The sequence below is a fragment of the Mercenaria mercenaria genome, chromosome 14, assembly GCF_021730395.1.
Source record: "Mercenaria mercenaria strain notata chromosome 14, MADL_Memer_1, whole genome shotgun sequence".
In the NCBI taxonomy this organism is placed as follows: domain Eukaryota; kingdom Metazoa; phylum Mollusca; class Bivalvia; order Venerida; family Veneridae; genus Mercenaria; species Mercenaria mercenaria.
This window is the reverse complement of record NC_069374.1, coordinates 25,935,212-26,007,300: the sequence shown is the minus strand read 5'-3', so window position 1 is coordinate 26,007,300 and position 72,089 is coordinate 25,935,212. Positions and strand designations below refer to the sequence as shown.

At 34.1% G+C, this 72,089-nt stretch overlaps 1 protein-coding gene and 1 non-coding gene across 2 annotated transcripts; both read left to right on the top strand.

Moving 5' to 3' along the window:
• The first annotated feature begins 63,250 nt into the window (after nucleotides 1-63,250).
• LOC128548140 (uncharacterized protein K02A2.6-like) lies at nucleotides 63,251-64,075 on the top strand. Its single transcript, XM_053522550.1, has one exon. The coding sequence runs from the start codon at nucleotides 63,251-63,253 to the stop codon at nucleotides 64,073-64,075; it is 825 nt and encodes a 274-aa protein (XP_053378525.1).
• Nucleotides 64,076-69,128: 5,053 nt separating this feature from the next.
• On the top strand, nucleotides 69,129-69,201 carry Trnat-agu (transfer RNA threonine (anticodon AGU)). The gene has a single exon. It is a non-coding gene; the product is annotated as a tRNA-Thr (tRNA).
• The last annotated feature ends 2,888 nt before the right edge of the window (nucleotides 69,202-72,089 follow it).

Genomic DNA, 72,089 nt, shown 5'->3' with positions numbered 1-72,089 from the left:
CGATTTCAATTATAAAAAAAATATCCCCGAACTATCATTTATCAACTTTTATTGTCCATCAGAGCTACGATGTCCAGAAACAGATTTGAACATTTACAAACTATTTTCAAATCATTCATGAATAATTAACGCTAAATTAAATGCGAGCTGAGACTTGTTTTCTTTCCGTTAAAGTTTTGCTTTAGTCTTACATTACTCCAGTCAGGGTTTTTTTAACAAAGGTTTGATATTTTCTTTTTGTTTCTAATCATTATTTTTATATATCCTATATTCCTGTTGAATTTGCAGTCTCGAGTATGCTTTTAAATTCCACAAAGGTATGAGCGCAATCGTCGCAAGTGTTACGTAACTTCAGATATTTTCTGGATTTAACGAGCACAGATTAATTATTGTTTATGGCACAAAGTCTTGTTAATAAGGTCCACGGAGACAGATTGATAATTCTTTTCTTTTCGGTCGGTGCTCACACGTGTAACATTTGGCACGTGACGAGGCGCGCGATCGAAGAAAATATGATAGAATGATCAAACTGATAAGCAAAAAGTGTAAGGAGCAGCGGGACCTGAAGGACACCCGGTGTACAGCATGTATTTTGCCCCCCCCCCCCCCCCCCCCCATCTTACCTCCCCGTCGTTTCCCGCACTTTTAATTAAAACAAGAGGTTTTTTCCTAGAATTAACAGAAAAAGCCCATTTGAGAGAGCATTTATATAAGAATTTAGACTGCAGGGGTGTAAAAAAAATTTCTCATCACTCGCCCTGCAGGACTAGTAGCCAGTAATATCTACTCGCCCTTAGTGAACAGCCACTCGCCCTAATAATTGACACTTTTAATACTGTCACTTTTATGAAAGGAGTATTATGTACAATAGTATTATTTCCAGAAAAATATTTATTTTGAAAAGTGTCTAAAAAATTGGACACAATAATCATCGTCCATCCACCCGTGTTGAAAGAGATGAAAAAAAAACGTTAAAGATTATCGGTAATTATTCAGTTGATAAACTAAGTAATTGACCTTGTTTTCATGATCAATTTACACCCCCTCAAAGAGCTAAAAGAAGTGTGTCAGTATCTTCACATCTGAATTGGAGATCAAAGCGGTATTTTTGCTCGAGATTGTCATGGCATTACGTCATGTTTTTTCGCGCCATGTGACACATCACTGTCTGATCTTACCGCATCGGTTCTTAAAGGGAGTCAATCACATTAATTTTGAGGAACATTTTCTGACATTTTTCAGTATTTATTCAGTGGAACATTTACATAAACTGATATTTCTTTATAAATTAGATCTGGGTCCTAAATATAACTAAAAATACAGAAATATTAACAAAATTATTTAGGAAAACCCAATATTTCTATTTCTAAACGGTCAAGATAGTTTTTGTAACTATGAACATATTTCAACGCAAATATTTCGAGTAGTAGACATCTAACCATTTTATGTTTAAAACATTTTTTCCTTGTCCTGTCCGTTCAGATTAATGTGACGTGATTGAAAGGGAATATCCTGACGGACTGCGAAGTTTAGTTCCCACTTTTATTAATTAAATCCATAAAATACTTCCGGGAGGTAATATCTATCTAGGTCACATCAACAGAAGTCAAGTTATATTATAATTTTCCGGTTTAACAACAGAAAACATAATATAAGAAGAATACCCATGTGTTATTAAAATATCGAGACGCTCGCACGCACATTTGTTTTTAGAATGTCATTGATTTTTGTGTTTGTTTCTTTCTATTTTCTTATTCATTTATTTATTTATTCATGTTGAGGTGGCCTGACATGAATTCCCCAAGAATTAGCATAATACGATAACAAACACAGTATTTTCAAATATTAACTCGGGCGTTTTAATTTTGAGTTGACCCCTAGTTTGTTGCGCTACGGACGCCGCCATATTGGAAAGTCGACGTAACGTCATATAGCATTACGGCCTATGGGGAAAAAAGAAAAATCCAAGATTATATCTTTAAAATTAACTTTATTGAAAAAATGAAAAAAGGTCTAGAGATATTGATGTATGGTATATAAATATGTTTTTTGGACGATTTTATCGATACTGATAATTCAGAAACGAGGTAAACGTAATAGGTGGAACAGACTTTAATAAGCAGAAAGCAACGGGAACGCGGTAATGACGTCACCGTGACACCGGCTTCCCATAAATTTTGCAACGTATGATATTCACTGTTATAGGTATGGTGGCACTAAATGCAGACTTTTTTTCAAGTGAATAGGTTCTCGCGAATTCTTTTGAGTAGTGAATAGTTTCTTTGTGACAAATAAATAATGCATAATACTTTTAGCTAAATCCGATTTCTTTGAGCTCGCTTTGAGGCTTTGCCTTATTTCATATTATATGTTATGTAATACTGTTCCAATTTAATCATGTTTTAGTGATGTAAACAATTATTTGCTATTTTCAAATAATATTTGTTTTTTGGCAGCCATCTAAGATTTTGGCCGCCATGTTGATTTTTTCGATATTAATCGCAGATTTATTGAAAGCATAGTATAACATTCCACTGCCATTCTAATGTTAAAGCTTTTTTCTCTGATTTTCTCTGAAACTGTGACTTATTGCAGCCATCTTGGAATTTTGCGGCCATCTTGGATTTCATCAAACCGCTTCCCTGGCTTAAATGAAACGTATTATGTTTGTCTACTATTGCGCCAAGTTTCGTGCTTTTCACAGAAGGTGCACAATTCACTCATGGAGATCTTGCACTATAGAGGCATTATTACATTTTTACTAGTCGACATTTTTTGCTAATTTAATAACACCGAAAGTAATTCGATAGTTCAAAATATACGTTTAACCCAATTAAGATATCTTTTAGCTGTCAAATGCAGAAAAATGATTTTCCGCGCTTCTGTTGTTATAACATATTTTTTCCTCATATTGTTATCAAAATATTTCTTCATGCATTAAATCAGTCCGCTTTCGAGCAAAATGGTGTATATTTAGGATAAAGTGTTCACGAATGAAATATATTGTAATCTTAAATGCAAGACGTAACATATTTTCGATTTATCTCGTGCCTCTGAAGTGACTTAAAGGGAGTTTTAACAGTTTGATAAGAGAAATAATAAATAATTCACCAAAAAGAGGAGTAAGACTGAGGTAATTGTTGAAGAACTAGACAAGCACCTTGCCTGAAAATTTGTTTTATGTAATTTTTAATTTTGATTGATGAAATATCTGGTTGTACTCGGCAATAAGAGAAGTTTACAACCCACCATTATTTTGACAGCCGGTCGTCCTAAGGCGGTGCCTACTGTTGTTGTTCCTGCTTATATGTGTGTGTATGTGTATTTGTGCGTGTTTGTTATGGGCGGTGTCCCACAGTGTTTTTTCTTTCTTACTTTTCTGTTTGTTTATCTGTGTATGTTAGTTGTGGATATGTGTGTGTGTTTTGTACGTGCGTGTCTGCGACGTTGTATGAATACTGCGTTTAAGGAGCGTGGCTTTGCCTGTTGAATATTCAACCTTGGTCCATCTTCCCACTACATCCGATCCTTTTACCTACCCTTTATCCCCCCACCCTCATTTTTCTGTATTTTGCATATATTTATAATGTACTTATTGTTGGATTTTTGAAGCAACCCGTAAACAATATTTTTCTGTTACAGCTTCTTTTTGTTGGGGGCCTACTTTGCGATGCATGGCTCTATGGCTGTGTTTGGGATGTTCTGTGCTTCCGGGAAATCTACTCTTACATTTTATCTTTTATGTCTGCAAGCGTTAAGTTAATTTACTTTCGCACACCATAAAGGTGTTTATCATGATGTTTCCACGAGATAATGTTGATGAATGCTACAATAGTGAGGATACGGAAGTAATTACATTAAATGTGTAACACATTCACATTGTGCCACAGTTTAATTATCAATCAAGCTTTTAGATTCAGTTATGTGTCTGCAAGCGTTTATTTAATTCACTTTCGCATGCCATTAAGATTATCGTCATGATATTGCTGACGAATGTCAATATGTTATATTGAAAATACACAATTGTGATAATGTAAATATTGCGTATTTTTTGTATTTCATGGTGATCTGAGACATTCTGATCTCAGATCGAAATACTTTTCAGCGAGTGAACACCAGATGCAATATTGTGACAAGTGGCGTAGGCTCTAGCGAAAAAGTAATACTGAGTGCTTAGATCTTAAAAGTAGCAAAAATGAAGTTTTCATAATCCTTTGCAATGTATTTAACCTAATCTTTCCAATTTTTACCGCACAACAAATGAAAACTATTTGATATGCCTATTTTGATGTATTTCATTTTTATATTTGAATAATTCAGTGAGATACATGTATAGTAGACGCAACTTGACCGCGATGGTTGACCTTAGGCTGATTATTCATATCGGTTATTTCATTATAGAAATCAAGGGTGTTTAGGGTAGCCGTGTATATTTATATGGAATTAGTTTGTATACAGTGCAGTATCAAAGTATATATACTTTCATTTGATCAGTTAAAACTTTCCAATACACTAATTTATATTTACACAAAATTATATTTCCTTTTTCTCGTGCAGCTCGTGTTTTACGTACACTCCTTTTCAATAATAGGTTGTGCCTTATTATGTATTATAATGCAAAGGTCAACCATCGGGGTCAAGTTGCGTCCACTATACTAAACGAGCTTTTATGGCAACATTGCACTCAGTCTGTTCCTTCATTAAAGAGATGCTTCCTTTCTATCTTTCTGATGTTTCTTGTTAGAAATGATTTATCTGAAATAAAACTTAAATGATCGCAAGTATCGCATATATTACTGGTCAAAAGCATAATCCGACATGTCCGAAATTCCATATAGTTTTTGTAAAAGATCAGTAAAATATTAATACCATGTAAGGATTCGACATTAATATTTTACAAATTTGTTTGGAAGAAATAATTAAATAAAAATAATAGAATCCAAATCTGGTTATATTGGGTGTTGGGATTGATCTACGATTGTGCCGTATTGTGTTCCATTATCTGTTCGTTTTGACTGTTATAATTGCCTTATTGTTTTGCTTTGTTTTACCGTTTGTGTAAATGTAATAAATTCACATTTTATTACATAAACGTATGTCTTGTTTTGTTTCAATGAGGCTAATTTCATTACATAAACTTATGTCGGGTTTTGTTTCAGTGAGGCTAATTTTTGTTTAGATTGAGAGTTAGGGTGGCGGCCGGATCACTGAGAAAGGGCAGAGTGACAAAGTGTACATGCAGACGAAAACTACTCAGTCGACCGTCAAACCTAACACTACCCGGTTCAAAAACGTAAATTGTGATGATACCAGCGAATGTATCGAACAGCAATAAAATAGAAATACTGAGTAAGACAATGTATGATCAAAAACTGCTGATGTCATTTTCTTAAAGAATCCGCGGCTTTTACACGAAATTCCCGTTAGCGAACTCTTTTTTATTACTGAGCCGTTTTCACCAGAGTGTGAAAAGTCAAATGGCGCGGACAATGAACCAACAAGTCTTGGGGGAATGGTGTCAAGCTTCGACCGGCAGTTACTTAGATATTAGATAACCCCACCTTATCTATCTGATCAGTACACAACCCACATTCTCGTGTTTTTGAGCATTTCAGCTGTTTTATTTCTTTTACAAAAATACAGGACTATAATATTAAATATAAAGTAATAACGCATGTTATTCATTAAGTATGGTATGTTGAATAATGAAATACATGTATTTATCTAAAGTCTTTAGTAATTATCCCATAGGTCTACCAAGTTCCCTATCTATACGCATCTGTATAATTTAAGACGTAATATTTTGTACACTATGTCAGGTATAATTTTGATGAATACATTGCCACCGAATCAGGACATACAAACTCAGGTAAGTCAGGTTTTTAAGAGCAACCAAAATCAGCTTAAGCGAGATGGCAAAGGAAACCTACTACGCAAGAGTAAGTCTATCTCGATGAAGAATTATCTCTCCTGTGGGAAACCAAGCAAATGGGCGCAAATATTTGGACTTATTATAATACTCTACATTTTGGCTTACGGGGTTGTGTTGAACATATTGATAGTATTGGGGACATTGAGTTGAAGGAAGATGAAAATTGTCATGAATATCTCAAATTTACAAACAGATAAACTAAAATCAGAAAAAGCGAACATCACAGAGATGTACATGTACGTGTTGTTAAGCCTAAAATATGGTGTAACATTGAAAACCCAGAAAGATGCCCTGAAATAAAATTAGATTATGCAAAAAAACTGCCCTACTCTGAAACAGCCCATCCGTTCTATATAGCTGGAACAATAAAACCCATACATTGTGACGACGACACCTGGTTTAAACATAATTCTGTTGGTGTTAACATATTGCAGTTAGGGCACAGCAATTAACACTTAAATCACAGTGTACGCAAATATCTAGTTCAATAGCAAATCACAGAATGCAAATATCTGGGGATGAAAAATATCTTCTCTACATGTATCATTAACTACAGTCACATCAATGAAAATCAGCATAAAACTGTCCCAAAACCTTAATTCATCCAGCAACAATGCACATCCAAATTCTAATAAAACACATCTTCCAAACTACGCAGCATATCCATTGAATCAGATGAGCTCCTACACGTTACCATTCATTCAAATTCTACCTCAAATATCAATCTTACGGGAGAATTTCAAAGACTGTTTGTTGGTCCTGTCCGCGGTGGATTAATCACACTAACAATGTTTCTACAATTAGATGACATCCTTATATGGAAGAATTCTACACCTTCAGCGAGGTATCGGAACAACAGCGGTAAAGGTCAAGTCGTTCGAAGCCGGATACCTTATCAACTAGGCCAGCTTTGTTTTTTTAGAAGTGTATCCAGTTGATCACATTTTACGTTGATTTATGTCACTTTATGATATATCAGGGAAATGCTGACATAGGGCAAACTTATAGGCAACGTGACTAGTCTCGTACATATGTATTTTCCGTCTTAAATTGATGGCTTAAGATATTAATTGACTACTTCATTTTTACAGATTTTTACAGAAGTTTCGTTTGATTTTGCCAGAAGCGTACACGGTTTATCTAATTTTCAATTGCATGTTTAATATTGACGAGGTTGTTATTTTTTAGGGTAATCATACAATGATCGACAAGAGTTTTTTTTTAATATCAAACATGCACACATTTTAAAATTTAAAATGTTACTGAGAAACAAATAAGAGCTGTCAATATTAATGACAAATGCCCCCGAAGCGTGCCCTAGAATGATACAGTTGTCTGCCAAAATATGCCAGGATAGTTTAGGTATAAATCATCTCGTGACCTTGACCTGAGAGACCCGGGTCATAAACGCGACACACCTATTCAATGTGGTTAACAGTTGTGTCTTATTATTTTCAAATCTCTTGATAAATGACAGAGTTATGAACCAGACAAGAAACAGACCATGATAACATTTGACTTCAATGCGGAGACATTGTAGCCAGGGGTCTGGGTCTTGCGCATGACACGTCATCTCATTATAGGGAACATTTATGCCAAGTAATTTTAAAATCACTTCATTGATAACAGAGTTATGGACCAGACAAGAAACAGGCACTGTTAACCATTAACCTCTGAGTGTGACCTTGACCTTAGAGCTAGAGGTCTGGGTCTTGCACATGACAAGTCGTCTTATTATGGGGAACATTTATGCCAAGCAATTTAAAAATCCCTTGATAAATGGCAGAGTTATGAACCGGACATGAAACAGACCCTGTTAAGTTTTCACTTCTAAGTGTGACCTTGACCTTGGAGCTAGGGGTCTTAATCTTACGTATGACACATTGTCTCCATATAGTTAACATTCATTATGCAAAGTTATTTCAAAATCCCTTCATGGATGGCAAAGTTATGGACCGGACACGAAACAGACGCTGTTAACATTTGACCTCTAACTGTGATCTTGACCTTGGAGCTAGGGGTCTGGGTTTTGTGCATGACACGTTGTCTTAATATGATGAGCATTTATGCCAAGTTATTTCAAAATCCCTTTATTGATGGCAGGCTTGGACCAAAATATAAAATAAATTACTCCGCATCATCATCACCATATTTAATAAAAGATGCAAAGAATAAGAAACGCTGTAATGCCTCAACAACCAAGATACCTTTTGTTTATCCTAGAATGGGACATCATTTCATCTTAACTAGTAATGATGTGCCAAGATTTTAAAAGTAATTTAATATGGCTGTATATCAATTTGCCCAGCGTCTTCCGCGTTCCGTCCTACTGTTTCCGGTCCGTAGCTGTGTGTGTGTGTGTGTGGCTCAGTGTGAAATGTTTATCTTTAGTATTTGACGCTCTAGTGATTATATTCCAACTGGATAACCGTAATTACATGTAAGTCTGAAAGTGCAATAACAGTCTGTTTTTATTTACCATGTAAATAAATAATCAAATATCAGTTCCAGGAATGATATCCTAGAATCTTAAAGATTTCGCTTGCTTCGCTCTCAATATTTTACATATTGCACGGACTCGTATCTAAGGTCAGTTTGAGAAAAAAAAATATAATCTGAACACAAGGAAAGTCTTTCATGGAATGTTCATAAAAATGTGTTTGCTACGCTCGCAATAACTATTCCATTTTTTTCTATATACTACACAGTCCGTAAGAAGAAAAATTTGGTCACAAAATTGCTCCCATTCCACTAAGGATATCATATAATTTTATACAACATGTATTTTGCCCCACTTGCAGTTGTTATTTAAGTACTTCTTAATATACTTTAACTTATGTAGGCCATTTTAAGATGCTGACTTGTTTTTTGTTTGTCTGTCCGTCGTCTGTTCGTCCATCCATCCTTCTCGCTTTTATTTTATTACCATTTACAAAAAGACCGGAAAAGGACTACAGGAATGGGTCACATTTCCGGAATGTTCAAAGCTTTTGGTACGATACTATGGTCTTAGGGTTACCGTAGTAAAATGTGTACACATCTGTGTACCAAGCAATAAAATTGAAAAACAAGTATTTGATTTATACAGTCATTTTTATCTGTGTTCGCCCGCCATTTGCGATTCTTGAGACATCAGCTAGTCAGTGAAATTATATGTGACCATGACTGAGAAAATGGGTCCAGATGAGGAATTTTGACATTTTCAGGTTTTTGCATATTCAGAAAGTATATTCATTCAGAAATAAATCCTGAAAATTTCAGATGAAAATTTTCAAAATTGTCAATTTTATGACAGATTTTGTAACATAGATATTAAAAATAAAAACAGTACATTTCAGTTATTCCTTTCTTTCTAGTTTATTTCTCACATACTGGTAATGGTTAACAATTCTGAAATAAATTTATCTTTTGTTACAATTGCATGATATAAGTAAGATCCCATTCTTAATACACAAAATGATAATCAATTAAAATCTACAACAATTTCTATAAAAATATTTCTAAAATTGTGTTACCATGGCAACAAATATATTAAAATCCCTTTTCTATGATAAAACTTAAGAAAAAACATGTTAGCTTGAAATAAGGATTTTAAAAGTAAATTTTTTAAAGGCATATGTATTTAAAAAAATAAACTAAATATTTCCCATGAAAATTTAAGATGTTTGGTTTTTTGACAGTTTTTGTAAATGGGTAAAAAACCATAAGAATAAGACAGATCTGTCATTGTTTCTTCAAAACTTGTCTTTTACTTTGCTGATAATAAATGATATTTTGGAAAAAAAAAGAACCTTCTGTTACTATGAAATTTTATTTTTGTGGATGCTACTTAAAACAGAAATACAGTTTAATTTAATCTTTCATATTTTCTATGAAAGCATTATTCAAATTTCGTTACCATGACAACATAGCAATTAAATTGCTTTTTCTAAACAGTACTTAAAATAAAAGTTTTAAATTTAAAATTAATGTTCTTGTAAGTTGAATATAATGAAGTATATGTATTTGAAAGTAAAATTTGAAATTATATGTGAAAAGATATAAATGTTTGGTTTTATGACAGATTTTGTAACACGGGTAATAACCACAAGAAAAAAACTATTTCAGTCATTGTTTCTTCAGTTTGTTTTTTTCCCTTATTGGAATTCACTGGCTGTTTTTTAATAAATGAATCTTCTTCTACAAAGAATATTTAGAATTCACTTAAAGTGCAAAGATCTAGCTGGCTAAAGTCCTTCAGATTTTCTATAAAAACATTATTAAATTATGTTTCCATGGCAACATATGCATTTGATTCTGTTTCTACAATAGTACTTTAAAACAGAGCTTAATTTGGAAAAGTGTTTCAGATAACTTGAATATTATAAATGGTATGTATTTCAAAAATACTATCTCAAAATTTCAGTTAAAAAGTTAAAATGTTTTGTTTTATGCAGTGTTTGTAACATGAGAAATTTAACTGTAAGAATAAGACATTTATGGCATTGTTTCTTCAAAATTTGCCTTTTACCTGCTGGTATAAATTACTATTTTGAGTAAATAAAACATATATTACTTTTGGGATTTTTTATTGTTTATGCTTATTTTAAAGTAGAATTACTAGAAAGTACAGCTAACTAAAAGGGTTTCCATATTTTCTAGAAAATTGTGTTACCATGGGACGTATGTTTTAAAATTCCCTTTTTCCTACAATAATACTTAAAAGCCAAGAGCTTTTTTTAAAGAAGTATTTCAATAAGTTAAATATTTGAAAGTATAAGTATTCAGGAAAAAAATCTGAAAATTTCACATAAAAACTTTAAAACAGCCATGTTCTGTAACAAAATAGTTTATGTAAGAATAAACATTTCAGTCATTCCCTTTCCTCATAATCTGTTTTTTCACTGGCTAGTTATAACTGACAATACAAAAAGTGAACATTCTTTTCCCATTACATTATATCTGTAGATCCTTATTGAAATACAAATCCAAATTTCAATGAAATATAATTTGAATTATGTCACCATGGCAACATACATACTAAATTCCTTTTTCAAAAAATACTTTAAAAATTTAAACCCAAAAACAGCTTAATTTTTGAGAAGGTTACACTGCAACAAACTCTGATGAAAAGTAGAAATTTTTTCTAGCCATACTTTAATGTTGGTAGCTGAAACTACAACCTTTATTTGATTTTTTAACCCTGAACAGCAAACACATCTATATGAACAGCAAAACAGGCTAAGGTGTTGTGTATTAAAACATTTGAATTCAACAAAAATTTTCTATCTTTTACATTCACTTCCTTTTTCAGTTCTCAGAAAAATCCTGCAATCACAATTTCAGTTTTCATTTGAAGTGGTTTGGGACAAACAAAATCCTTTGACTTTTCAGACAAATACTATTCTCTTACAAGTCCAAAACAGGTACCATTGTACAGAATTGTGTCATTCCTTTTCAATAATATTCGTTTGGCAAGGGGGAGTAGATTTTAGTTATTTAAAACTGGACTGTCACTTTTAACACTAAAAAATCCAGGTGTTTCTGCAGACATGATAAAGTGTAACACTGGGTTATCTTCTTCAAAGTTTAAAATATTGTGATAAGATATTTCGTCATGGTAGAATGTGACAGGATTTAAATCACTGTTGCCCAAACCCGTGCAGTGTTATGGCCTTCTTTCATGACTGACACACTGTGTCAGCAATATCATTATTTTAAAGGTCTCAGCATTCACCCTCCACAACAGATTCTTCTAAATTCATAAGTGCAAGTCAGATTCAAACTTTGCATGGTCTGTAATCATTGTTGAATATTCAATCCATCTGTGATAAGTAAAACATATTATTTTAAATAATTAACCATATTATTTTAAATAATTAACCTAGGAGTCTATTTATTTAATAAAGGCAGAGTTATCACTATTTGATAATAGATGAATCTTTAATTTCTTACAACCAATGCTCTAAAATATTGACAAACAGACTGACAACAGCGTGCTGTCAGTATATAAAATGTACTTTGTTTGTAGATTTTGATTACTGCAAATAGGATGTTCAAAAAAATATTGTTTGCATTTATTGGGTTAACTCTTAACCTGCTAAATTGTAAAATTGACTACTCCATCTTTAAATAGGGGACAGTACCATTTATAGCTTATATGGGGTTCTCATAGAAATTTGCAGAGGTATCAAACACTGCAGATCATGATCAAAACTGCACAGAGTGCAGGTTGATCTTGATCTGCACTTTTTGCAAAGACAGACTTTAGCTGCCTATGCAGCCTAAGGTTAAAGTATACATGTTTTAACAGCTATCAAAAATGGTTGTTACCTAGTAAAAGTCTCCACAGACTGTCCCACAGCAAGATGTTATTTCTATTCTGCAAGTAACATTGTCAAATGGAAACACCCAATACAGGAAGTGATGTACCATGCTCACAAGTTGTCTGCCCCTTAACCAACTGGGTTGCTTCATAAACAAGGGGAAACACTTGCATTCCTGAAAAAAAATTAAAAGTCTTTGGTAAAAGTAATCTGTTATCTTCATGTATCTCAGGAACCTTTACAGTCTTCATTCTAATCTATATTCTTGGTGCAATAAAATGGTAAAAAATTCAATCACATCACAATTTTAAGTCAAGAAGGGGTTTAAATTTTAAATTTGAAAATAATCACATTACAATTAAAACTAAATTACAATTAAATTGATTTACTTTGAATACTTAATTAAAATTCCTATCTTTAGAACTATATTCTATAATTTTAATGAGATATCAACTTATACACATGTACATGTTGTGTTCAGCATTAAATTCATCCATGTATTTTTTTGAGTGCCACAGACTTTCTCAGGCTAATAGCCAATGTAATGAAGATTTTAACACCAAACTGATCCTCCTCAAAACCAGATTGTTGAAATTAAATTTCAGTAATGCCATTTTTGACAGTTTAAGCCTTTTAATAGTCATAGTACATGTACCATACATGTACAAATATAAGTGTAAGAAGTTAGACTTTTTTTGATTGACTCCAACAAACATAGACAGAGGTATAAATAAATAATATATTGCATTAAAATTTAATAAGAGCCTTTAGCTGCATGTTATTCCCTTTGATTCCTCAAAGCACATCCAAAAATGTTCCCATTTTCTTGGGATCTTAAGAAAACAGGCCAATTCCTGGCTGTTGTAGGTATATGAACCAGCTTTTATGTGGAATGAACCATCAAAGGAAACAAGGAATATCTCTGAAAGAAGATACATTACATGTACTGTAAACATCACTAAATCAAAACTTCATGAATACTAAATAAAAAATGTGACTGTGAAGGTTTCATTAATTACCACAAAATACTATAAAATTTTTATACTATGAAACTATTTTTTACAGGATCATAAATTGTTTTACACACAGCAAGGCTCAAAAACTTAAAAATTAAAAGATTTTCATATACATGTTATATGGCATAAATTCCCACTATCCAAAAAAAAAAATATCCTGTACAAAACATTCTGAATAAACCAATAATAGATCAACAATAATAGAAAAAGAGAGCAGTCACCAGATAGAATTAACATAACTTATAAATGAGACCCCAGCAAAAACAGTTACCTTTTTTTAAAGGAAGTGTCTAGACATCCGGTAACCAGAAACCTAGCCGGTGTTCTAGCAACCGGTAACAGGATGCCTAGCCCCATCCAAATTTCTATCCTATAGGGGTTTTCTAGGTGTCCGGTAAAACAATTTTCAAAAAATTGATAAGCCTTATAGGTGAATATTCAAACCTATGCAAAAATGATACAATAAATTTATTTCATAACAGTATTCATATATAAAGATCACCCAACAGCTAGAAAAAACATTCGCGGAGAGGCTAGTCGTATTGTTGCCGGAAGCTAGAATGCAGGGTAGGCGTCCGGTTACCGGACCTCTGCATATTTACCCTTTTTAAAAACCTTGGCTTCTACGTGAGAGGGGGGCTTTTCGGAAATGATGTGACACAGGCAGGCATCTATAAGTCTGCATCAAAATTTATTAATTATCAATTTCTACATCAGTACTGTATATTGTATTTTCCATAAATATGCTTACTATGGGGCAATGAATTAATTTGATGATCCTGGTCACCTCGAGTAAGAAGTGCCTGCCTTCAATAATCTTTGTGATAACCCAACTGGCCATTTTATATTAAATACAAAGGCATACTGAAATTTATCTGTGTTTAGTGGCCACAATTAAATTTCATAAATTTTTCCCCCCCGGGACGTGTATGTTTTGGATTCACTTAAAAAAAAACGACTTATTTCAGTGAAAGTTTCAAATATATTAGAGAACTTCATTAACAACTGTTTTTAAAAAGGTACTTACCAAATCAGTAAACAGTATTACAAGTCTCAGATCCCTTCATCGTTGAACAAAAGGTAGTTAAACAAAAGTAAACCTCATATGCTTCCCCGTTTTACTGTTAAAATCCGAAACCGGAAACATCCATAGCGAAGGGGAAACAACTGATTTTCAACGAAATATTTTGCCTCAGGCGTATGAAAATGCCCGGATGAAGGAGTGAACACGTTTTTAATCACGCACACATTTTATTGAATTTTTAACTTTTTATGTATGATTGCACAGAGTTTTACAGCACAGAAACAGTGTACAGGTGTTCCCCCAAAAGTCCGAAATAGGATAGGATATAAAAAAGCTCGCTCGCGTGGATTTATAGGACAATTTATCTCTTTGTAAAATTCCCGCCATTGACGATCAGCTGATTGACCAGCTGGTAATTTACAAACTGGCTATACATGCAATACTATAAAATAGGCAGTGTACTGGGCTATATAATTTATGATAAGACTAAATATTAGAGCCAAATTAAAGTGCCAACGGGCACACTACAATAAGAATAGTTTTGAAGTGATTATCAGACATTTATCACACGTTTTCGCGATATCAGCTGTACTTGAACGATTCTTGAAACCTAGATACTGTATACTTAGAATAGTGACAATCAGGTATAGTGGTATAGTTGATGCTCAACAGTGAATTTTAATAATTTTATAAACTTTTTTAACCACAAGTACGTGTGACAGACTTTTAAAAACATTTTAAGCTTTTTAGTGATTTTAACTGTAAATATAAGCAACAGAAGACCGCCAGCGTCAACAAATCAGCTTATTAATCTTAATCGGCTCTTTTATCAACTGGGTCTTAAAACTTTTAATATTTACTGTCTTGCTTTACGCCTTTCACACATAAAATTGTTGATAATGGAGAATGATTCACAGATAGTATCGACCAGAAGTCGAAGAGTGAAAGTTCTGAAGGAACCATATACACCAAGCAATAGCGTCAAGGTACAATGTAAAACAAAAAAGCTAGATTACGAAATAAATGCAAAAAAGACTCTTAAGCAAAAACAAGCAGCAGCTAGTAGAAATATACAGTGTGATGTAGAATTCAAAAATGGGACAGTAGTAATAACTTTTTCGGCAGCAGCTTATGAATTAATTAAAAAGGCAATCTATCAACACTTGAATTCATCAGCAACGGTAACATACATTGTTCATAACAAAGTTAGCTATAGTAGGGCTGTAGGTACAGATGCAGTCACAGAAGAATCTGTCTCGGTCAGACGGAATACTGGTGGAAGACAGTTGTACCGCATTAATATGTTCAACACCACAAGTCGAATAGATATAAACGGGTATAAGTATCTTGAATTTTTGACACTCTTATAGGACTTTGAAAGACATGAACTGTAGTGAATCCATAAAATCTATGGACAAACAAATATTTGAAAAATGTGGTACGGTAATAAACTCTATGCTTGAAAAGAAAACATGCAAAGAACCAAGTGAGAATTTTGAAAAAGATCGCTGTCACACAGCTAGGAAAACAAATAGTTATCAAGAACACACTGCTATTAATATTGACAGTGAAACTTCAAAAAGAGAATCATTAGAACTTGAAGGGGGCTAATAAAACATCACAAAATCTCAGGATACCTCTATAGATCCACCGACCCTACTGAGTTTAATTACAGTCCTAGTCCTATTACGGTGCTTGATGAGCAGAGACCATTGAGGAAGATGAAACAAATGCTGGGAAATGGACCGCTTACTCAACATTTCAGGAAATATGTCTGATTGCGACAAATGTTCACAACAAAATAGTGGACGAAAAACAAATACTCTTATACTGCCCGCATTGTAGCTCTTCTTTTGACACATCTGAAAAATATTGAGTGTAGCTCTTGTGACATTTTGGCCAATATCGCCTGTGAAATGTTATCAGACTCGGAAGTGGCATCACATCGTGATAACCCGGAACTTGAATATCAATGTATATCCTGTAGAATACTTGCTGATATGGAAAAAAATAGTCCGGTATCAAACCATAATAAGTCCACCCTTGACATCTCTATGGAAAAAGTAAAAAGATAATGCCACTCAAAAGGATGTGCTCTCGGTCCAGCAAGAAAGGAGTCCCCGGAAAAATTGAAAAGTATCAAATCCCTCAATTATACAAAAATCAAAAAATAAGACACCAGAACCAGAAGGAATTTTTTAAAAACAAAGTGTAACCACAGGTCAAGAAGAAGCAAAAAACAGAAAAAAAGTTATGGAAATACAGATAGCAGAAAAATAGAACTAAAAAAGCAAACTTAGAAGCAGAAAAAAACAGACTATTATAACACCATAAAATTAATAACATCTAATAAAGAGAGGAAAAAGTCAGCATTAAATAGAGACAACAGTCCAATACAGACAAAAATTTAAATGAAATCAGAGACAGCAAACTTGGTGCCATGGAAAGTAGAATCCTGCACCAAGTACATGCGAATAGTCTACATACCCAGTAAGAATACTTGAACTACAAAGAGACTTACTAAAACTATCTTATCCCAATAACGCCAAATTACTCCTGGTTTAGTTCCATTTCATCCATTGCCACACGCCTATACATTAAGAAACCCCAATATCTGGGCATATTCCTACACGCCACCGATGATGCCCCACCAGTACAGATGATACCCCCAATGCCGCCAATGATGCCACCACCGCCACCAATGATGCCCCCCCCACCTCCACTATTAGACCTACAATATTTGGCAATCAGCAGGTACCTTATGCAATGCCTTCTTATAACAGCAACTTAATACAGAATAGTGATAATAGACAATTTAACAATTTAGATATGGGTGGATGGTTCTCAATTAATTTCTCTTAATCAAGAAACAAACCAGTGAATTCTAGAATACCACACCAGCAAAACGTACCACAGTCACAAATACACATACGATATCAGTACCAAATTACCAGCAATCTCTACCAATGCTACTAGTGATCTAATGCAACGGGAAGCACAAGGGTAACATCTACACCTTCAAAGCGAAAATGCAACAACAATACTCTGGGGAAGAACACGGGCCTATGCCAGGAAGGCAGCAAACAGGCACACTAGAGACTATGATGTTCAGCAGTCAACAATGACAAACTACAGCATGAACTAAACAAAAACCCAAGGCACAATACATCGCCACCCGATGAACTTAAACCATTTAAAGTGAGTTCTGCAGATGAGGGCGAGATTGTAACAAGAAGAACCAGTAGATGATATTGACGTACAGTAAATTTTAAGGCATCCCATACTCTCATCAGCGAGACCACCAGTTAAATGAGCAGATTACTCCAAAAGTACACGAAGATTGAAACCACTTTAAATGAAGGTAAAACTGCAAAAAATCTAGTACCTCTGAGTGAACAAAGTCTTTAAGTTCCCACGCATCCTCGCAGTCCCAAAGAAACGGTGTAACGTACAACAGGATTATTTTTTGTGCAAGGGCAGAGCAACGACAGCAAAATGGATATTTTAAAAATTGGTACAATAAATATACAAAATTCAAAAACAAACTTGGGACAAAAGACTACTAATAGAAGGAATATAATTACAAAACCGAAATGGGAAAAGATAAATAATAGCAAGTATAAGGAAAAGATTAGACAGGAAATACCGGGTATGATGAGTGAACCCTCATTAGAAGGGAAAATAAATAAACTGACTGAAATTCTTCACAGTGCTGGAAATGACGCTGTACCGAAATATAGGAAAAATAAATTGATCAAGACAAAGGGAAAAAGTATTTGGAACAGAGATATAAGTGAGGCATCAAAGAAATCAAAAGCCCTTTTTGGCTTGTGGAAAAAAACAGGCAGAACTAACAAAGAGTTAAAACAAACATTAAATAAACAAAAGAAAACTTTGAGAAGACTCCAAAGACAGGCTCATGCAAGATGTGCATATAAATATTCCAACGATATTATGAATGCAAGAAAAAAGGACTCAAAAATGTTCCATAAACTTGTGAAAACCCAAAGAAAAAGTATGAACAGTAATACTAACGTTTTAGAAATTGAAGGTAGAGAAATTCACGAACCAACCGAAATACTTAGTGCCTGGAAGGACCATTTTGAAACATTGGCCACTCCCAGTACAGATGATATCAACATTGAAACAAATGGTCCCTTACGGAAACCTGAGTTAGCAGCAATGCAAAATGTACACATTGAGGCTGTCGAGTCACAAAACAGCAAAAGAAGAAGTTATGAATGCAATAAGTGAATTAAATACAGGCAAAGCGCCAGATTTAGCTGGTCTATCAGCAGAAAATTTCAAATACGCTAAAGAAGAACTTGTAACACCAATAACTGAAATAATAAATCAGATATTTTGTGATCTTGATATTCCTGAACAGTTAAAAAGTGGAATCTTAACACCGGTACATAAAAAAGGGAAAAGTAAATTACATACAGGCAACTACAGAGGAATTGTGGTTACTAGCATAATATCCAAAATTTTAGAAAGTATATTAAAAAACAGAATTGATGGTATTTTTCAACCCAGTCAGAATTTACTACAAAGGGGTTTTACAAGTAACAGCTCATCTTTAAATGCTGCGTTTATTCTATCGGAAGCAATAGCCTGGCACAAGGATATGAAAAAACCACTGATACTTGCAACCCTGGATGCTCAAAAAGCTTTTGATCGTGTAAATCATGAAATAATGTTCAACAAGCTATTTCATATAGGGGTGGAAGGTCATTTATGGGTATTACTTAGGAACTTCTACAGAAACATCTCTATACAAGTGAAATGGAATGACCAATTGTCTGATAAATTTAAACTTCAACAAGGCACAATGCAAGGAGCAAAGTTATCAACAACCCTGTATAAAATATACCACAACAGTTTATTGGACTCCATTGCGAACAGTGATCTAGGCGCAAAGATAGGACAGGTCCAAGTATCAGTCCCCACATGCGCAGATGATACAGCTCTTCTTGCAAACACTGAAATAGAACTGCAGAGTATGCTTAACATCGTTGATTTTCAAACTAAGAGAGATTGTGTCATCATAATCCCGGAAAAGTCTGAAATTATTAAATATGGATTAACAGACTCAATTAATGTTACTTTGAACTCCAGTGCAATTAATGAAGTAGATACAGCAAAACATTTAGGAATAATGCGTAATAATAAAAACAGTGTAGACATAGAATAAACGCGTGCAAACTGGAATACAGACAATGTACGCACTGTTAGGACCTAGCCTTAGCGCTAGAAAGAATTTCTCACCACTTGTCTCCCTACATATATGGAAAACATATGCAATCCCAAGATGTCTTTACGGTATAGAGGTCCTTCACACAACAAACAAAGACCTACAGAAATTAGAATTAATGCAAAAAAGGATTTTAAAGCATATTCAAGCTCTACCGGATAGAACAGCAAATATTGCGGTATATGCATTAATTGGAGCAGAACCAATAGAGACTGCTATAGACAAAAACATAATCTCTCTCTTCACAAACCTCATAAGACTGCCAGGATCCTGTGAATACAATATTATAGAGCGACAACTTACATTTGGGGACCAACCAAAACAAAGTCTTCTGAACAAGGTGAGACAGTCACTAAGTAAACTAGACTTACCAACACCGGAAGAACTTTTTATAAATCTACCCAAAAAGAATACATGGTCAAACATGGTCAAACAAGCAGTTAACATATATTGGAAAACTCTATGGGAAACAGAAAAAACAGAGAAATCAACTCTTAAATATTTGTATCTGCAAGAAAACCCAACTGGATCACCGCATAATATATGGAGAGCAGTAGAGTCTAAACACCATGAAATTCGTAAAGCAGAGATAAAGGCAAGACTCCTTACTGGACATATATTCTGCAGACTAATGCAGCACGTTATAATAGTGTAAAAACATCTCCAATTTGTCTTTTGTGCAAACAAGAAAATGAAAATTTAGAACATTTTATATTAAGATGCACCGAGTTACACTCATACCGATCAGAACCTTTAAATACTATTGAAGTGATATGTAATAACATTAAGTCAGGAAGCTACAATGAAATCTTGAAAGAAGGACTACTACTACAACTTATATTAGACTGTACCTACAGTAAAGTACAAAATGTCATAGTTCCAAAGACAGCAGATCTTATAAACATAGAGAGACTCTCCCAAAATATGGTATATAAATTGCATCTTAAAAGGACTGCAATTATTAAAGAAAGGCACTTAAAAGCAGACAGTATAAAATAAGGGAATTATTAATAGCACTGTTAAAAATAAATACCAGTGCTAAAAATAGAACAGTTTAAGCATGAACCATAAAAAGTTATTTATAGCGAGCATCTAAGCGTGTAGATATTGATTCAACATAGTGTGTGTGTATATAGAGTGACCTGCTATTCATGAATATATTGGATTTTAAAGTGTACTGGATTTATACAAATATCCTTTGTTGGAGTGCCTCGATACGGACGGGGGAATTTACAAGAACAGAACAGAATACCACTATTTTTTTACAGGTCTGATGTCTAAATATTCTTTCTGTAGTAGGCTGTCATCAATCATGTAACAAGCAGTCGTACTTTAACGGTCAAACTTTTGCTAATTAAAACATGTGTAAAAAAGCTGCGCGCGTAAACTTGGCGCAACTTTAAACGTCGTTTCTCGATGTTACGTCATGCCGCATCTGGACCGGTTTTCAAAGACGACGTCACATATAACATTTCTTTGAAAATGGTGAAATTTTAGAGAAGTAGCACTGTCCGGAAGTGTGACACGTTCATGCAACCTATTTTTGGAATACAAGACCTTAATCAGTATATTGACAATCGTTTTGTAGAATAATAAACATTTCTATATGATGATCTATTTTCATGTAAGACTACAATTTATTTCCAGAAGTTGGGTAGGTGATGTTCCAATTTCTTGTAACAAAACATTCCTCTACTCCCTAAGTTCAGTGACTCTTTATGTCCCAATCAGACGTGAATCTCCTCTTAAAACAAACTTCCTATCACACGTGATAGATGACATAATTCTAATCTTTCTTCCTTATAAATTATAGAGATGTAGGCAGTAGCTCCATAAATCATTTTGATTGAACAGTCTTCTTTTGAAAAGAAAAAAAAGTAATTTTCTAGACTAATATTTTGGACTCGGAATGATAGAAGTATCTGAGAGACAATCCATGCAGTTAGATAATGTTTCCGTGAACTCTTGATTGATTTGATGTATGCTTTTCTCGTTTCTTTTTTTTTTTTTTTTCAATTGAATAAAGCCCTCATCTCGAATGAAGGCGCAGGTGAACTCGACTATAATACATGGCTCTATGGCTGTGCTTGGGATGTCATGTGCTTCCGGGAAATCTACCCTTACCTTTATCTTTGTATAATCAAATGCTGTGTTAGCTTCACTAGGTTCCTCATGTTTGAATAAATCTGTTCATGTATATATATATACATGAGACACACATAACTTTAAACTACAGATTAATGTCAACCAGAAACTGCTCCAGCGAAACTATATTTTTCAAAAACTTTGAATATCGGTTGTATCTGTTTTAGTTTTGGTATTTTCTATGTTTGCAAAGGATAGTCTTGTAGACTTGTTTTCCGTCAGAAAAAGATGGATTTATTCTGGTTAATATCTTAATTTATGTTTTAAAAATCTTCATTAATAACTATATACAGTAAATGAGACTAACATAACGGAGGCATTGAACGTTTTATTTAGAAAGATTAGATTAAGTCAGTTCTTATCTAATTGACAATGTTGGTTTCCTAAAGTAGGCCAGATGGAAAAAACGATTCAGACGTTCCGTCTTCATAAAAGTTTGTAGGTATGATTTCAAATGTAGCGCAAAAATTATTGAATAAATGACACAAGTCATTAAGTTCAAAGGGAATATAATTAAGCTGTTATAATTTAATCTTTTCAGATCGTCCAGCACGACTTTTATGTTGTGTTATTTGTACTGTTTAATATTTCAGCTTGAACATTTTGGCTTTGGGTATTGTATAATCACCTCTTTGGTATGGTGATTGCTTTTTAATTTTGTCTTTTGGCAGTTTCTGTGATTTGCAGGCTCCGTAATCGCATATCCCACTTCTAAATTCCAGTTTGTTTAGTTCTGTTCATTGTTTTCTCGTTTAAGGCTATCCCATTATTTTATCTTGGGACCTTACGCCGCTTTTCATGGAATGACACTACAATGTATCACTGAAGGTTTCATGTGAACCGCCATATGAATACATCTGCGGATGCCTCTAAATTGTTTTTGTTACTTGTAACATGTGTAAATATTGAGTTCTGCTCAACCCGTGACTAGAGGACGCGAACGGTACCATGCATGAACGAGCTCAATCAAAGCGAGACTGGTTCTACCCAGGTGCCCGCTCGTGATGAAATAGTGCACGGAGGGGCACCTGGGGTCTTCCTCCACCATTAAAGCTGGAAAGTCGCCATATGACCTAATATTGTGTCGGTGCGACGTTAAACCCAACAAAATAAATAAATAAACAAAGCGAGACTGCACAATTTTAATTTCTGTCATCTTTAGCGATCTGTGGAAATTCCACTCTTTCTGCTTCTTTTAACTGAAATAAAAAGAAACTCACCCCGAAGTGACATTTATCATTTGATCGAAAAAGACAATTTTGTTAGGAATACGTTTTTTCAATACAATTTTTGCAATGCCATAAAAAGCTATGTTACAGAAGACCAGATAGCGCAAATGTCAAATCAATGTTCGTTCAAATTTAAGAGAAGACATATTTAACTTGATCTTGGTGAAATGTTTAACCATGTCAATGTTCGTTCAAAATTTAAGAGAAGACATCTTTAACTTGATCTTGGTGAAATGTTTCACCATGTCAATGTTCGTTCAAAATTTAAGAGAAGATATGTTTAACTTGATCTTGGTGAAATGTTTAACCATGTCAATGTTCGTTCAAAATTTAAGAGAAGACATATTTAACTTGATCTTGGTGATATGTTTAACCATGTAAATCAAGAATAGATAGAAGAAGACACATTTGTGTGTTTTAGCTGCCGCTTTGTTTGTACATATAATGGTATTGTAAAATAACAGAAATGTACTAATGCAAGAGATGTATAATGTCTTAAAAATACACGCTGTGATACCATGACAGCCTTATTATAGCGGTAAAGAAATAGTGTTACCATTTTTTCTACAATTCAACGTTTAAGAAGTATAAGAAATGAAGTAGTTTACAACAAAAGGAAGTATTAATTAATTTAAACATGCCGATTTCTTTTATTGTCACACGAAATTGTTTACTTTGCAACGCCATTTTGAAATGATTACGCTAGACATGTAACATCTGTGTTGTGTAAACTTATTCTATTTCTTCATTAAGAGGATAAAACGAAGTAAACAGATGACTCATATATTCAGTACATGTCTTATTTTGTCGTATTGAAAAGGGAAATCCTGCAGAAATAAAAACGTACACTACAAGCTGCATTCCTGCATAACTGAAGGACGTTACGCTTGTGACAAGCGCTGACAGATTGGAATGCCATTGCAATTATACACAAGAAACTGATCATGCACGAGACAGGGGCGGATGCGCTCTAGGAACATCAATCAACTAATGAAGTAACAGGGTTTTGAACGACTTTTCACAAAACATGGATGTAGATTTTCACATGATTGCCTGATACGTTTAATGAAAAAACAAAAAAGTACCTTTCCTGTATCCATTATCTAGGATAGAAACAAAGAAATATTTGTATTTTCATTAAAACTGACTAACAGATTCAGTGTATATTGAAAATAAGCGCAGCTAAAAAAATCGTGAAGATTTATAATGTAAAATCCCATTATCTCGTCGGCTGGAACATACGATGTCATGTATTAAGGCACTACCTACTTGGGCTGTAATGTAAAGTGCAATTTCAGTGAAATTCTTTATGCAATGTTTTCATATAATTCACGATTATTTTATAATATCATGCAAAGCCTTCAATACAAGTTTTCGTTATTTCCGATGTTAAAGAAAGTATCAACAATTTGGAGGTTGAACAAATTCAGATTAAGTATAGTATTTGCTTTAATTAGCTGCTCATACAAAAGTAGTAAAACCTAAACAATATTCATGTGCAGCAAAACTGTTAAAAGAAGGAAATTTGCACGTGTCAGTGATAAGATTTCGCCTGTCATGCTGGTAGACAAACATAAGATGAAATATTGCCCTAAGTAATGTATATTACAAAGAGTGAAGAAGAATCTGTAAATGGGCTGTGTAGTTTGTATAAAAAGTGACAAAGTTTAGGAAGATCTCATCAGGCATTTACTGAAACCCTGCACTCTATAATTGCGTATGTTTTTCAGAATGTAACTTAAACATCCATCTTGAACTGCGCTATTAAGATCAATATATCAATTGCATCTGCTGACTCACATTTCTAGTAAACCTTTTAAAGTAAAGCATTTCTAGTCAACAACCATTATCTACCGTATCAACCACAGATTGACCGACTGAATATGTTTGCACGTGAATACGTTATTTCTGAAGAGCAGATGTTACAATTGGAAATAAAAATAGTATGTGCTTGAAAAATAATGGCACTGTAATGCATAAACGTTTCTGAAATAATTTGACACACCAAATGCGTTTGACAAAGCTATGGTTTATTCCCAAATAAAGTATAAACTGTTGGACATAAAGAAAGCTAAGTGGAGATTCAAACATGTCGTAAAACTAATTAACGTCTAACATTAAAACAATATTAGCGTTACAACTGCTTTACATAACCATTATATGTTAGGTTAGGGTATTACCATACGTTCCTTTAGAAAACTTCACAAGCAAAAATCGTTTTCTTCACACACGCGTGACAGTAAGCGAAACATACTCCTGCGAAGTTTCATTTTAAGTAATATTGCTGTTTTCTCAAAGTAAAGCGAGATACCGAGTATCAACTGTACCTCTGAAAGAAAATAATCATTTTCTCAACGAACACAGGACTTTCTACATTGCACAGCTCTACCTGCTTGTCCTGTACATAACTCCGGGTTATGAAAGACAGTGTTGATGCATTGCAGTCTGATATCTATTAATAAAGCAAACTTAGGCAACAAGTGTAAAACTCTGGGGTGTTCAAATGAAACCAGTTCATGCTAAAGATATTATCGATCTTTAACTAAAATTGTATGAAGTAATTTTTGACGGTCTGCCAGGTAGATAGTTATCCTGTTAGGGAGTAATTGCTGTAAACCATGTGAAAGTCTTTGGGCAATTTAATCATGTTAAGATACCACTGACTGTATTGCAATACAGAACTCGATCATAGTCACAGCCGGAATTATTATGAACATTGAGAATAATGACAGTTTGTACCATTACAGACATTTGGTTATCGTCATAGTCATATTGTCTAACATGTGAACTTTTAGAGTAATGACAACTTCTTTAAATACTGACAATTTAATTATATTGAGATACTAAATGTCATTCATTTAAATTTTGTGAGTAATTATAGCTTCCCCAATACAGACATTCAGTCATAATCATATCCAGAATGTCTTTTGTCTGTTGTAAATTTACAACCAAAGCGCCGTTGATGTAGCTCCAACCGCATACTATCTGGGTGGAAAATTCCTCTTGGAAGCTATTTAATTTGTTTCCCAGTTAAGGGAATTAAAATCTGGCTGATCCACCACCATCAATGTTCCTGTATGTTTTCCGTCGGACTAGTATTTCCTAAAGACACCTGAAACACCTGTTGCAAAACATCTCATTTAAAGAACACTTGCTTAATATATTTCAATTTGATGTATACGTCACAGTAAGTTTTTATGAGAAGTATTTGTAGGAGAAATTCATGTAACAAACTTTAGGATATTAATAATTCTTCTGTCTCTTGCACATTTGATAAGTATTACACTTCCTGAAACTCTTGTACTACAAATATAGCTGTGACTAAATACAGAGTTGGTGCGCCCGTGATATATTACAGACTCCGGTATATACCGGATTAACTAAATTTGAACAAAAATACCTTAAATGTATATATTTTGTAACCATGGTGATTCTAACCCTAACCTTTAGTCAATATATTATGCACATTATACAATAAATGCATGCGGACATTGAAAAAAATGAGTATTTTTGCCGTGCGTTCCATTTGATAATAATTCCGTGCATGCGCCGAACGGCTGCACCAACTCTGCAATGAGAAACATTCTACAAATATTTGTTTTATTTGAATGATCATCTAGTGTAAAGATATTATCCACACAGTCTGTAGATGGCGCAATATAAGACACAACTGGGTCAAGGTCGCAACGTATGTAATTTCCTGTTGTTATTGTGAGACGCACTAAATATAGGCTAGTACAATAACGCTTTATACCAAACTTGCTTTTCCGATATAAAGTTCCTGTTTCGCAGTGGTCAATATAATGATGTTACACCACGAACACAAGTTAAGAAAAGATTATCTTGCTTTTTGTTGAAATGTAAAATCTGTTCTAGTCATTTTGTCATATAATAGCTTAAAGATAAATATCACAATCTTTTTAGTAAGTTACAGATATTGTGAACCCTTGAAAAATAATATCAGCATAGGTTCACATTAAATATTCCTACGGTTCACATTATATTTCTAGAGCTCCTATTTTCTACCAACACATTTAAATTCATGTGTTATTTGTAAAATTTACTTTGATTCTATAGTCATTCTACAGACGACTTCTTTACATTTCTTCACTTGCCCATCATATGTATTTATAGGTCGTTGTAGTCATTCAAATGTCTGCAATACAGTTGAAGACGAAGTACATTATTTACTTGATTGCTGGAGAGTTTATAATAGAGAAGAGTATATTTGATTGGTTAAATCTCACAATCAATGACACACAATCTAATGAACAAGAGATAATTAACGATATTTGCAAAGTAAGTGACAAAGTAAGGTCAGAAAAATATGTTCCTTTATATCCATGAATATGATTTCAATACCCGAAAATTTATGTAATGTGGTATATCATTAATAGTATTGCAATTGTTCCTTTTTTTTTTTTTGTATATGTGCTCGTTAATCATGTTATGCTAACGGTATGCTAATGCTGTTTGCTCAGTTTATGCCCTGGAAAACACTTTAATTTTATGTATCAGTTTAATTCCAAAAAACAATTTGTATTTGTATTTGTAAAATTACAAAAGCTTATAAGATGCTAAAACTGACAGGCATTTGCAATAGGAAAACAAAATTTAATGTTCCTGTACGGCGGAAAACTTAAACATGTCGACTACTGTCTATAAATGCGCGCGTAAAACTGTGAAAATAATATATGTGATATAAGTGCCAACACCACCTTCGTATTTTAAAATCTAGTTACAGATAAAGCTAAAGGCTGTACTGTCGTGAAGATGAATTTATGGAAAACAGGAAGTGCTCTTGCTCCTGCAAAGCTAATGAGAACATACGTTAGCGATTAGTGTTTTTATTTTTTCAGAAGGTCAAAGGCAAGGTCAAAAGAAGGTGACATCTGTCCTTCGTAATTCGTATCTAGAGCATAGCTTAAATATCATTCAATGTATCGATATCAAACTTTGAATATAGATACGTGGTAATGAGACGATATGCAGAATGTATGAAACGATATATCAAAAGTAAAATATGATAATAAATCATAAAATGAGCTCAGATGTCAAATCTGTTCTCACTATTTCGTGTCAGGAGCACAACTTAAAAAACTATTCAAAGTATTGACTTGAATCTCGGAATATAGCCAGATGATGATGAGACGATTTGAAACAATCCAGACTACTCACTAATTCACGCCTGCATATAATTTTACCTCCCCCCCCCCCCCACCTCCCACCCAAATTCCCCCCCCCCCACCCCACTTCCCCAGTCCTTCCAAAAACATTTAATTTCTTGTGTCTAAGAACCCAGTTACCGCCGCCATACAACCCTCTCACCGCTACATTCTTCCTCGCCCTCAGCTTCCAACAGAAAAGAAAACATCCCAAAATTTTTCTTTAGATTTTACTTCCTTCTCTGACCTGAACCTTCGGTCATATATTGCTCCGTTTTGTGAGGCCTATTGCTCCGTTTTACGGAGCTATTTTGCTGATTCTATTAAAGTGACTCACAAGTACAGCAGTAAATAGTTGTTATATTTATTCAATGATTGCGAAAGATACGAGTCAGAAGCGATTATGTGAATACACTTTAAACATGGCACATCAATGTTTTTCTTTGCAGAATAAAGCCTGATCTGGTTTTGAATCATTTCAAAATGCCTTCGTCTTAGCGGTATTATACCAATTTTACGAAACTAAAGAAAGACGGTATTTGACGGTAACATTAAAGATAAACAAATTAGTAGGAATGTTTGAGGATTATAAGAATATTTGTTTCAAAAATTGTTTTTTTTTCCTATTGAAAGTGAATTTATTAGGCATAAGCAAAGTCTTGGATCGTGGCTATTCCTAAACAAATTTTCTCCCTATCTTGTGATGAGACTAAATCAAGAGGAATAACGTTTCACATCTTGTAACGGTAAAGTAGATAGATATTCCCATAAGTCATTACAAATAAATGCATTTAGACTAATATACAATAGCTTAACATGCACCATTTAATAAACAGACATTCAATACCATCAACTGTGTTTTCTTTATAATTCCCCCGAGTGTGAGGAGAGGATAGAAATAATTGCGGTTTTGTTAGAAGGTAATTGATATATATATTGCATGTTTTTGACAGACGTCATTTACTTTGTTCAGTCTGGCTATCAACAAAATCGGCAGACGAATATCAACTTTATATTACCCGAATTGCATACAGAGTGGTTCTAAACAGACTGCGACAGTTATACAATTTCCGAGAAATACTGTCTGTTTAACAAAGAATTTAATGTTTGTTGTTTATACGTTCGATGTGTTCAAGTCTGCCCCTTTTCAAATTGAAATTGACCGCCTCGGTAGCCTAGTGGAAGAACGCCCGCTTCAAGTGCGGGAGGTATGTGTCCGCTCCCTGGTCACATCATACTTAAGACGTGAAAACTGGTAGACGTAGCTTCCTTTGAAAAAATTGGACAAGTTCCCTTAATCCTTTACTATCTATTTTGGTGACTTTGTATACTATTTCTATAATATATCTAGAATGTCATAACCCAAACTAGCTGCTAGATAAATCTGGAATTTTATAAAAGAACTAATTATCAATCTAATATCTAACAAGAGGAAAGCGAGCAAGTAAATTATTTGATCAATGGTCACATAGGGTTCTATTAATTCCAGATATAAATTTCGTATTGTTGTATATCTTAAGATACTGACGCTTTGAAAACTTTATGTGCAGACACTCGTGGTGGAAATAACAACTACATTTACCAAAGCCACTGAATTACAATCATCTGTCGTTTGTCGCTAATTGTTTTAGTCAATGCTAATATTTTCCTTGCGAAAATACCATCAAGATTACCTGCAAAACGTCAACTAAAAAGTAGCACATGACCTAGATTCTGCTGTTGACAAAATATTTAAATGCTACCTCATACAATCGTATCGATGTGTCACAATCTCTTTCCGTTTTGACTATTATTTAGGTTGATGGATTCAAATGAATTTGTATATCATCGCAGTCCCAGAATACATTTGCACAAATTAGGAGTTAAAATGGAATTCAAGACAGGTTCTTCATCAAAAGTAATTTCATTTTCGTCATATAAGACAACCAGTGGATGGGAATTTCTTCTTAACAATACATCATTATTATCATTATTGTAGAAATATTCAGCACGGAGAAACACGGCAAACATGTACTGCTACATGGTTAACAACATTCAGTCAAAAGAAAGAACAACTTTTCGAATTCTAATGTTCGTGATAATTTTGCGAAGGCAAATTATTTGCTCAATTTAACTTTAATTCCATGTTATGAAGAAAAAGAAATAAATTAATCTAAATTTCATTTTTCACATACCGCGCAAATTACACTTCATCATATCTTATATAATTATACAGAAAAAAAAATAACCTAATAAAACATGTCAGTTTAATAAAAATGTATACTAATAACAAATCACAAAATATGATAAGGCATTTCCCGCAATTTAAATTTCGGGCGAAATGTTAACTTCACCCTAATAACCTTCATCCATACATATAGCTTAGTTGTAAACTGTTTGCATAACTTAAAATTTGCTGAATACTGAATCTCTTAAAATTGCAGCGGGTTTGCTTATGCCATGACAGAGAGCTTTTAAATGTTATTTGAAATTATATTGTGCATATCTTATTTTTACGGGGGAGAATGGCCGTGATGACCGCTGCAATCTGTATAGACACAAGTACTGATTCAGTATAATTTATACACTAATTATTATTTTGATGTTTTAACATTTAATCATATCAAGCAGATTTTAAACATGTTAAAAAGAACAATATGTTTTAAGAGGAAAATAACGAAATGATAAGAATTTGTATTCAAATTTAGTCATTCAGTTGTGGAAATATTACATTTTGATTCTGTTGAAGTTGTATTCTGTACCATCTATGTTATAAAACGTGAATTTTTTATTGCATATATTGATGTGATATACAAGGCTTTATATTAAATATCATTTTATAACAAATGATTCATAATAATCATCAGTAGAACTCGTCAGAGTTTAGAAACATACGAGAGGTAAGCTTATGATTAACATAATGGATATTATGGGACCAAACTGCTGCACACACATGGTTTTGTACGTAAGGTATAGGTCCATGTTTCGGAGAAAAAAGTTCGAACGTCATCAAATCATAGAGAGAAAGCATTGTTTTACATGAAAATTTAAAGCGTATAAAACATTTAAATTATTCTACAAAGCCATTGTCAATTTACTGAAATATGTATTGAATTCCGGAAAGGGACTGCATGAAGGGGCCACACTTCCGGACAGTTCAGCGCCTTTAAAAACTCACCATTTTTAAAAGCTGTTGTACACGTCTTCGTTTTGATGCATTTGCATCATCGTGCGAGTGTTTAAACTTTACATAACTAGGTAAAACATCGTTTCTGACAATTGTTTACATTTATTTCGTTACAAATGGCATTTTTATTTAAAGGGGGACAACTCATTACGAATATTTTAAGTATCCAACTCTGTGGGACAGAACAGTAAAACATGTATTAGACAGATAAGTTGTGTGTCAAGTTTTTGTTCATTCGTTAAAAAATCTGTTGTTTTGTGATATACTGCTAAAACTTAATGAGAGGTCAAAACTTTTCAGATGATACCATACCCATACATGCACCATATATACAAATAAAAGAGAAAATGGGTTAATTTGTCAATGGCAAATATTCAATAATATTGTGCGAAATATTTTAATATTAGTCTTAAAAAAAGTAAGTAAAGCAACTTTCAAAACTTGTTTTTTCTATTTTCCTATTACAAGGTATTGTGCATGTGAACCAATAGCGGTTTTTGCTAATTATGCAATGGGGACACAAAAAGAACAATTAATTTATCTTTCATTGTTTGTCGCAATCCACCTAAGGACATTTCCTAGTAAATTAAACATAAAACGTTCAATATGCGATCAGACATTCGCGCAAGATGAACTCTGCCTTTAATAATTCTATAATTATAACTAATTCAGTCTATGTTTATCTTTCTGACAGTTCTTATAATAATTTCAATATACAGTTGTAGTAAACATTCATTATGCAAAGTTATTTCAAAATCCCTTCATGGATGGCAGAGTTATGGACCGGACACGAAACAGACGCTGTTAACATTTGACCTCTAATTGTGACCTTGACCTTGGAGCTAGGGGTCTGGGTTTTGTGCATGACACGTTGTCTTAATATGATGAGCATTTATGCCAAGTTATTTCAAAATCCCTTTATTGATGGCAGGCTTGGACCAAAATATAAAATAAGTTACTCCGCATCATCATCACCATATTTAATAAAAGATGCAAAGAATAAGAAACGCTATCATTTTCTCAACGACACTCTTTCTACATTACACAGCTCTACCTGCTTGTCCTGTACATAACTCCGGGTTATGAAAGACAGTGTTGATGCATTGCAGTCTGATATCTATTAATATAGCAAACTTAGGCAACAAGTGTAAAACTCTGGGGTGTTCAAATGAAACCAGTTCATGCTAAAGATATTATCGACCTTTAACTAACATTGTATGAAGTGATTTTTGACGGTCTGCCAGGTAGATGGTTATCCTGTTAGGGAGTAATTGCTGTAAACCATGTGAAAGTCTTTGGGCAATTTAATCATGTTAAGATACCACTGACTGTATTGCAATACAGAACTCCATCATAGTCGGAATGTGCTTTATAAATTATGAACATTGAGAATAATGACAGTTTGTACCATTACAGACATTTGGTTATCGTCATAGTCATATTGACTAACATGTGAAGTTTTAGAGTAATGACAACTTCTTTAAATACTGACAATTTAATTAAATTGAGATACTAAATGTCTTTCACTTACATTTTGTGAGTAATTACAGCTTCCCCAATACACACATTCAAATTTGTTGAGAAACACAATAATCGTACAAAACTGTAAACATTACAGACCTTGATTAACATTGTCGCAGTCTCATCAGAACTTATTTGTTTTCATATTCGACACTCTACTACACTATCTCTTGAATGCATCCTGATAAATGTCTCTATATTTCGCCAGACTAAATAAAATTGACGCTTGCAGACACAAAACATGCAAAAAATATTAATAGTTTGTCGTTAAAGCTGTGAGGCATTGTGATTACCTTGTAACAAAACTGCAATTACTGCCTATCTCTCCTTTCCCTAACACACTCAAGGGAATTGCTCTGAAATTGTAATTTATGGACTTGAAGCTGCTCGATATCTGTTGGTATTATGGTACTGTATATACTTGTGAATGTATAGTTCGCCTTTGCTGTTGAACAAAGTTGCAACACGCGTTCTTTATGCATATGCATCTCTTAAGACAGTAAAATTAGAGGAATAGACAAGTTGCTTTTTCGTTACGCAATGCTTTGCTTTAGATATTGCGATACAATAAATAAACACTGAATTATCTGTGATGGAAATCTTTGTGTACTGCTCCGCAAAATACATCTAAAATACCTTATTTTAACAGAACCAGTACCGAAATTGATGGAACTATACGGGGATAACACCGCATCTCCTCTCTTTGTGTGATAAAGATGATTTGAATAATAGCATTATGACTTACTAACAGTTAACATTTGAAGAATAATCATTTCAAAGAAAATGTTAGCTAATGGGATAAAGATTTTTTATTACGTAGAATGATTTCCTATCTAAGTAAATGGAATTCTACCATCATTTTCTGTTAATCAAGCCAACCTCTAAAATTGGCACGTTAATTGTAAGTGTTTACAAAGTATTTTCCTAAGAGTTTAATGAAACTAAAAGAGAATGCAGAAGTATCTACTGTAAATGTGGAACACATCCATAATATGACACTGTTAAATCGACACACTTTTTAATTCTTGTACAGATTTTATGTCTGCAATATGTACTTTTCTGTCGCACAACATGAAGATATTTCCACAGGATAATGTCGATTGAAGTAAAAAAAAAAACTATCTGGTGGATCATTTACCAAGTGCTATCGATAAGCATATTCCATGGTGGCTAATTTAGGTCATTTTTCGTTAGATCGCATTGGCGTGAGCGCGGTTTATGCAGCATATTTCATTCTCGTTCTGACTCGCGGGCATACACGAAATAAGACATTTTGAAAGTTTAATGTGTCGTTTTGGCAAACAAACTCCGTAACATAACGAATCATAGAACGCGACAGAATGAAACATTTTATTTCGTTTTTCGGGCTGGCTAGCGCGCTTTCAAACATCTGTTGTGTTGCGCATGCGAAAATGAAATAAAATGTTTCGTTGTTTCACGTTGACGTGCGTGCCATAAGCTAAAATTTTGTTTTGGGGTATTGGTGCACCAACTAAGACGACACAATCAAATGTAACTACACGCATGCCAATGCGACATACCGAAGCATTTAACCGACACGCCAAAATGGAATATTTGTTAACGCGGAACGCGGAGTAAAATGTTTTCTTCTGTCGCGTTTTACGTTTCGTTTTATCGCATTGTTTCTTTTGTTTTGTTTCGTCACGTCACATTTTGTTACAGTGCGTTGGCGCACCTGGACGACACAAATATCCTTCAAAAGCCGCACGGCCGCCAACGCGATCTAACGAAATGTCCTAAATCAGCAACCACAGTTTTATCAATTTTTTAATATGACGTGCCTTTGAAGTGACTTAAAGCAAGTTTTAACTGTTTGACAAGCGAATTAATAAACAATCTAATTATAAAAAAGAGGAGTACGAGGTAATTGTTAAAGAACTAGACTAGCACCTTGCCTGAAAATTGTTTTACGTAATTTTCATTTTTATTTGGTGAAATATCTGGTTGTACTCGGCAATAAGATAAGTTTACCATGTTGTAACAATGAAGGGAAGTGTTTTACTATTAATTTAAGAAGAGACTAATGTAATGCATGTGGTCAGTCTAACGTCTAACGTATAACACGTCCATATTGTGTCACAGTTCAATCAAGAAACGTTTGACTTTCATTGCAAGTTTTATGCCTGTAAGCGCTAATTTAATTTACTTTCGCACACCATAAACGTGTTTATCGTGATGTTTCCACAAGATAATGTTGATGAATGCTACAGTTGTGAGAATAAGGAAGTAATTACGATAATTTAAATGTGTAACACATTCACATTGTGCCACAGTTAAATTATCAATCAAGCTTTTAGATTCAGTTAATGTGTCTGGAAGCGTTTATTTAATTCACTTTCGCATGCCATAAAGATTATCAACATGAAACTGCTGATGAATGTCAATATGTAATATTGAAAATACAAAAGGTATGGTTCAGACTATGATAATCTAAATATTAAGTATATGTGTATTTATTGCTACTGGTCGGAGACATTCTGATTTCAGACTGAAATACCTTTGAGCGAGTGAACGACATTTGCAATATTGTGCCAAGCAGGCTCTAGTGAAAATGTAATATCTGATGTTCATGAATGAATTTGTTCAGATCTTAAATGTAGTACAAACAAGTTTTGTTATCGTTTGATATGTTTTTAACCTAATCCTTCTTATTTTAACTAAAGAACACGTGGAATTCTATTTGTTATGCCTATTGTTATGAATGCCATTTTTATAGTTGAAAATTGTACTGATATACATGTACTAAGCGAGAATTTTGGGCAGCGCAACATTGTTCCTTTATCAAAGACATGCATCTAGAAAATGTTTCATGCGACAAATATCGCATGTACTATTGATCCATAGCATTATCCGACATACCCGAAATTTAGTATCAACGAAAGAGTAACTCTGTATCCAAAGGTTTTAGTATTTATTTCATAGGTCTACTAAGTTTCTACACATATACTTAAAAGTTCGGCTAATGGACCATGTTTTACGCAGGCACGAGAGGTAAAGCGAGATTGCAAAGGAAACCTCCCACAGTGAGGCCATCCCAGATAAGAGTTAAATCTCTTATCGGAAACCAAGCAAATGGGTGCAAGCACTCCTGATAGCACTTTGGTTTTTAAAATGCTGTTTATTTTGGCTTAAAGAGATATGCCGAACATCGTGACATACGTTAGGTTGAAGAAAGATGAAAATGAATTTTCCGACAATCAAACTGAATCCGGAAAAGGCGAAAATGCCACATAAGTACGTGCTTTTAAGACAAAAAGACAAAAAGATGGTGTAACGTTTAAATTTAAACTGACAATATATATAAAATACATGCCAACAAACGCCCTAATTGTAACTCTGAACGAACCAGATAGCTGCAACAATATAACCTTTATCATGTGACGAAGACACCAGGTTCAAACGTAATTATGTTGGTATAAGCAATTGCGGTTCATAATGAAAAGTATTGTTCAGAGCTCAGGTATCAACACTGATAAGCCACTGTCAGATCACAGTGCACGCAAAAACGACGTTCCAGAAATAGAGCAATAGCAATTTCCCAGCAAATCATATAATGCAAAGAGATTTGGGCACAAATATATCTCTTCTAGCTATAACTACAGTCAAAATCAAAACAAAAAATGTCCCAAATTATGTATTCATCCAACAGCATTGCACATCTAAACCATGATAAAACACATTTTTCAAACAACATAGCCTAATAATCTTCTTTTGAGTAACCTATTACTTGTGTGTTATCTATGTGCTAGACTATGAAACAAGACAGTAAATGAAAAGTCAAAAATGATACAAAACAATAGACACTATCAATAGTTTTGTATGCTATGTAAAAATGTCAAATCTAAAATTGGTTTTCTTTCATTACTGATATTACCACGACCTCAGAAGATAAACTGTTGTAAATCGTTGCAACAAGCTGTGCTGAAGTTTTTGAATCAATAAAACGAACCTTACAAGTGATATAAGTTAACCTATGTTTAAACCAAATAAAATGGAATCGGTTTTACAAAGGTTCAAGGAATGCTTATTGCAGATATGCTATTTACTTACTGTATTGGGTTCATGGCTGGAAATACATTAAGTATTACGCGAATGTTTACAAGGGATCAAAATTGCCTAGTTATGAGCTTATTAAAGTAACATTTGTTTATGACTGCTGCCATGTTATTTAAAAGTAGAAAAAATATGGAACTGATCCTTCACGCACAAGTAATACTAGCCTTTGTGCAAAATGTAAATGAAACATAATAAACCCGTTACCTATCAGACAAATAACAATAATACCATCTTAACACAGATTCCATAAAATCAAGTGCTTGAATTTCCATTATAACACAATCGAATGCCGTTTGTAAATTGAGAAGAACCGTTACGACAACGTGATTTTATCCGTTTGAAAATGAACAAACTCGGAATTTGTATTAAAGACGTGTCAGTTGAACCTTGTTTTAAACCCGGAAAGATTTTCGTTTTATTTTGATCATACAGTAATCTTTCTTACACTTTCGACATAATGTGTAATACAGAAACATGACTACCACTTTCAGTCTTGTCATTATTCTTGAATAAATGCAACACCCGGGTAGTCCTCAGATTAATAATATGTGCATGATACAGGCAGAGCTACAAATAGGACAAGATGGTATACCATCACTTCTGTGGCTTTATTGGCAAAATCAAACTCTTCACAGAGATTATTTTCAATCACATTTGCAAACGAATGACTTCTGGCAATGACCTGCTTCTTTGCAAAAAAGAAAAAACTGTATACAAAAAAATCATCCATTGAAAGCATAAAATGTAATAAGCAAAATAATAGCAGACTCTGTTTGACTGAGTCTGTTCATACGAGGTAATCAAATCTGAACACCACTCACGCACTCCAAGACAGGCTTAAGCGGAATTCTTTTACATAGATATTGAATTGACTTCTAGATCCAAGACAATCACACGGTACTGTGTTGTTTTGAAAGTTGATAAAATCTATACAAAAATCCATTGGAAGCATAGAAAGCATTTAACAAAGTAATTGACACACCTTAGAAATTTTAAAGTAATACGTATGCAACCGATTTTTAAAGGAATTCCACTTTTCTGCAACTCAAGCTTGTCAAATAAATTTCGTTCTCACTGTTAAAATAAATAGTATTTGAAGATTTACACTTCCTTGACAGCTGATTAAGATCCTTAGGACTTTTACTCAAAGGTTTAGAGTCAGACTTATTACTTTCCAAGATTTGTCTAAAATATCATCAATTTAATTTTTCAGCACTTTTTTTAAAATATAGTACCATTATTGTCAGCCCGTGGTGCTTATTGTTTTTAAATGCGTTTAAAGCAGGCACGAATGTGTTTTTTAAAATGTTTATTCCATTATCAACATTATCACAAGTAAGTATAAAACTCTGGTAACTACCAGGTAATGTTTGTTGGGAGTCTTCTTTATTGTAATGTTTCTGTGAAACACAATAGTGGTACTTTGAATACTACGTGTATGTCACAGATATGACGTCATAGTGGCGCGATAAAAAAGTAACCATACGAAACCGACAAATATTTGGTGGATGTCGTCACATAACAATCCTTAATATCGTGTTAGAATCGCAATGGTATACGTCAAGTCTTTCGATGAAGCCAGTCAAATGTTTTTTTTCCTTTTGGTTACCGTTAGACATAATATCAACAAAGTCAGTATCTCTTTTAAATCATTTATTTTCCTAGGAAGTACTCCGAACTCAGACTTCTCCGTGACAGCACCATCACTTCTAGTGTTGTCCCCTTTTTACTATCTGCCATTTGATTCCATCGATCAGACTAACACAACATCTTTGTAGAATTTTTTTTACTGACCCCGGACTTCTTTACGTAAGTAGTACGCGCCTTGCATAATTTGAGCAGTTAAACTCGATAGGAGTAAGCCACTTCCTTTGGAAATGCTTATTTAAATAGAAACTGGACTTTCAAAACTGGGCTTCTACGTCGTACAATCCTTCTACCTTTGCAAAAAACGTAAACTTCACTACAATATTGCAGTATTGAGATCTTTTGCGTCAGGTAGATTTACAGGCTTTTTTCCAACGCGGTGAATACAATATCTACTACCAGAGACGCGCAAGTTAAAACGTTACATAGATCTGCTGCAGGCAATTAAGGTTTCTCATTTCCATTTCCAATTTAAGGTGGGAACTTTATCGATTTCTTCTTCCGAACCTTAACACTATCATTACTATGCTTACGTTATTCCACAGATTGGTGAATTGTATAAAAATTAGTCATGATTGAAAAAGCCAGTCAAACATATATAGACAGGCAATATCATATAACTTAAATCTGTTTATATTCGACTGGGACAGTCCTGTTACGCGTGTCCATTGTTCAAATCCTTAATTTAAATCCACAAGCTATATTTTTGAAATTTTAAGTATTGTGCTTTTAATACGATTATTCCAAAATATTCCTGATTGCCCAATTCCTGACGGCCTTTTAAATATTTTTACCCCTAACTACTTAATACCATCAACTGAATCCAGTCAATCATGATAAATTTCAAATTTTTGCTGATCGAAAAAAAGTTTTGCTTTCGCCGCGCCACCATTTGATCACGTGATTTGTTTCGTGGACTTTTTTAAGGTTCTTTTCAAACTATTCAGATTTTTTAAAAGTTTAAATGCCACGAAAGCAGTTTAAGAAACACATTGATCTGTCTTTCACATGAAGCGTTTGAGATTCCTAGATTTTTTGACGTTACTTACATAGTCTCAATTTGCATAGTTGTCAGATAATCATTAAATTACACAAAATTTATAATGAATGTCATTATTATCATTATTAGTAGTAGTAGAATGCTGCATTATATAGCATTAATTTGATTCATATTCACCAAAATGCTTATTTGACAGTCAAGATGTTCAATCATTTCCATCCATATACTTTCATACGATTTCTATAGCCTGCATTTTTACTTACACTACTGATATATAAATGGTGTTTGGCTTCATTGAAACACAAGGCTGCGGGGAAACTTAATCTATCTCCTTGTCCTAGTATCGTGGTGGATTGTTTAAGATCTGACGTCATCATGTTCACGTTGTGCTGTTTTGTGTTACACAGATAGACTGATCCGAATGGAGAAATGGCGATACTAGTCGGGTAACCCAGCTCACCTTGATATATAGATATTATATACCCTTGCCTGTTAATGCACATCACTTTGTTATTTTTCCAGTCAGACACATAGATCAGACTCTCGTCTGGACTAACTGCAATGTATCCTGGAACAGTACAGTGTTTTAGAACTTCAGAATCAGGTGTAATCGTCTCATATATCTCACCTGACAGTTGAATAATCTGGAACCTGACAGGTTCTTTAAACGACACATAGAACATTCCATTGACATGTTTCACATCCAAACATATACCGTTTGTTTTTAATGTTCGAATTACAGATAGTCCTCCATTTAATGATACAATAGGTATCTGACATTTGTTTTCGAGTACAAAAGCTATCTGATCTGTGGGAATAGTTGTGATTCCGCATGGCCTAGTTTCTAATGCTAAAACACCTTTTATGTTGATATTTTCAGCATCAAACAATTTCAGTGATTTGTTGGTGAAATCACATAAAACTAGATTGTTGTTTGAGACTAAAGTCATGTCAGTAATATAACAGATTTCCTTGTCTACGTCGGATTTGATATCGACATCTCTGATGTAGTTATACTCCTTTTTAGACTTCTTGTCAACGATTAATATTAATTTTAGCGAATGATAACTGGTCATCACGGCCGGATTGTTCGGATATTTTGTCCTTGTCTACCATTATATGATGCCTCGATAATTTACTTCTCGTATGACTCTTGTAACAACTACCACACAAATATTTGTTACAATCCTTGCAATAAACCACTCCCTCAATTTCGTCCCCTGCTGATTTACACGGATCGCACTGTTTAGCTGCCTTTTTTTGGCGTAGCGTACATATGCAACAGAACATGATGTTTTGATAACTTGCTTGTAGAATGACTCCGAAAGCATGTGCCACAGAGGTATTCTTCACAATTAGTACAAAATCCCTGAGCCTCGGCATTATCTCCGACAGTTTTGCAAGGCTCACAGGTGTACTCGAAATATTCCTCAGAACTTGTGTAGACAGATGACACTTTTGATTCTATTGTGCGTACTGATTCTTCTTCAGAACTTTTATACACTGACATATGAGAGCTACTGAAAGCCTTTCCACGCGAAGTACCTTCTCTGGGTAAAACACTTTGTTGTTTCTTCCCGCTTACCTCGTCGGACATGTTTGTTATGCAAATTAACAAATCACAAAAACGATTCTATCACAATGTTGACCATAAATATATTATGTTTTTTTTTTCTCACTGTATTACGTTACATAATTCAGGTCACACAAATTTCCTTTCTTCACTTGAATGTTTACCTCTAATGTTTCTAAATCAATTTAACCGGGCCTGATATACGTAATATAATATGTAGTCATAGTGATTATCAACTGAAATACAATCTACCTAGTACATGGTTTAAATTTGATAAATTTTGTAGTTTATAGTGTGCACAAATACCGTTTATATACAAACCTAGGTTTTTTAGCGACGCGGTGCAATATCTGCCTTAGATAAAGTACTTGTTTTAACCCTTGTGTAAATATGAAAGGTATATGTAACCGAGTAGAGTATAAGGATGCACAAGGGTTTGAGTCCCAGACAGTTCTGAGATATTTCCGGTCTGAGCTATGTAAATTATAAATCCATGCGATGTCATGCGGTCGAGGAGACTCGAGAACACAACAACTACTAAATTAAATGTGTCTGACATGTAATGGCTTAGACACGATAACACGAAACAGTTAAGGCAAAATAACGAAACGTTATGTAATGGACGGACATATGAAATATTCTACTGTAAACATTGTATTGGCAAAACTGTCATGTCGTCGGTCATTATTTGATGTGTCTTCGTGCGTTTGAAATACTAATAAGGGTAAAGTTTCTTGTTTAATGTGGGTAGGCGTCGGAAGTCCTCATCTGGAATGAATGGAAAATCTTATTTCCAGCCGAGCCCACGGCAGGTGTCATATTTACCTCCCTAGCATCCAGTCTAGGCCGATACTGCTGGAAACAGTACCAATTTATGTAAATCACCCAGCACTGAACACTAGTCGGGATATCAGCCGCGACCGGGAATCGGGGACCGCAGGCGTTGTAGTCCAACCTGCTAACCACTGCATCAATGACTCCCTTATTAAACGATTACGTCACATTTATATTTTACACCACGTAAATGTGCCCTTATAATTAAATTTTCACCTTTTGTAAAGAACTTGAATTGCAGACTTCACAGTGAGATACTTGTTCCGTAACATTCTTTCCACACTAAAAGAACTGAATATGCAACGCTGGTAGGACAAATCAAGACATTATTTGTCCGTGACTAGTGACAGTCTGCAAATGTAATGACTTACCCTAAACCCTCTATACACAAGTTGAAATCCTAATCCTGTCTATGTTGTATCGGTGCAATAGAAATGTAGGCACTCTATGTTACCTGCTGTACAGGATATCACAGTCATGTATCTGACAGTCCTGAAATTGAATTGCTTTCCCATATTCCTAGACATTTTTCCCATACTTTGACGAATATATATGGGTAGCAAAAATTATTCTCTTTCCAGCAATAGCTTTCCCAACATATTTTGCCTTATGAAATTCTCAAAAAAAAAATCTGTTTGTTGACATATTTCACATTAAAAAATCTCACACTCTCCTCAGGGTATTAGATGATTTTTCTTTTCAACGTGTTGACCGTTGCAGCAATTATGCATGATGTTTTATGCCTAGAGGTAAAAAGTACATGGTTTACATGAGATACTATGTACATAGTCACTTAAGTCTACAATAAAGTTTAAGCGGAGTTGTCTCCATTTTTTCCAAATATTTTACCCAGGATCATATTTTGCAGCCCGCATTACTTCTTTTCAGAAAGTGATATTTTAAATACTTTTTCAGAATGTGTACTTTGATGCAGTTAGCTACATATATATGATCAAGCAATCTTAAATATTTCTAATTGTCACTCAAAAATGTTCTGGTATGTAGGACTCTCAATGAAAAATATCTTATATGATAATAAATCACCTTAATGTCCAGAAGTTGTGTTCAGCTACCTTAGATAATTCTTCCTAAGATACTGAATTAATCAACAGGCTATTTCTAATCAGGCCACAAAAATATATGAGCCGTGCCATGGGAAAACCAACATAGTGGCTTTGCGACCAGCATGTATCCAGACCAGCCTGCGCATCCGCGCAGTCTGGTCAGGATCCATGCTGTTCGCTAACGGTTTCTCTAATTGCAGTAGGCTTTAAAAGCGAACAGCATGGATCCTGACCAGACTGCGTGGATGCGCAGGCTGGTCTGGATCCATGCTGGTCGCAAACCCACTATGTTGGTTTTCTCATGGCACGGCTCATATAAAGTGTGTAGTAGACCAAATATCTATCAAATTATCTTTCAAGTTCATAACTGACTAGTACTGAAGTAAATATATTTCTTTTTATTTCACTACACAAGATATTATATTTGAAAATTTCTATTAATTGACTATTTGAGAAAAGTACCTTAGACCTTTCACCAATGAAATTTACCAAAATTCTCGTATACAAAGAAAACCTGTAATTTGTTCAGGCTAAAATTAAACAGTAATGTTCAAATGAAATAAAAGTACATGAATTTTATATACTGGGTATCCCACTTTAATGTAAAACACATTGTATAATTACACAAACAGATTTTCTGAAAATCTATTAATAGAACAATTTTACTTTCTGCTAAAATTAGTTAACCACTGGACCAATGGAAAATCAAAACTATCTTGTAATGAGGATGTGGAAAATTGCTGGAATCCCAAAATGTGTACTGTAACTAATAAATGGGGATCCAGAAACTGAATAAAAAAAATTAGGCAAGTCTAAAAAATATTGTTTTTAAAAGAAATATTTATTTTGATGGCAATTTCAATAGATTTAAGAGATAAAAATTGGTTTGGAAAATAGATAGATAGAAAATACATCCAATGAACTACAAAATACATTATAGCTATTTGATACAACATGCAGAATCCTTCACCAATTAGTTTAATTCTGTTAAAATCCCTTTTACAAAGTTAATGTGATTTGTGAATTTTCTTTCTTTCTATCTTTTACAATAGCAGATCATCTTGGCTGTTTTCTTTTTTTTTTTTTTTTCATTTGTACTTTACTGAAATCACTCAAAAATCCTAACTGATTACTGAAATACTAAACAGTTGTAAAGTTTCAACATCCAATTTTGAAAAATTTTGATTGATTTAAATACACATTAATTTTACATTTCACTCAACACCTTATGATATGATGAACACAATTCTATCAGACCACTAGCTGTTTACTGAAGGAATCACTGTGTAAAAGTCAAATAAAAAAAAGTGTAGACCAGTCTGTAAATACTGTCTCTTCTGTCAATGGTAAACCTGTTTCCAAACTTTTCCATACACTAAACGTTTTCGTTTTACTAGTACAATCTTTCTATGTATGTTGATTCGTCAGAATCACCGGATTTTTTCTGTATCCTAAACTCAGTGTTGTCGACCTCTGTACTTGACTTTGTACTTCTGTTCTGTCACTCACTAACATTATTCCTAAAATTTCTTCACTTGACAAATTAATCACCACATATGCATAAACATCAACATATGTGTGCAGTCTGGAGTACATCTGACATTGTACTTAAAATATAAAATTCTGGTTCATGTGTTTTAAGAGTATCCTGCACAAAGCTCAGCAAAAATTTCTCTCAGAACTAATTTATAAATTAATGTTACCTGTCAATCTGACTGCACATCATTTAACAACCACACATTTACAGTTGACAGCTCATCACTCAACTCTCACTGGGGCTGCATTGTTGTACTCGCTCTTACTTTGAACTTTACCAGTTATAAGGAGAAATGTGGTCTGTTCTGTTCTTTATTATTTCCTTAGTATCTGTTCTACCAAGACATTTCTCAAACTGTACTCTACTCATATCTGGTTCTGAAAATAGACATAATCATACCTGATTCTGAAAATTGACAATCAATACAATTCGCATTGTTACAGAATAATAACTTGATTACTTATTAAATATTTTTAAATTATGTATACTAGGTCTTTATTAATTTATTCATAAATCATCACGATAAAACATATTTAAGCACAGTGGTCCGTTACTCCAGAAAAGATAAAAGAACCTTAAGGCCTCAACAGACGTCAGGTTCTACTTGTACAACACTAATTATCTCAAAGATGTACAATTTTAAAATTGTACATCTTTCACATTCAGACAGTATTCCACTCTCATATAAATAACAGAGATTTACCTAGTACACATAGTGCATCAGGTACTGAAAAGAATGTAACCATTATTAATAAAAAATAATATTCTAATAATTTGATTACGCATGACACGAATGTGCCACGCCATGAGAAAACCAACATAGTGGCTTTGCGACCAGCATGGATCAAGACCAGCCTGGGCATCCACGCAGTCTGGTCAGGATCAATGATGTTTGCTTTCAAAGCCTACTGCAATTAGAGAAACAGTTTCACAGCGAACAGCATGGACAATACTGTGCAGATGCTGGTCGGAAAGGCACTATGTTGGTTTTCTCATGACGCGGCTCAAATCATTTAACTTTTCAGTGTCATCCTTTTTCCATTATGCATTGGAAGCCATTTTATATTCAGTTTTGTGTTATTTTTGAGCATTTGTTTCTGGAATTTCATTCACTTGCCTGTTATCAACTAATTATACCAATTTGTTGCTTGTCAACGTGGGTGGTACGTAAGGCAAAACGTACGAAATAGAACATGTCCTAATCTGTAAGTCAAGAAAGATCAAGGAATAACATCGTATACACGATAACATTTGGCTGTACATCTTAAATTTAATTGGTGTTGTACAACAAAAACCTACCGTCTGTTGAGGGCTTTAGAATGAACTAAAATAATGAATAAGCAATTACAGTATCGAATGACAAAACAATATTATTTACATGACTCACCAGACTTTTGGGAACTGTAAACCATAAATTAACAGGCACAATGCCACACCACTCTGGACAACTTCCGCACTCATTCTAGTGCTGTTCTATTTTGTGTTGATGTTGTATGTATTTCCATGTTTTTTCCAGTATTTATTTTGCAAATTTTATGGAAAATGAAGTCAAACTTACTGTCGCTGAGTGGCTGCTTTTTAATTTCTGATTTTTGTAGCGGCTGCCACAGTTTGACCGTCACAATATAAAACAAACTGTATACGTCGGATTAGTTTGACTAACAAATTAAACACCAAGACCAAATGTGTTTTTTTAGGGTGTTGTGAAGATGCAGCTGCTGATTACATTTATTGCAATGTTTAAGCTGCCTTGACTACCCGGGTGTTGCATTTATTCAAGAATAATGACAAGACTGACCGTTTCATTTTAAATTAGACATTAACGCAGAGTAAAAACTAGTTTGTAATAAATGTTATTACAACAACTCGTGTAAATTGTCATTTTCAAAGTAGTACCAGCGTGACTTGCTCCCATAAATTTCATCTTGTATGTCTTTAAATGCTACGTTTGAGACCTAAATAAGTAATAAATATCCATTATGTCGATAGCATTTCCTAATATAAGTAGTAAATACATCAATATTGAAAAGCAGCTGCGTGCAATTTCCGTACACTTTGAAGTTCCACGGTTAATGACCTAAACCATTTTGTATTCTTTAACGTATACCAAGCAGAAATAAGTAAAATTTATCATATAACTATTCAGCCGAATTGTAGGTCTGTTCTAGTGCTGCATTTAATTCGTATGTTGCAGAGACTATAAAAGAAGTTTACATTTATTATTTAGGCTGTATCGAAACAATAGCACGATAGTGCAAGTACTCAAAAAAATAATGTTTAATAAAGAATAATTGAATACTAACATTTGTGGATGAACTAAAAACGTTAATACATATTTATATTTCTGAAGCGCTTTTGTGGATAATATAACTAGCGTTGATTCATAGATGTATGAATAAAGCGGAACATTTTATAAACACGGCGAACTAGCAAAACAAACGATTCATCATAAACATCAGCGTTTTGTACCAGGCGAGATGTAAGCATGGAAATTGTGTGACTAAAGTGCTGGACACACATGGTGTTGTACTTGATTTACAATTTGAGGTCAAAATGTGTAAAGGACACAGTAGCTAAGAAGCTTAGGACATTGGAACAATATTCCAAAACTGTGATTCGAACCTCTTTCTAAATGTACTTTATTCTGAAACAGTAAAGTAGGGAAGGATGACTATACTTTGTTTAACAATCCTTTTAGAATTGTATACTACATACTGAAATGCTGGGCGAATATCTCTTCGAGTTTAGAAGTATGTTACGATTTCAGGCTAAGTCCAAAATATAAAATATATTAATCAACATCATCGACACATTTAATAAGAGATGTAAATATAAAAACAATAAGTACACAAAAAACAGCCAACTTTTGTTTATCCTTGAATGGGGCATCATATCTTTTTAACGAGTAATGGAGATGCTAGAATTTGGCTAGATGTATTAATTTAGTATAAAGGTTTAGAAAGAAAAACAATGGTAATATAGTTACGTTTGCCGGAGGAACCAGGAATACTCAACAAGACATTGTATTGAGAGAAATTTTTCAGTTCGTTTTTCTGTTGTTAAAGAAATTAGCTGTTGTTTTGATATATGTATTTGCACTTTTTGGAGATTAAGTACATTTTTCCCACCGTTACGTAACTGAAGTACTGTTGCAAACGAGCTTTAAACAATCAGCAAATGTTCTGTAGAATTTTGTTGCCAATGAATCTTGGAATTGTAGCAAATTGTCACATCTGCAAAGGATGCATTTATTATTTTTACACTCCATTTGATTTAATAACAATATGCTAGAGAATATTGACTGACTTATTTTTTAAGATACATTTATTTTTAGCACGTAAGCCATGAAAACTGTGCGTTGTTGCATAAACGTTGAAACGTCTGTTGTTTCAAAAACAGTTCGAAGGTTCAAGCTGTATTGTATGAAGAGTTTCGTGTATGTGCACGACACAGTACAAGTATTATGATTGTACCTTCCTCGAAACCGCGATATTTCTTAAGACACTGGTGAATAGAAAACATTTACACTGGAGTCCGTATCATTACTTAATGTTAATACCACAAAGCACATGTGTTTTTCTAATGGCAATCATGACACAGACTACTCTTAGCACACTAGGACGAACTGATCCGGTTGTCGCCATACTGAAGTGAAAGATTCAAAGCATTTTAATTCGCCTAGCGACTTCTTCCTTCCGGCCACAAGTTTCCGGTCCGTAGCTCTGTGTGTGGCTCAGTGTGAAACTTTTATCTTTATCACTTGACGCTCCAGTGATAGATTCAAACTTAATAACGGTAATCACATGTAAGTTTGAAAGTAAAGCAGCAGCCTGGTCTCATTTAAAAAGTAAATGAATATTAAGCAAACTGCAGTTCCATAAATGATATCCTAGAATCTTAATCAATATTTTGCTTCATTCGCTCTGAAGAACTGTTCTCATATTGTACATATTCCACTGACTCGTAACTAAGGTCAGTTTGGAAAAAAAGTATAATCTGACTGCAAGTAAAGACGTTCATAGAATATTCATCTAACTTGTGTTCTCTGCTACTTAACTCTTTTCATCCAACTGTAATAAAACTTGGTAAAGAAATTTGTTTATGTGTAAATTTACCAGCAAATAAAGATTATTTTATTATGCCACTCAAACATTTTCTTTTATTGCAATTTACAAAAGTCCAGAAAACGACTACAGGAATGGGTCAGACTTCCAAATAGTCTAAAGCTTTTAGTACGATACTTTAGTCTTAGAACAGTAAAACATAATGCATCTGAAAAACTGTCAAAGCCCTAAAATTGAAATAAAAAGTGTTTTGATAACATACTAATGTTTCTATGAGTCCGCTCGCCATTTGTGATTCGTGAGACTTCAGCACTTAGGTAACGAAGTTATATTACATATTTTTGAAAATGTTGGGATTTTAAAGATGTTGAACTCTCCTGAAGTCTGAAATGTTCATGTAACCCTTCTTCAGAATACAAGATTTATTAGTAAATTGACAATCGTTTTGAAGAATAATATACATGTTTGCAAGACGTTCCGTTTTCATGTTAGACAACATTTTTTCCCCCATAATTTGGGTTGGTGATGTTCGAATTCATTCCTTGTAACTCTCTAAGTTCAGCGACTCTTTATATCCCATTCAGACGTGAACCTCCTCTTGAAACATATTTCCTATCACACTTGATTGACGACATAATTTTAATCTTTCTTCCTTATAAATTATAGAGACATAGTCAGTAGCTCTATAAATCATTTTGATTGAACAGTCACAGTCTTCTTTTGAAAAGCAAAAACGTAATTTTCTAGACCAATATTTTGGACTCGGAATGATAGAAGTATCTGAGAGACATTCCATGTAGTTAGATAATGTTTTCCTGAAGTCTTGATTAGTTTGATTTATGCTTTTCTCGTTTCTCGTTAGTTCTTTTTTAAATATAAAAATAACGCATCGCTAATAAAGGAACCAGTAAACTAGACTGTAGTAAGACAGACATTAACATGTTCGAATACTTACATATGTAGATAAAACAAATGACGAAATAGGAAATTATACTTACACATAACGTTACACTACAGATTAATATGTTAGCCACCAGAAACTGCTCCAGCGAAACTGTATTTGCCTAAAACTTTGAATAACGGACAACTGAATCTGTTGTAGTTTGGATATCTCCTATGCTAGCAAAGAATATTCATGTAGACTTGTTTTCAATCAGAAAATGATATATTTATTTTTGCTTAACAACCTAATCTAGTTTTAAGCCTTATTAACAATTTTATACTGTCAATGACACTTACATAATACAGGCATTTAACGTTATACTAAGAAGAGTAAATTATGTCAGTTCTGATCTAATTGAAAATGTCCGTGCTTTAACGGATCAAACGTTCCGTCTTCACAACAAGTTTGTCTTTTTGTCAGTATGATTTCAAATGTAGCGGAAAAATTATCGATTCAACGGCACAAATCATAAAGATCAAAACGGATATCATTATGCTTGCTGAAGGAACTTAAATCAAAAGAAACACTGCCTAAAGTATCATTTTTCACTTGATAGAAAAAAAACAATAGTTTTATTTCGTTCTTAGAAATTCGAACATTGTGTTTCCTTGTTGGAGATGCGTAGACTTATTTTAAGACGATTTGCATTGCCATATAACAATGTTACAGAAGACCATATAACAGAAATGTCAAACCAATGTTCGTTCAAATTTAAGAGAATACAAATCTAACTTGATTTGAATGGAATGATGTACCACAAATATCAAGATTTTGTTTGTTTTGGGTTTAATGCCTTTTTTTAACAGTATTTCAGTCATGTAACGGCGGGCAGTTAACCTAACCAGTGTTCCTGGATTTTGTACCATTACAAACCTGTTCTCCGCAAGTAACTACTTCCCCACATAAATTATCAGAGGTGGAGGACGAATGATTTGAGACACAATGTCTTTAATCAAATCGTCACGGAGAACATACGCCCCGTCCAGGGACGAATATCAAGAATACATATAACAAGAATTTGATTGTATGGATGATGATATTTTATTATAACAGACGTATACTAATGCAAAAGAGGTATCATTTCGTAATAATGCCCTGTAACTGTGAGGCTATGTCAGCCTTACTGTAGCGCTGAAGAAATAGCGCTGCCATTTTCTGATCTACTATTCAACGCTAAGAAAGTAAAATAATCGAATTAAATTACAACAGAAGTCAGTGTTAATTGATTTAAACAATGTCAAATTCTTTTAATGTCGCACGGAATTGTTCATTCGGGCAACGCCATCTTGAAATTTATACGCAGGACATGTAACATCTGTGGTATGTAAACTCGTACCATATCTTCGTTAAAAAGATGAAAATAAGTACAAAGATGACTACTTTACACATATAGGACATATGTATGTTTCTGTGGAAGATTAAAATATATGTCACAAGTGAACACCGGATCCAATATTTGCATATCCGGAAAAATGTAAGATATGGTGTTCATGAGTGGAAGATATTTCAATCTCAATTATAAAACAAAGATATTTTTTCATTCATGTTTTGACTAAATTTACCAATTTTACAGTTCTTATCAGTGAAAACACCAGATGTACTTAAGTCTAATAATTCGATAATTCACTAAAAAACATATAATAAAGTATGTGTATTACTTTGTAGAATGAAAAGGCAACTGAAGTATGTGTTACGATTGTTACAAATGCTGACAGATTGGAATGTGATTGCAATTATAGAAAAGAAACTGATCATGCACAAGACAGTGGCGGGTGTGCTCTAGGAAAATCAATCAAACTAATAAAAAGACAGGGATTTGGACGACGTTTTACAAAAACAACACCTCTTACCCTATTCTTAATGACAACACAAAAAGGGAACTTAAGAGTATCAGTTTGTTAAATTTGGCTATGTAGAACACTAATTGTCGAACCACGGCACTTTCCAAAAAATATATTCTCTGGAAGACATCTTAATGCATGTATTTTCACTCCGTTTACAAACAAAAGTCTAATTCGATTAACTTTGACTAGGATATGAAGTCTTGTCAGACAAAGTTCAAAGTACTTCCACGTCCATAGCATTGTGTCAAAGTAAAAGAAATCGTTTTCTTTACAAAGGCTTGACAGTAAGTAGAACAAGCTCCTGCACTAAGTACATGTATCATATTGAGTCCAATTTGTTTTATCTCGAAGTAAAACGATTGGTCCTTTGGAAATCGAGATACCTAATTTCCACTGATATCTGCAATCTCAACAAACTAAGCGAACGCTTTGTACAGATCACGACTGCTTGTCCAGTACATAACTTCCGACTATGAAAGACAATGTTGCTTTTGCTACAGTTAAGGTGTTTTGAGGGTCCAATGTCTCCAGTTAATACAAATATAGTTCATTTGTTATTTTGTGAAATTAAAATTATAAGTACTTGTCAGCTGCATTGTGCATGCGCGAAAATCGAAGCTAACAGTCACAAAATGGGAAGTACGTTCCTGCTGTACTAGAGATAAGACAATTGCGCTTAATATCCCACATGTATTTCCCATAAAAAGTTCCTAGTTCGCAGCGGTTAATATTAGCTATATACCATTATGATGTTACACCCTTTAAATATCATATCAGTTAAGAAAGATTAATCATCCTTTTGTGAAACGTTAAAAATGCCTTATCATATATATATTTGTGGAATAAAATAAATATCACATGTCAAGCTTTTAAATAAATTACAAATATTGTGAACCCTTGAAAAATAATGTCAGCATCGGTTCACATTATATATTCATACGGTTCACATCATATTTCTAGAGCTAATATTTGTAACTAAAACAATTAAATGCGTGTGATATTTGTAAAATTTACATTGTTTTTAAAATCTTTTACAGACGACCTCTTTATATCTCTTCACTTGCCTATCATACGTATTTATCGGTCATTGTAGACATTTAAATTACAAAAGACTGTAAGATGTCCAAATGACAGGCAATAGCAATAAGAAAGCAAAATTGGAGTGCAATTTACCGTTCCCATACGGCAAAAAAATGTCGACTACTGTCTATAAAAGCGCACGCAAAACTATGAAAATAATTAATGTGGTATAAACGTCAACACCATCTTCGCATTTTAGACTAAGTTTTTTATGTCAGTAACAGTAGCATGTAATTTTCTTGTTTTATTATACTTCCTCAGGAATTTGTTGAACAGTTTTCCTCACTACATTTTCTATAATTTTCATTTTTGTAGTTAAAATCTAATTACAGATACAACTAAGGGCTGAACTGTCGAGAAGATGTACACTAAGAAATAGGCAGTGTTTTGGCTCCAGCAAAGCTGTTAAGTACATACGTCAGCGATTCCAAGTGTTTTGGTTTTTATATCTTTTCAGGAGCATCTTAATGTTTTGCCATGTGTTCTTGTGGAATCGTGTCAGTAGATGAAAGGCCAAGGTCAAAATCTGCCCTAAATAATTCGTGCCCAGAGCATAGCTTATTTACCATTCAATGTATCGAGATAAAACTAGGAATTCAATATCGATAGGTGGTGACGAGACAATGTGCAGAATAAATAAAAGGCAGACGAATATCATCTTTAAATGCAGAGTGGTTCTGAACTGACTGCGACAATTATACAAGTTTCAAATCAAGAATTTAATGTGTTTTTTTTTTCTTTTTTTGTTTATACTGTCAATGTGTTTAGTCAGTTCCTTTTCAAATTGAAATTAACCGCCTCGGTAGCCTAATGGTAGAGCGCCCGCTTCATGTGTGGGAGGTCGTGGGTCTGCTCCCTGGTCGCATCATACTTAAGACTTGAAAACTGGTATCAGTAGTTTCCTTGCTTAGAATTAAGAGGATGAATGGTCCGATGCTAAACCCGAAAACACACATACGCGGAAACTGAAATTTCTAAAATAGCTGGTATCTTTGGATATGATCAGTGCTAAAAGAAAAAAATAGCAAATGATTTGCTCCGTTCTTCATAATTTCGCGCAATAGATATACCCATGTGTAAAGAAGTCGACATTATACTACTGTAAAGAAGTCGAACAGTACATCTTTTTTCGTTTAGTATAATATAAAAATGAGTATTTGAATGTAGATTAGACAGGACAAGCATTCATCACAAGACCGTGGTATTCTATTTCCTGATTATTTTATCATATGCCTTTACATTTCGAAAAAAAATGGATAAGTTTCCTTAATCCTTTACTATGTATTTGGTGACTTTGTAAACTATTTCTATAACATATCTAGAATGTCATAATCAAAAATAGCTGCTAGTTTACTAAGCTGGATAAATCTTGAAGTTTATCAAAAGAACTAAATTAAGTAATCAATCTGAAATCTGACAACATCAAAATGAGCAAATAAATGATTTGATCAATGGTCAAATAGGGTTCTATTAATTCCAGATATAAACCCTTTCTTATTGTTGTATATCTTAAAATACTGACGCTTTGAAAACTTAATGTGCTGACACTCGTGATCGAAATAAAAACTACCAAAGCGACTGACTTACAATCATTTGCCGTTTGTCGCTAACCGTTTTAGTCAATGCTTATATTTTCCCTGCAAAATCAAGATTACCTGCTAAACGTCAACTAAAATGTAGCACATGACCTAGATGCTGCTGTTATGACAAACAAAGAGATAAATTATTTAAAGACCATCTCATACAGTCGTATCGATGTATCACAAATTCTTTCCGTTTTGAATATTATTTAGGTTGATGGATTCAAATGAATTTGTATATGAGCCGTGCCATGGGAAAACCAACATAGTGGCTTTGCGACCAGCATGGATCCAGACCAGCCTGCGCATCCGCGCAGTCTGGTCAGGATCCATGCTGTTCGCTAACAGTTTCTCCAATTCCAATAGGCTTTAAAAGCGAACAGCATGGAGCCTGACCAGACTGCGCGGGTGCGCAGGCTGGTCTGGATTTTTACATCGTATCGAGTATCACAAACTTATGTTGGTTTTTACGTGATGGACATGGAATTTTATATCATCGCAGTCCCAGAACACATTTGCACAAATTAGGTTTATAAAATGGAATTCGAGACAGGTTCTACATCAAACTTAATTTCATTTTCGTTCATATAAGACGACTAATGGTTGGGTGAATTACTTGTTATCAATACAACATTATTGTTGAAATATTCCACACGGACAAAAACAGCAAACATGTTCTGCTACACAGTTACTAACATTCAGTCAAAAAAAAATCACCTCTTCAAATTATTCTAATGTTCGTGATCATTTCGAAAAGGCAAATTATTTGCTCAGTTTGATAACTTTAATTCCATGTTATGAATAAAAAGAAATAAATTTATCTTAATTTCATTTGCACAAACGCAAATGCACTACATCTTATCTTATATTATAAATATAGAAAAAAGTCTTACCTACTAAGACCTGTCAGTATAATACAAATGTATCTTTATAACAGTATCTCAAAACATGATACTGAAATTCCCTCAAATTCATCTTTCGGGCGACATGAGAACTATCCTATTAGATTCATCCTTACATATAGCTGAGTTGTATGCTATTTGCATAATTTAAAACTTAAAGAACACTGAACCTCTTAAAATTTCCGCGCGTTTGTTTATGCCATGACAGAGAGCTTATAAATATGTCATTTTGAAATTATATTGAGCATTTCTTTATTTTTTACGACGGAGAATGGTTGTGATGACCGCTGCATTCTGTATAGACACAAGTACTATTTCAGTAGAATTTATACACTAATTATTATTATGAAGTTTTAACATTGAGTCATATCAAGCAGATTTGAAAAAAAAATGTTACCAAAACGAAATTATAAGAATTTATATCCCGATTTAGTCCTTCAGTTGTGGGAATAATAAGATTTAATTCTATCGAAGCTGTATCGTGTAACATCTGAAAAAAATATACATGTTATAAAACGTGGAGATCAGCATTTGTAATATGCAAAGCTTTATCTTAAGGAGGTAGGTTACCTTGTTACCAGGGTAAATTCAAATTAGTTGAACCGCAGTGATTTTTTTTGTATTTCGTGTAATTTAATGTTTTAACTGCTACAATCTCAGTTCCGTTTATCTCTGTCCCTTCAAGTACAATTTTTATCCAGGTTTGAAGTACATGACCCTCTTAAGGTATTTTATATAGAAAGAAGAAGGAAAATACGGATATTTAACACTTTTCAGTGTATTTTGGTTTCATTGTTATCCGTAGAAGTCTGCATAATTAATAGTTTTACTAGTATGCGCATTAGCTTTCTAATAAAAGCTTAAAATGTATATGTCGCGGGGCTCGTGTTTCCATGGTAACGCATTTTCTCTCATTTTGCAACAATTATGTATGAAAACGGGTTTTTCGACGGCTTCAGTGCCATTCTGTTATTGACCAACATGGAATATTTGGGTATTATGATTAGCAAAATACCAAGAACTTTACATGGTACTATGTTTCTCTTAAAGTTTAGAGTAACCATGGCAACAGAGATGTTTAAAGTAGCTTATATGTTGCTTTTTATCGTAATTTCTTTTAAAAAATATTATATAAAATTATCTTTCTTGTTAATGTAGCTTTAAAACATCTTATTTCTAACGTTAGTAGTATTTTCGTATGAATTGCAGTTAATTTAACAAATTTCACAGCTTAAAATACTTACAGCAGCCCGTCGTCTGACATTTTTATTGAAAAATCGTTCTGCATGCTGCTATTATTCTCATGGATATTGTTGAAATGAAAATAAAAAGCCGAAGCTGTGTTCCTTAAATAGACCAGTGTCAACGCTTTTGAATTTTACAATTAGACATATTGGTCACGGGCTTCGTTTCCGTGGTAACATCAATTTAATTCAAGACACCACAATTTTTTTACTGAAATTTGAACAATTTTAGAGCTTAGTTTTAGTATTTAAGTAACAAATTATCAACGGAAACTGGGAAATAGGTATAACAAATCAAACTGCCCAATTTTTTTTTGTAAATGACCGTAATAAGTTACCTTTCAGCCAACTATATTCCCAAACACATCAGTTACCATCATCCATTTTCTTACATTCCGCATAATATTACAATATGATTACATAAAAGAAGCAAAATATTGATCATTTTTTTAGAGCAAATAACTAATAAAAAGTATTTCAGCAAATAATGGCTGTTTAAAAATAGTTCAAATAAAGAAAAAGCACAGAATAACGTACTTTCAAAATAAAAGCTATTAATTTTGCGTTGTAACTGACACGTAACGTCATGACGTCAATGACGTCATTTTAAGGCAACAATGTTTTGAAGCGTTTCTGCGGCAATTCATTCATTATTTCTGCATTAATAAACCATTAAACATAAGATTGGAGGCAGGTTCAAGATTTATTTCCAGAAGAATGGATATACAAACACATTTAGTTTGTCGTAAACGTCGTCGTAAATCGTCACGTTAGCTTCCGGTTGGACATGCGCACTTACAAATATCAAGGTAACCTACCTCCTTAAATGTCATTTCAAAACAAATGATTCGTCATAATCATCAGAAGAGTACAATTCGTCAGAGTTTAGTAACATACGAGAGATAAGCTTATGATTAACATTATGGATATAATGGGACCAAACTACTGCACACACATGGTTTCGTATTTAATCTACAATTAGAGGTCAAAACGTTTAAGATGAAACCATACCCCTACATGCACCATATATACAGGTAAAAGATAAAATGAATTAATTTACCAATGACAAATATTCAATAATATTGTGCGAAATATTTTAATATTAGTTAAAACGAAGTCAGTAAAGCAACTTTCAAAAATATTATTTTCTATTTTCCTATTACAGGGTATTGTGTATGTGAACCAATTGCAGTTTTTACTAATTATGCAATGGGAACCCAAATAGGACAATTTATTTATCTTCTATTGTTTGTCGCAATCCACCTTCCTAGTAAAGTAAACATAAAACGTTCAATATGCGATCAGGCATTCGCATAATGTGAACCTTTAATAATTTTATTATTACAACTTATTCTATTTTTAAGGAAAGGACCTTAATAAACTGTCGAATCTTTATACCAGGAACGTTCGCATAATTGAGTAGTTCATTTGTCAGTTATGTTCGGACGTTTACAGACGCTGTAATCTTATCCGGGGCTTTAAAATTAGAAACTCTGAAGTTAGTTCAAACTACTTCATTTTTTAGCGAATGGTTATATTCTGTCATCATTCAAATGTAACTGATGTCTCTTTAGTTTGCACCTTCTGTTAAATGGAAACTGAGGTACATTAGTAAGTGCATAATATTCCAGCCATAATCAAGGATCTTTCTGAATAATAGCCTAAATAAATTTGCAGGGGTTTCCTAACAAACTGTAAAGTACAGTACGAAAGACCCGTGGTGACATTTCAACTTCATTATTTCACGATTTCTGCTTCATGATTTCACGATTTCCACTTCATGAATTCACGAATTCACGATTTCTGCTTCCTGATTTCACGATTTCCACTTCATGAATTCATGATTTCACGATTTCCACTTCATGAATTCACGATTTCACGAATTCACGATTTCACGAAAAAACTTCACGATTTCTTGATTTCATGATTTCATGATTTCACGATTTCTTGATTTCACGATTTCCACTTCATGAATTCACGATTTCAAGATTTCTGCTTCCTGAATTTACGATTTCCACTTCTTGAATTCACGATTTCACGATTTCCACTTCATGAATTCACGAAATCACGATTTCATGAAAAAACTTCACGATTTCTTGATTTCACGATTTCCACTTCACGATTTCTTGATTTCACGATTTCCACTTCATGAATTCACGATTTCACGATTTCTGCTTCCTGAATTCACGATTTCCACTTCACGAATTCACAATATCACGATTTCCACTTCATGAATTCACGATTTCCACTTCATCATTGTGAAATCGTGAATTCGTGAAGTAGAAATCGTGAATTCATGAAGTGAAAATTGTGAAATCGAGAATTCGTGAAGTGGAAATCGTGAATTCATGAAGTGGAAATCGTGAAATCGTGAATTCATGAGGTGGAAATCGTGAAATCAGGAAGCAGAAATCGTGAATTCATGAAGTGGAAATCGTGAAATCAGGAAGCAGATATCGTGAAATAATGAAGTTGAAATGTCACCACGGGTCTTTCGTACAGTGACCAAATTGCTACGTCCAACGACAATTTCACAATTTCAGAGAAGAAACACGCTAGTTGAAACACGTTTGACTGTAAATCCAGAGGTCCGGGGTTCGAATCCCGGTCCAGGCACTGGAATTTTCTGAGATGCTCTTGAGTGTCTCCCATCTACCTTAGGAGCCTGTACTGGTCCTTCCCAGGAAAGACGGCTTCACGTGTATCGGTGCTATACACCGGACACGTTAAAGAACCAGACTGTCTATTCGCAAAGAGCTAGGCTAAGTAAGCCGGACAAGTCTGTATCTAAAAAGGATTCTCTCTCTCTCTGTACTGGGGGCTTTATCTCACTCTGTCCCTCTGGTCAGATCGCTGTGTGTCTTTCTGGTAGAGGATGAATTTCGCGTCCTGTGTGGCTGCGTTTGCTATGTGTAAAGGGCCTTTGAACGTGTTTATCATGAAAAGGGTGCTATATAAATCTGGTATAATAATAATAATAATGATTTTGTCCCCGTGAGGGGTTTGACATTAACGGAAGATAGATTCGGAATGTACGTTGATTTTCAGAGAAAAAATTCCAACCAACAGAATCATCTTTTGACAGTAAATTAAAGCACCCCGTCTGCTATATCGTTCTGACCGTACTTTTAGTAATTTCAATATAAAAGAATTTGTTGAGAAACACAATGATCGTACAAAAGTGTAAACATTACAAACCTTGATTAACAATGTCGCAGTTACATCAGAACCTATTTCTTTTCATTTCAACTTGTATAACTTCGATACTCTGCTGCACTATCGCTTGAATACATCTTGATAAATGTCTCTATATTTCGCCAGAACAAATAAAATTAACGCTTGCAGACACAAAACATGCAATAAATATTAATAGTTTGTCGTTAAAGCTGTGAGGCAATGTGATCACATTGTAACAAAACTGCAATTACTGCCTATCTCTCCTTTCTCTAACACACGCAAGGGAGTTACACTGGAATTGTAATTTATGGACTTGAAGCTGTTCGATATCTGTTTGGTATTATGCTACTGTATATAAGTGTGAATGTATATATTGCCTTTGCAGTTGAATTTGTGTTTTATATTTGTATCAAAAATATCTAAACTTCCGATGTTTAGTAAACTATTTGTAACGATTGATTTATTCCATTATGGAGCAATAACTCATAGAAACACGATTATTTGCAGCTTCATTCAAACTATTGCAGCTTAGTCATCGTAAAGAATTAAAATTCTATTTCCTTACATAGAATTTCTGCGAAACATTATATTAAAATGAGACTGTAAAATTAGAGGAATAGACAAGTTGATTTTGCGTTACACAATGCACTGTTTTAGATAATGCGATACAATGAATCAACACTGCATTATCTGTGATGAAAACCTTTGTGTACTGCTCCGCAAAATACATCTAAATACCTTATTTTAACAGAGCCAGTATTAAAATGGGTGGTGTTATACTGACATTATTGTTATGTACTGGTACTCTGAAACTAGTTACTGTCATATGTCGTATCAATATAAGGTTTGTGAAGTCATTGCGAAATTAAATGTTTACATAAAAACGTGTTGTTGAATTTCGTCTTCAAACTATTCCAGGGTTCATCCACTCAAATAGGGAATTATAATATAAAATAGTGTAAACATAACAATTGGCGACGAGGATTAACTTATGATAGTGGTAAAAAATTCCTGAATTTCACAGGAGAGTGACAGTCATCGCCGGAAATTTTATCCGAATTTATGTACTGTCCGAATTGTACGCTACTTGTTGGGCACGGACTAAATTCTGTTCGAACTATTCTTCCATCGTTGTCATCAGATTATACAAATCTATATAATAACGGATGAAGATTCTGTGTCAGGCTTAAAAAATTTCTAAAGTGAATTCTACACACAGTTGAAATTGAAATGGCCTCCATTGGAAAAATTGAGCCTTTTGACAATTCAAGTGAAAATTGGACTTGCTATAAAGAAAGATTAGACCAGTATTTTATTGTCAATGAAGTAGACGATGGCAAACAGGTACCAGCTTTGCTATCTCTGATCGGTTCAAAAACGTACGGTACATTGCGGGATTTGTGTTCACCGGATTTACCCAAGGATAAAACTTATGCCGCACTCTGCAAATTGCTTTCAGAGCACTATAACCCTGAACCCCTGTTAATTGCGGAACGCTTTAGATTCTGGAAACGCGACCAGAGACCAGATGAGACTGTGAGTCAATTCAATGTCAGTCTCAGGAAACTCGCGGAACATTGTAAATTTGGAGGAAATCTTAATGATTGTTTAAGAGACAGATTTGTTTGTGGTTTAAAGACCGAAAGTATCCAAAAGCGATTATATCTGAAAAGGACCTAACCTACGAGAAAGCCATTGAATTAGCCACTGCAATGGAATGTGCACAGAAAGACGTTAAGGAGCTGCATGGAGCTACCCAATCTCTGGATAAACTGACATTAAGAAAGAAACAAATAGCAAAAACACAACCACAGGCACTAAAAAGGGAATCACCATGCTACAGATGTAACAGAACAAACCATAAACCTGACCAATGTAGATTCAAAGACGCTACCTGTAATAAGTGTGGACGGAAAGGACACATTTCCCAGCGTGCAATCAGCAACAAAGACCTAGTCAACAGCAAAAGAAACAAAAGGGTAGAGCTAAGTTACATCAAGTGGAGGAGGAAGAGATTGATATAGATAGCTTGTTCAAACTAGATGAACATGACACCGGAACGAATAGGGAACCTATTTGGTTACAACCGATAGTAAATGGCAGAAAGGTCAGAATGGAATTAGATACTGGTTCGGGAGTTTCTATAATACCTATGGAGATGAAAGATACCTTGTTTCCAAATGACACGGTGCATGAATCAGACTTGAAATTGAAAACATACTCAAATGAAACCTTGTTACCAGAAGGTTATATAAAGTGCAAAGTTAATATCCACGGTCAAGAGAAGGATTTGAAGTTGTATGTAATGAGAAAAGGAAAAGTCCCTTTGTTTGGAAGAGAATGGTTGTACGCCCTAAAGTTAGACTGGACAGAAATATGGAACTTAAACCTAGACAGAGTTGCACAACTTAAGAACAAATACAAGGATGTATTTGACAGAGACTTGGGTAAAGTGAAGAACTTTAAGGCTAAGTTGAAGTTAAAGCCAGAAAGTACGCCAAAGTTTGTAAAGGCTAGAAGCGTGCCATTCGCTATGAAGCCACAGATTGAAGAAGAGTTAGATCGTCTTGTAAAGATGGAGTTCTGGAGAAAGTCGATACAAGTGAATGGGCAACCCCTATAGTACCTGTTCTAAGAAGGAAGGCATTAGGATCTGTGGGGACTTCAAAGTGACCATTAATCCATTGTGGAAGTGGACCAACATCCCTTGCCTAAAATTGAAGACATATTTGCGTCACTAGGGAAAGGCAATCATTTTCAAAGATTGATTTGAAAAATGCATACCTACAGGTTGAAGTAGATGAGGATAGCAAACAGTATCTGACAATTAGCACACATAAAGGTCTTTTTCGATATAATCGTCTCGTATTTGGAATCGCATCAGCCCAGCAATCTTTCAGAGATTGATTGAACAGGTTGTAGGAGATATTCCTAACGTAGAAGTGATATTAGATGACATGATAGTCACAGGACAGGATGACAATGAACACTTAGAAACACTCGAAAAAGTTCTGAGTCGGTTGAGTGAATATGGGTTAAAAGTGAATGTCGAGAAATGTGCGTTCATGAATGACAAAGTGGTGTTCTGTGGCCATGAGATTACCAAAGATGGTCTCCACAAGACAACTGAGAAAATTAACGCGATAAAAGATGCACCGCCAATTAAAAATGTCAGAGATCTAAGATCATTCCTAGGACTTGTCCAGTATTACGCTAAGTTTTTGCCAAATTTGGCAACAGTGTTACATCCCCTGCATCAACTATTGACCAAGAATGCTAAATGGAAGTGGACCAAAGCGTGTCAAGATGCAGTTACCAAAGTGAAGGAGATGATAACATCTGATCTAGTACTGATCAACTATGATCCTGATCTACCGATTATTCTCGCGTGCGACGCAAGCTCTTTCGGAATCGGAACAGTTCTCAGTCACAAGCTACCTAATGGTACAGAGCGACGATAGCTTTTGCATCGCGTAGTCTCAATAAAGCTGAAAGAACTATAGTCAAATTGACAAAGAAGCACTTAGCTTGATCTGGGGAATCAAGAAATTTAACTCTTACTTATACGGAAGAAGGTTTACTCTAGTGACAGACCACAAACCGTTATTGTCGATCTTTAGTCCCAGCAAAGGAATTAGCGCTACGACCGCAGCTAGATTACAACGATATGCTTTGTTTCTAAGTGGATACCAGTATGATATTGTTTACCGGTATACAAAGCAGCATGGAAATTGTGACTCACTATCAAGGTTACCGCTTGAAACGTCAAATGCTCTAGAAGCTGATGAAACCGATGTCTTCTTTAGTAAACAGTTAGATACTTTACCTGTTAGTAGTGATCAAGTAGCGCTTGAAACAAAACGTGACAGGATTTTATCAAATGTACTTGAATATGTCGCGAAAGGAAAACCGATGAATAGTTATGAAATGTCGGCAGTGTATCAACCGTTCATGAACAGACAATCACAAATATCGGTTCACCAAGGATGCTTAATGTGGGGACTCAGAGTAATTATCCCTTATTCCTTGCGGAATTCTGTACTACAGGAGTTGCATTCTGGACATCTTGGAATTGTCAAGATGAAATCCTTGGCAAGAAGCTACGTCTGGTGGCCAGGAATCGATAAAGATTTGGAGGGAATTGCTCAATCATGTTATGGGTGTCTCACAGCGAAGCCTAGTCCTCCTGAAGCTCCAATTCATCCCTGGGAATACCCGAATCAACCTTGGACAAGAGTTCATGTGGATTTTGCTGGGCCATTTATGGGCCATATGTTTCTAGTAATTGTGGACTCATATTCCAAATGGCCGATTGTGAAGATCATGAACAAAACATCCACCAGTAAAACTATTGAGATATTACGAGCAACGTTTGCAGAATTTGGACTTTGTGATGAGTTAGTGAGTGATAATGGTCCTCAATTTTCTAGTGAGGAATTCAAGATTTTCATGAAACTTAATGGAATTAAGCATATTACTAGTGCTCCGTATCACCCTAAGACGAATGGACTCGCTGAACGTTTTGTTCAAAGTTTTAAACAGGCATTGAAATCCTCAACAAATGACGAAGGAACATTGCAAACAAAATTGTCTCGTTTCTTAATGAACTACCGGAATACTGAACATTCAACTACTGGAGAAACGCCTGCCAAACTTATGTTAGGGCGCAATCTGACTACGCGTTTGGATAAAATCAAACCCAGCTTAGAAGATCGTGTAAGCAAAAACCAAGCAAAAAATGGTGCGTTCTAACGTAGAGCGAAATTTCGAGGTTCAGGACAGTGTTATGATTCGTGATTACCGTGACAAGCATGAGAAATGGATTCCAGGAGTAGTTAAAACCAAAACTGGTCCAGTGTCTTACAATGTGGAAATATATCCTGGAGTTACCTGGAGACGTCACGCAGATCAGCTCAGAGCCGCTAATGTAACACCTGCAGGAAGCCCTGAAATTTTCGTTGATCCAGGATTCCATCAACTCGGTCTAAATCATCAGTTGAAAGTGTTTCTCAGCCTGTGGAAAGTTCAGGTCCTACATCACCTCAGAAGGCGAAAGTTACGACACCGAAGCCGAAAGAACCGCCTCCTGTTGTCGAATTGAGGCGTTCTTCACGCACAGTCAAGAAACGTGTATTAATGGATCTATGAAAAATATCACGAGTGTTAATGGGGCATAATAATCCCCTTTGCGTGATATTGCTTAAGTGGATATAATGTGTTCAATTTTTTTTTTTTTTTTTTTGTTCTGTGTTGAACTTATATTCGTTTTGATTTGAAATTAAACTGTGTGGAGTAACACATACTTAATACAAAAAGATATTTCAAACTTGGATTTTTATAGTTCTAGTCTGTGTTTTCTAGTCTTATTCATTTAAATGTTTGTATTGTTTTGTGTGACTATTGTTTAAGAGTAACATTCTGTGACTAAATATTCATTTCACATTTAGAAGTTCAACATCATTATTATTCTTTATACTTATTCTCTGATTAAAAGTAATGTTGGTTTAAATTGTATGAACATTTTAAACTCAGTCCACCCCTGTTTATTATTTCAAAAATGGAACTTGATAAATTTAATCTTAGTGTGGGGGTGTGTTATGTACTGGTACTCTGAAACTAGTTACTGTCATATGTCGTATCAATATAAGGTTTGTGAAGTCATTGCGAAATTAAATGTTTACATAAAAACGTGTTGTTGAATTTCGTCTTCAAACTATTCCAGGGTTCATCCACTCAAATAGGGAATTATAATATAAAATAGTGTAAACATAACAATTATGACTTACTATAACAGTTAATATTTAAAGAATATTCATTTCCAAGAAAATGTTAGCTAATGGGATAAAGCTTTTTTATTACGTAGAATGATTTCTTGATCAAAGTAAATGGACTTTTACCAGCATTTCCTGTTAATCAAGCAAACCGCTACAAATGGCATGTTGACTGAAAATGTTTACAACATATTTCCCATGGGGTTATGAAAATAAAGAGGATTCAGAAGTGTATGATATTGCACAATTGAATCGACAAATGTTTTTAATTCTTGTACACGTGTTTTGTCTACAATCTTTAATTTACTGTCGCACAGCATGAAGATATTGCCACAGGATAATGTCGATGGAAGTCAAAAAGCAAACTATTTAGTACATCAGTTACCTAGTGTTATCGAGAAGGATATTACATGATGGCTAATGTAGGACATTTTTCGTTAGGTCACGTTGGCGTGAGCGCGGTTTATGCAGCATATTTAAGGTGTCGTTCTGGCTCGCAGGCATACGCGAAATAAGACATTTTGAAAGTTTAATGTATCGTTTTGCGAAACAAACTCCTTAACATAACAAATTATAGAACGCGACAGAATGAAACATTTTATTTTCTTTTTCGGGCTGGCAAGCGCACTTTCAACAAAATTTATGTTGTGTTGCGCATGCAAAGACGCAATAAAATGTTTCGTTTTGCACGTTGACGTGCGTGCCATCAACCAAGATTTTGTTTTGGGTGTTGTTGCGCCAACTAGGACGACACAATCAAATTAATTACACGCATGCCAGTGCGACATACCGAAGCATTTAACTTCGTTTTGGTTCGCAAACCGACACGCCAAAATGAAATATTTAACTGTTTGGAAAGCGAATTAATAAACAATTCAATTTCAAGAAGAGGAGTAAGAGGTAATTGGTGAAATATCTGGTTGTACTCGGCAAAAAAAGAAGTTTACCATGTTGTAACTATGAAGGGAAGTGTTTTACTATTCATTAAGAAAAGACTATGACTGGCAAATGTAATGCCTGCGACTATTCTAACGTAGAACACGTCGGTCATGTGTCACAGTTCAATCAAGAAACGTTTAACTTCCATTGCAAATTGTATGCCTGTAACCGTTAATTTAATTTACTTTCTCACACTATCAAGGTGTTTATCATGATGTTTCAACGAGGTAATGTTGATGAATGCTACAGTTGTGAGGATACGGAAGTAATTACATTAAATTTGTAACACATTGACATTGTGCCACAGTTTAATTATCAATCAAGCTTTTAGCTTCAGTTTTGTGTCTGCAAGCGTTTATTTAATTCACTTTCGCATGCTATAAAGATTATCAACATGAAATTGCTGATGAATGTCAATGTGTTATATTAAAATACAAAAGCTGTAACTAAGATTATGATGTTAATGTAAATATTAAATATTTTTGTATTTATTGTCACTGGTCCGAGTCAATCTGATTTCAGATCGAAATACTTTTCGGCGAGTGAACACCAGTTGCAATACTGTTACAAGTGGCACAGGCTCTAGTGAAAAGATAATATCTGATGTTCATGACTGAAAGTGTTTAGATTTTAAATGTAGTACAAAAAAGATTTTGTCATCGTTTGAAATGTGTTTAACCTAAACTTTCCAATTTTAACTAAAGAACATGTGAAAATGTATTTGATATGCCTATTGTTACAGATTACAAAAGGTTTGGGTTTTCAAATGCTGTTTATTTTGGACTTTAGGGATTCTGCTGAACATCGTGATATGTTGGGTTGAAGAAAGATGAAAAAGAATATCTCGCATTTAGAGACAGTCAAACTGAAACCAGAAAGGTGAATATTCTACAGATGTACGTTCTGTTAAGCCTATGGTGTAACATTGAAAATCCCGAGAGATGCCTTGTTAATTTACATTGTATATAAGATATATGCCAACAAACGCCGAAGTGGAATGTTCCGCAAATGTAGTGACTTACCCTAAGCCCTCTTTACACAAGGGAAAATAATCTGTTTATAGAGTGAAATTGTTGCGTGGACACCGTTTGTCAAATTGAATCCTAATCCAGTCTATGCTATATCGGTGCAATGTAAAAAAGGCTCTCTATGTTATCTGCTGTGCAGGATGTCACGGTCATGTATCTGACAGTCCTGAAACTGAATTATTTTCTTAGATTTTCTCATATTTCTAGACATTTTTCCCATACTTTAACGCATATATATGGGTAGCAAGGATAATTCTCTTTCCAGGAATAGCTTTCTCAGCATATTTTACCTTATCAAATTATGTGGGTTTAACTAGAAAACTGTATGTTTGTTGACATGTTTCACCATTATAAATGTCGCACTCTCCCCTGGGCATTAAATGAATTTTTTGTTCGAAGTGCTGACCATTACAGCAATTTTTAGCCAGGATCATATTTTTCAGCTCAAATAACTTCTATTCAGAAAGAGATATTTTAAATACTTTTTCAAAATGTGTACTTTGATGCAGTTAGATACACATATATCTAAAACAGATAGTGCCGACTTGAAGTTTGTATTTTTAGTTCCAATGCCTAGCAAATGAGCGAACAAAACAAAACAAAAATAATATCGTTTCAACTGATGCATTTTAAAAATGAGAGTTGTTTTTATATTATATATAATCACCAAAATCTTCTTTAAACTATCGAACAATCATTTTCATTTCAGTTCTCAATTTTAAAGTAATATCTCTGTTAACAATTAAACGAATTGGTGCCTTTGTAATTCTCAAGAGTCCAATTCACAGAGAGAATATACTTTGCGTTATTAATAGCTTTACTAAGAAACCTAATAAGCATTGTGTTTAGTTACCAGTAATATGATTAGGAGAGTATATTTTTACATACCACCTCAACTTGACTTGAGTTAAAGAAAGTAATACACATACACATACACAGAAAATGTCTTTCGGTGCAAATTCTAGACTTAATGGTTGAACTTGTGCTCATTATCAGAAAATTTATTAGATTGAATGTTTATATACTCTTTTTTTCTATTTTTATCTTAAAATGGAGTGTCCGCCAAAATTATTGAGGAGATAATTGGGATGGTTTCCTCCCTACTACAAAACAGAGAAGAGATATAGAAGGTGTACATGAATCATCTTCTGTGATCAATATGTTCTTAAGAAATGCTCACAGCAATTTGTCCGTCCTATAAAACTTCTAATGTAGGAAGTACCTATTTGATAAATTGATGTAATAAGATAACCAACCAAGAAGTTGACTGATGGTATAAATAATGCATTTATGTCAGAGTTGTTTTTCCAGTATCGGGTATGGCTTTGGAAATCTCTTGAATGTTACGAAAACGATTTTAAAAAGATGTTTACGCCATTGATATAAATTGGGCAGTAATGAAATGAATGCAAAAGTATGTATGAAATCAAAGCCTGACAACTAATTTTCTGTGATTCAATATCGCTTAAAGTCCCAAACACAACTTAATAATTTACATGTTTTAATGAAAACCTCTTTCCTAATTACTCAGCATTTCTTTCTGTAACTCAGTGGTCATATTTTGGGAATTAATATGCATGTACAAGTAATATACATTCCACGAAGCAATATTGCTTGTAACAGATAAAGTGACATAAATCATTAATACAGCAATATTGCTTATAATTGATATAGTATAATAAATCATTGATACAGCATCGTTGATTATAATGGATGTAATACCATAATTCATTATAATGAGTAATATTGCCAAAACTTGTTGTAATATCATTAATCATTGAAACAGTAATATTGCTTCAATCTGACTGAAGTACATCTCCAATTAACGCTACGCACATAGGATCTGAAGACGTGCTATTGACAGCATCGTTCTGACGATCCTTCCGGTAGCCAATCAGAGCCCTACTTACAACTTTTTATACGTAAAAGTAGATGTTTAAAAAATCTATATTTAGCCTGGGTTTTTCATATTTACAATTCTTATGACGACCACATCGCGACTACGACCTCATGTTTTGAGAGAAATCATATGTCATGGTACAGACTTGGTCATGTAATGTGTCAGACAGCCGGATAGCTCAGTCGGTAGAGCACTCGCTCAGTAAGCGAGAGGTCCCGGGTTCGAGCCCCGGACTGACTGCACATTTTTCTCACCCTTTGACATTCGACGCTATTTTGATGGTTCAGCCAAATGCTTCTTGAAACAAGTGGTCTTATTGGTTCAAATAAAAAAAAGATTTGCGAAAATAAAATAGCAATATCGGAAAACCAAAATACACAGAAGACGAATGTGAATGGGTCATTCTCAGATCTTCGTTTAGAAGATCAAGTACTTTAGTCAGAATTTCTTATAATTGATGTAATACCATAAATCACTTATACAGCATCATTGCTTATAATGGTTGTATTATCATAAAGTATTAATATATTAAGAAATATTGCTTGAACTTGATGTAATACTATGACTTTTTTCTTTTTTTAGAAGTTGAGTCAAAGACATTGCACTTACATATTTATTTGAAGTTATAAAATGTCTTATTTATTGTCAAACTTCTGACAGTTTTACTGTACAACTGTATAATTTGGCTCCTTGGTAAAGTAATGTGCATTCTGGAAATGTCAGCATTGTTCATATTTACACATTTTCTTCCATCCAAACTGATATTTACCAATAATTTTCCATCTTCTAAGGTCATTAATTTAAACTGGTTTAAAATATAATAACTAAAGTTTTCCACATTGGATGTATTCTCTCTTTCCAATCCGTTCCGATTTGAATTCAGCACCGTCTGTCATTGTCGTGTTTTATAAACCTAATAGAAGTTTCCTGTAGCTAAAGAAGGAAGAAGATATACCATAGCTGGCATCATTTCGCATTTCCAAGGAACTAAAGTGTCTCCTAGAGCTCAGGAGCAATTTCTTCACTCCTTTTTTGTTCCCGTCTTTTTCCTTGAACGACAGCGTCAGCGTGAGAGGTGTTGCACATTTCATTACCTCTCATGAACAGACTCAATCAAACCGAGTCTCTATTATTCTGCTTGGTTGCATTCTATGTTTTACAGGTTTTATTAACTATCACAACAGCAATTTTTAAGTGCCGTGTGGCGGCTATAAAATGTCTCACCGTACTTGGATTCAGTGTTGTTACATTTTCTAGTCCTTTGAATCATAGAGTCCATTCAATATACAATGTATGTGTAATAGAGTTGCGCTTAAGCCGCTGCTTGGGGGCGTGAGAGGTGTTGCAATTTTCATTACGTCTCATGAACAGTCTCGATCAAACCGAGTCTGCTATTATTCTGCTTGGTTGCATTCTATGCTTCCAAAGGATCTTTTTACAGATTTTATTGACTATAAATTATTAATACAGCAATATTGCTTATAAATGAGTTAATACCATAAAGCATTGATACACATTTGTAATTACTTCATATCTTTATTGTTTATTGATATAAACAAAAGTCGAAAATGTAACATTTGAAAGTGCAAGAAAAACTGACATATTGAAGCCATTCCTGCATCTTGTAACAAGAATCTATAGTGTGAAATAATTAGTATAGTGATATGTGTTTGATCAATCAACAATATACCCAATAAGAAATTCGTCCACTGTGACATCTCTTTCAGGTTTCCTTTAGATTTTTTGCAATATATAACTCAATTATCTTTCAAGGTAATAAATCACAACAACATGCAATGTGATCAATCATATGACTATCATTATTTATATACATTATTATCGAACGTGGAGTAGATGAGGCCTTTTTAAATGAAATGAAAATATCATGTATTTGTCAAACTTTGACAATCAAAACAAAAGTTACAGGTATGGCTTCTTTGCCAGTTGCTCAAAATGTGAACTGAACATTACTGATTACTGGCGTGGAATTAATAGTTATTAAATGTTCAGTACCTCTTGTAATATCAGTAAAATTCATTCGATGATTTTAATGATATTTTACTATCAAATCATCAGTTCCTGATTAAAGATTCTATGCGTCTAATAATTTCTCTGCTTTCAGTCGACATGACATGACAAAGAATGTAAATTATTTCAGTTTTAATCAGAAATCCAAACTATTTCAGATCTAAGATGCAATAAATTACATTTAGTGGAGACATTTAAAGAAATATCAAATTGAAATCTAACCTGATTGACGATTTATTATGCTAGGTGAGAGAAATATTTTCAACATTTAATTGTGGTATTTGAATGATTCACGTGAAACAAAGGTTGTCTTGGTTACCGACTCTATGTTATTTCTTGTGCTGTGTGTTGGCTTAAAGAGTATGCTATTATTTTTGCTAGGTTGTATTATTACGGTTACAAAGGATCTTCGTATAGATTTTATTACCTATCACAACAGCAGTATTTAAATAATGTGCGGCGGCTGTAAAAAGTATCCCCATACTTAGTGTTCTTATATTTTCTGGACCTTTAGAATCATGAAGTCCATTCAATGTCCATAGAATAATTGAGTTCTGATTACGTCGGTGCTAGGGGCATGAAGTGTTGCACATTTCATTACTCCTCATAAATAGACTCAGTAAAACCGGGTCTGCTATTTGTTTGTTTGGTTGCATTTTACGCTTATGGAACTTCTCATAGATTATATTTTCTACCACAACAGAGGTCCATAAGTTGAGTTTGGCGGCTGTGAAAATCCTCCCCATAATTGGACTCAGTGTTGTTATGTTTTCTTGTTCTTTTGGTATTATGGAGTCCATACAATGTTTATGGGTATTAGAGTTCCGCTTTAATTGCTGCTAAGGGTTGTGAGAGGTTTTGCACATTCATAACGTCTCATCAACAGACTCGATAAAATAAACAAGTGGAAAATTATATAACCACTGGTCGCCAAACACGACGTAAAACGACACTGTTGCGGGCTCGTTTTATGTTAATATTGTTTGGTTGCTATCTACGCTTCCAAGGGATCTTCTTAAATATGATATGTGATATTATTGTTCATGTTTTCTACTGCTTGCACACGGAGACTCAAAATTGACTGGGTGCTTATTGATATT

Coding starts and splice junctions, on each gene's coding strand:
- LOC128548140 (XM_053522550.1), top strand. CDS start 63,251: ATGTCGGCAGTGTATCAACCGTTCATGAACAGACAATCACAAATATCG.